We start from the raw sequence: 72,089 nt of genomic DNA, 5'->3' as shown, positions 1-72,089 counted from the left end.
CACTGCATCTGAGCACCACAAGCCAAAAATGCTATTTAATTCACTTTTAATATTCAAAGCAAACTCACCCATCCATCCATGTCTCCATGCTTTATTTTGCTGAGAAATCACTTTGAAAAACACTTCCTAGTATTTCTGGTCGTGGCTTTCGGTCATGACTCTTAGACAGAAGCTGGCAGGTTTCTATTGAACCCGCCTGACATTTGTACTAGATTAAGGCAGATGTATTATCTTGTACTGTACTGTGGATATTTCTCCATTTGCCCTTGCTATAATTGCTAATATTTACATCTCTCCCTAATAGTCGGCAGATGTACTTATACTTTATACAATTCTGGAGTATTTACAGAGATGTCCCAGGGATTGACCTTGGGGACTTTAACAATGTAGTGAGTAGAGAGTGAGTAGAGAACACTCCCCCCCCCTGTTCAATTCACGCCAGAACTCTCGAACATGGCCAAAAAGTTAGGACCCGAACCACGTACCCTATTAAAGTCTATAGGACCCGAACTTGAAAAATCAAATATCCCCATTTTGAAGGCTTATATGCAAGTTATTGGCCATAAAAATGGTTTAAGGGCCCGGGTACTGCCCTGGGGGAGATGTACCGATGCAAAAAAAACTTTTAAAGAAGATCGTTTTTAAAGGAGCAGTGAGTTTAATGATGCTTAAAATGAAACAATAAAAATGAAAAATTCCTTTAAATATAGTGCCTGGGGGGTCCCCTTAGTCTGCCTGTAAAGTGGCGCAATTGTACCATGTATAGAACCTGCTGCAGAAAAACTGACATTTATAAAGAAAAAAAAGACATTTTTTCCCTGCAAGCTTTCTTTATTTGGACAAGCTGGAATTTAGATGCTGGGCATGTTGGTGTCAGGGTGTGTTTTTTTAGTTTTTTGATGCAGCAGCTGACACAGAGAAGTTTGCCCACTATACTCTAGAGCTGGTGGTGTGCTTCTGGCAGGCGTGTTGCAAAGACCTGGGACACCCTTTTCTATACCATCATCCTTGTCAGTGGAGGCTGCTGAGAGGTCATAAGTTATAGTGGGGAAAGACCTGAAAGGTGAGAAGTAAGAAGGAGAAGAACTGTGTCCCCTGTGTGTGGCGTTCAGGTGCTCTTGCCAATGGGCTGAGTGTGGGCAGGTTAAATACCTTGCCATGCAGGTGGTACCCAAATGGCTGGTGTTTTTGCCACACTTAATCTGCTTGCGGCAGAGATTGCAAATTGCAGCAGTGCAATCGGCTGCACATGTGCTAAAAAAGGCCCACATAGCTGAGCTGTGGGAAGTGGGCCGGGAGATAACAGCTCCACAATCTGATGGAATAGGGTGGCTGCTCTCTACTCTTCCATGATGGCTGCCTCTGGAGGACATCCTGCCTAATTGGGGTTATGCCTCCCCCTTACTTTCCTCCTCTGCTTTATCCTGCACCCAAGTCTCATCAGTGACCTCATCATCATCATCCCCTGCATCCTCATCATAACTGGAGCCAACTTGGCAATACACTGTGGCTGGGGGAACATGACTGCCAATTTGTTGTTTATCAGTGTTCACCCCTCTCTGTAGGCTCATGTTACTCCCTTCCTCTACCTCAACATTAGAATCAAGTAATGTCTGTGCATCCTCAAGAAGCAAGTGGCGGACGCTGTGTTCAAATAATTCAGCTGATTCCTCCATGCATGATGCTGGAGCTATGGCAGGAGTAGCTGTAGACATGGAGGCAGAATAAGCCCTTCTAGCAGCTGCGGTGGACTGCGCGCTAGTGTTAGCTTGGACCATAGAGGATGAGATGGATGAGGATGATTTAGTAAGCCAGTCCACCACCTCCTTTGCATGCTGTGGCTGGATAGCATTAGCAACATCACTAAACAGAGGAAAAAGTGCCCTGCCTGAGGATGAACAACAACCACCTTTTCCTGTGGACACAGACATAGTTACATAGTCCATCCAGTTCAAGCTGAGTGAGTGTGGGTATGTGTCTACAATTGTCCCTATCCCTGTACATTGTGTCTCATTAAGATGCTCATCTATTATATATTATATATATTTAAGGTACCCATAAAGCAGCGCTCCACACATACATCGCACACTCACATTGGTCTCTACCCTCAAGGAGCCCACAATCCAAGGTCCCCAACTTACATTCATATACTAGGGTCAATTTTGGACAGAAGCCAATTAACCTACCAGCAAGTCTTCGGAGTGTGGGACGAAACCCACGCAGGCACAGGGAGAACATGCAAACTCCAGGCAGGTAGTGTCGTGGTTGGGATTTGAACCAGCGACCCTTTTTACTGCTAGGCGAGAGTGCTACCCACTACACCACTGTGCCGCCCTGAATATTAATATTGTAGTATTGGAGGGCTCCGCATGCAGGGGGCCGATCACTTCCTTAATATCAGATCCTTAATACATACTCCATACCAGATCAGGGCAAACATGCTTAAATGCTCCGCTGGGAAAGAGTGCTAGGTGAGGAAATCCTGGCAGGCGATCTGGACTCAGGCTGCCAAGAGCTATTTATGTACTCTCTATAAGGAAAATGCTTACAAAATTCTCTACTTTTGGTACCTGACTCCGGATGTGCTCCATGTTATCTACCCCTCTAGTTCTGACCGCTGTTGGTGTTGTCAGGGGGATAGAGGCACCCCTTTTCACATCTACTGGATCTGCCCTTTAATAGCTCCATTTTGGCGCTCAACACAACAACTACTGACCCGCCTCTTCGAGGTGCCGATACTCATGACACCGAAATTCTTTTTGTTGGGCCTCTCTCAATTGCAAATAGCAAAACCCTATAAGAAATTACTTAGACACATTCTCACGGCTGCACGATGCCTGGTTGCACTTAACTGGAAGAAACGTTCTCCACCCTCCCCGGAAGCCCTGTATACTAGGGTCAAGGATGTTGAGCTTATGGAGAAAATGACCGCTAGGATACGGGACAGACTAGAAGATCACAATAGGGTCTGGGACTTGTGGCATCTTCGGGAGGACCCACCTTGAGCCGGTGACAGAGTCAAAGCGGTAACTCTCTACTTCCCTTTCTCTCTTCCCCCTTACTCTCTTTATTTTTCTCTTTTCCCTCTCCCCTTCTTGTTACTCTCCATGCAATGTTTTGTATGATACCTGACTTCAGGTACCCTTTAACGCTGTTCTAAAACAATGTTATTACTGAAATTGAAATGTATAATGCTAATTTTGAAGAAGGTTCCTCCCTTCTTAACGCTAATGCATTCTTTCACGCATAGTTTTATTTTTCTCTTATATTCTTGTACTGTTTTCCTAATGAGACAACCAATAAAAATTATTTGGAAAAAAAAAAAACGCCCCAAAAAACAAACAAAAAAAAACACGCAGTAACCAAATAAAAAAAAAAACTATGCTCACAATACACTATACTGACACACTATACTCACACTATACTCACACTATGCTAACACTCTACACTCAAAGTCACAATAGGTGAACACACTAACTCACTAGTACCAAACTGAGCCCTGCTCTGTCTATCTCCACTCCAACAACACACTGTAAAAGCTTCCTGTGGGAAGGAACCTTTTATAGTGTGGGGTGGGACTATGAGCACTGAGTCATGATTGGACAAAGTCATCATCGCTTTGTACAATTATAGCTCTGACAGTCCTCTGTGCCCTAATTGGCAAAGCCTTGCACCTGACCAGTGATCAGGTGCAAGCCTTCTTCCAATTAGGGCCCTATAATGTACTGTGCAGCGCGCTGTGCATTGTGGGGCACTGGGGGGGGAGTTGGGGAGTTTCCGCCGAGCGCCACACAAATTCGGGTGTTCGCCAATGGGCGAAAAGACGATGTTGGGGCTGAACTGTTGCTCGGCCTGAACCGTTCGCCCAACTGTAGTAATAAGCTTATCTAATGACAGATTTGACTCTACTCCAGATTCCACAGGCTGTCCATTTACTTCACTGACAATACTGGTGATGAAACTGGGTCAGCTAGATTTTTGGCACTCCCAACACCCAGCTGCTAATCAATTCACCCGTTGTTCTAGAACCCATGGCATGTTCTCTAGGATTAATTTAGCACTGGAGTATAAAGAATTTCTTGTCACAGTCCGCCAGTATATAATCAAACTTAGGGGCTTGTCAGACCATGTCCCACTTATGGTGGGGGTCTGTACAGTCCTCAACCACGTCAGGGTGTCAGAAGAAGCCAGTGTCATCCAGGGTACTCACCCATGCAGATTGAGGGGGTTTGGGATATCTGTCTTGTGTGAAAAAAAAAAATGTGTTTGCAGTTTTATTCAGGATTAGTAACTACTGGATTGGGCCTTTTTTGCCCAGAGGCTATTGAAAGAGTTGGGGGTGAAGCTTCAAACTATGAGTCTACATTTTGAAGGTGACCCACACATGATACTTTTTTGATACTCTCACACTTCGTAAACTGACACCCAAAGACATAGACCTAATGCTTAATGGTCTTTTTAAGGCCCGTGACTCCTTACCCACAAACAAGGGCCCTGGGTAGATTGACCCAAGCGGAAGTCTATAAAAAAATATGCTTTCACTTCCCTAACTTCTGCACACGCAGGCAATTGAATTGGGTTTTCTCTCCCATATGCAGTTATAAAAGTTGATCGAAAGCCAGATTAAGGTCCATCCAAACCAGATATATTGTTGCTTACAATAGATAGCAAAATACTTTAAGTTGGCCACAGTTCAGCCGAAATTCAGTCAGTTTGTGGCCATCCTTTTTCGAGCCGAAATGTTGGAAAACATTTGTCAATCAGCGGCTGCAGCCATTGATCAGTGTATTCTGACAGCGCTGGATGCAACTGCCAGAATACCCTGTCCCTATAGGAGGGATACCTCCATTCACCTTGTATATGTGGATGGAGGAATCCATTTTTTTTTTTTCATTCAGCTTGCTCTACTTTTAACACTTATGGGTCTTGTTGCTCTCTCCAGTCTGTGACTGGGTAGTGAAATAAAAAATAGCACATTGATGAGATCATCTGTCTGTTAACTCTGTATCCTCCTTTCAGTGTGTTCTTTCTTAGCATTCATTAGCTAAGCAGCACAACTGATTGGGTACCTGTACTGCCTCTCTCTCCTACAGTCTGAGCTCTACTGTAATGTGGATTTCAAGAGTAAAATTCACTGAGTAAAATTCATATATTTACACTGCCTGCTTTTAAAAAATAAATGAAATTTTATTAATGAATACATACAGTAGCTACATTGATATGTGTTTTTTATATCTACTTGAAGTTCAGCTTCAAAATGACTCATACTGCTAAACTGAAAAGAAACTTGTCAGGATGTAAATATTGAAGCTGTTATTACTGATTTGTTCATGCAAAAGATGCAGAATCGGATGCTAAACCTAATGAATGACTAATACTGCATCCAGTGGCAGAACGTCTGATATGTTCATTGACTCACCAAGGAATGAAGCAAGGATGAGGATGATAGCCCTAGAGAATGCAACTTCAAAAACAAATCAGTGCTCTCATAATTTTATTCATTTAAATCTGCCTATGTCAGATTGTTATTCAGACATACAGGGAATCCTGCTGTCTGGCCACTGTATGCAAGAAGTTCTCAAGTTGAACATTTACTTTAGTTATATAATACATGTGTTGCCCTCTTTAGGGGGTTATGACAAATGGCCCTCCCCTAACGGGATAGTGGGCTCCATTCACAAAGCTGTATGTTTCCCCTTAAAAAAATGCGGTAAAATACCGCTCAGCGTTTTTCAAAGTTTTTTGGCATTCACAAAAAACGCTACTAAAATAACACGAGTTATTTCCCGAAGTCTTGCGGTATTTTATTATCAAAAACATGCAGTAACTCCTGGCACATTCCAGTGTATTTATTAAAATTAATAAATAGGTGTTGTTAAGGAGCGTCCCTAACAACAAGTAAGCAACATGGTTGCTAAGGAGCAGACGGCAGCCATGTCCTTAACTACTTCAATACCAGGCACTTGTACACCTTCCTGCCCAAGCCAATTTTCAGCTTGCAGCGTTGTCGCAATTTGAATGACAATTGCGCAGTCATGCTACACTGTACCCAAACAAATTTTTTTATCATTTTGTTCCCACAAATAGAGCTTTCTTTTGGTGGTATTTGATCACCTCTGCGATTTTTATTTTTTGCGCAACAAATAAAAAAGACCGAAAATTTTGAAAAAAAAAAGTTTTTCTTTGTTTCTGTTAAAATTTTTTGTAAATAAGTACAGTGGGGATGGAAAGTATTCAGACCCCCTTACATTTTTCACTCTTTGTTATATTGCAGCCATTTGTTATCATCAATTCATTTTTTTTCCTCTTTAATGTACACACAGCACCCCATATTGACAGAAAAACACAGAATTGTTGAAATTTTTGCAAATTTATTAACCACTTCAGCCCCGGAAGGTTTTACCCCCTTCCTGACCAGAACACTTTTTACAATTCGGCACTGCGTCGTTTTAACTGCTAATTGCGCGGTCATGCAATGCTGTACCCAAACGAAATTTGTGTCCTTTTCTTCCCACAAATAGAGCTTTCTTTTGATGTTATTTGATCACCTCTGCCGTTTTTATTTTTTGCGCTATACACGGAAAAAGACCGAAAATTTTGAAAAAAAATGATATTTTCTACTTTTTGTTCTAAAAAAAATCCAATAAACTCAATTTTAGTCATACATTTAGGCCAAAATGTATTCGGCCACATGTCTTTGGTAAAAAAAATGTCAATAAGTGTATATTTATTGGTTTGCGCAAAAGTTATAGCGCCTATAAACTAGGGTACATTTTCTGGAATTTACACAGCCTTTAATTTATGACTGCCTATGTCGTTTCTTGAGGTGCTAAAATGGCAGGGCAGTACAAAACCCCCACAAATGACCCCATTTTGGAAAGTAGACACCCCAAGGAAATTGCTGAGAGGCATGTTGAGCCCATTGAATATTCATTTTTTTTGTCCCAAGTGATTGAATAATGACAAAAAAAAAAAAAAATTACAAAAAGTTGTCACTAAATGATATATTGCTCACACAGGCCATGGGCATATGTGGAATTGCACCCCAAAATACATTTAGCTGCTTCTCCTGAGTATGGGGATACCACATGTGTGGGACTTTTTGGGAGCCTAGCCGAGTACGGGGCCCCGAAAACCAATCACTGCCTTCAGGATTTCTAAGGGCGTACATTTTTGATTTTACTCCTCACTACCTATCACAGTTTTGAAGGCCATAAAATGCCCAGATGGCATAAAACCCCCCCAAATGACCCCATTTTGGAAAGTAGACACCCCAAGCTATTTGCTTTGAGGCATGTTGAGTCCATGGAATGTTTTATATTTTGACACAAGTTGTGGGAACGTGACAATTTTTTTTTTTTTTTGCACAAAGTTGTCACTAAATGATATATTGCTCACACAGGCCATGGGCATATGTGGAATTGCACCCCAAAATACATTTAGCTACTTCTCCTGAGTACGGGGATACCACATGTGTGGGACTTTTTGGGAGCCTAGCCGCGTACGGGGCCCCGAAAACCAATCACCGCCTTCAGGATTTCTAAGGGTGTAAATTTTTGATTTCACTCTTCACTGCCTATCACAGTTTCGGAGGCCATGGAATGCCCAGGTGGCACAAACCCCCCCCAAATGACCCCATTTTGGAAAGTAGACACCCCAAGCTATTTGCTGAGAGGCATGGTGAGTATTTTGAAGCTCTCATTTGTTTTTGAAAATAAAGAAAGACGAGAAAAAACATTTTTTTTTTTCTTTTTTCAATTTTCAAAACTTTGTGACAAAAAGTGAGGTCTGCAAAATACTCACTATACCTCTCATCAAATAGCTTGGGGTGTCTACTTTCCAAAATGGGGTCATTTGGGGGGGTTTTTTGCCACCTGGGCATTCCATGGCCTCCGAAACTGTGATAGGCAGTGAAGAGTGAAATCATAAATTTACACCCTTAGAAAGCCTGAAGGCGGTGCTTGGTTTTTGGGGTCCCGTACGCGGCTAAGCTCCCAAAAAGTCTCACACATGTGGTATCCCCGTACTCAGGAGAAGCAACAGAATGCATTTTGGGGTGTAATTTCACATATTCCCATGGCATGTTTGAGCAATATATCATTTAGTGACAACTTTGCGCAAAAAAAATAAAAAAAATAAAAAATTGTCTCTTTCCCGCAACTTGTGTCACAATATAAAATATTCCATGGACTCGACATGCCTCTCAGCAAATAGCTTGGGGTGTCTACTTTCCAAAATGGGGTCATTTGGGGGGGTTTTGAACTGTCCTGGCATTTTATGCACAACATTTAGAAGCTTATGTCACACATCACCCACTCTTCTAACCACTTGAAGACAAAGCCCTTTCTGACACTTTTTGATTACATAAAAAAATAATTTTTTTTTGCAAGAAAATTACTTTGAACCCCCAAACATTATATATTTTTTTAAAGCAAATGCCCTACAGATTAAAATGGTGGGTGTTTCATTTTTTTTTTTCACACAGTATTTGCGCAGCGATTTTTCAAACGCATTTTTTGGGGAAAAAACACACTTTTTTAAATTTTAATGCACTAAAACACACTATATTGCCCAAATGTTTGATGAAATAAAAAAGATGATCTTAGGCCGAGTACATGGATACCAAACATGACATGCTTTAAAATTGCGCACAAACGTGCAGTGGCGACAAACTAAATACATTTTTAAAAGCCTTTAAAATCCTTTACAGGTTACCACTTTAGATTTACAGAGGAGGTCTACTGCTAAAATTACTGCCCTCGATCTGACGTTCGCGGTGATACCTCACATGCATGGTGCAATTGCTGTTTACATTTGACGCCAGACCGACGCTTGCGTTCGCCTTAGCACGAGAGCAGGGGGGACAGGGGTGCTTTTTTTTTTTTTTTTTTTTTCTTTATTATTATTATTTTTTTTATCTTATTTTAAAACTGTTCCTTTCATTTTTTTTTTTTTTAAATCATTTTTATTGTTATCTCAGGGAATGTAAATATCCCCTATCATAGCAATAGGTAGTGAGAGGTACTCTTTTTTGAAAAAATTGGGGTCTATTAGACCCTAGATTTCTCCTCTGCCCTCAAAGCATCTGACCACACCAAGATCGGTGTGATAAAATGCTTTCCCAATTTCCCAATGGCGCTGTTTACATCCGGCGAAATCTAAGTCATAAAATGCTCGTAGCTTCCGGTTTCTTAGGCCATAGAGATGATTGGAGCCACTCTGGTCTCTGATCAGCTCTATGGTCAGCTGGCTGAATCACCGGCTGCATTCTCAGGTTCCCTGTTGAGACAGGAGAGCCAGAGAAAAACACGGAAGACGTTGGGGGGGGGGCATTCCCTCCCACTGCTTGTAAAAGCAGTCTAGAGGCTAATTAGCTGCTAGGATTGCTTTTACATGAAAGCCGACCGCTGGCTGAAAAGAATGATACCAAGATGATACCTAAACCTGCAGGTATCATTCTGGTATAACCACTCAAAGTCGTGAATGGCGTACCTGAAGACAAAAAAATGGTTAACAATAAAGCACAGTAAACGGTAAAGTATAAAAAATTGCATACCTGAAAAGCAAACATGATAAAACATAATAACAATAAAACATTGCAGAATAGAATACAGTAAAAAAGAGCAGAACAATAGAGAGAGAATAGAGAGAGAAAGAACAATAAAACGACAACTATTATTTTTTATTTAATATTTTTGTTTGTGTTTTTTTTTTTTTTTACACTTTTTTTTGTAACTAACTTTTATAACTGTAACCGGTTCCAGGTTCGGGTCTCTCAAAATGCGATGGCATCTTGGGAGACCCTGTGAAAGTGTGCCTAGTGCAATGCTGTACCCTACGCTAATACTCAACTAGTGAATGGTAGCGTTCAAAACATTCACCAATGCAAAGACCAGGATTGTCAGGACAGGAGAGACAATAATAGCGGGTGTCACGCCTATATCCGCTCTTGCTGCAGACCCGACATCTTTTTTGGGGGGGTTCGTTGGGTAGAGGTACTCGGGAGGACATAAAAATGCCTCTCATGCAGCCGACTGCATTTGGTTGGGGATGTGAATGGGGGAAGTACGGGCGCTGCAGAAGTGGTGGGTTCCCAATTAGGATTGGCGAATGCAGCAGGAAGGGCATTATGGGCACGACGGGCCTGTGTTTGTCTTTTTGGTGGCAGCGGGACACTACTTGTGCTTGCCACCTCACCAGCTTGAACTGCACTTATGGGACTCGCCACGTCACCAAGTGTTACTGCAGTGCGGGTTTGACTACGACCGGGGTGTACTAGGCCGCTGGTGCTTGCCAGTTCACCAAAACGCTACAAAAAAAAACTGTTAGCGATCGCAGGGATCAGGCCTGACTCTGCGAACGCTGCAGTTATGCGTTTAGTGTTTTGTAAGTGTCAGTGATCGATCGATACTGCACTTGGGTGGGCTGGGCTGGGCCGGGTGGAGGGGCAAAACGCAGGTGCTAGCAGGTATCTGGGCTGATCCCGCTAACACTGCGTTTGTGGGAACCCTAAACTGCTGGGGACACTAGTATAGATCTGATCGGATCAGATATTGATCCATTCAGATACTATACCACTAAGGGAGGTGTACGGTGCGTGGGTGTTAGCGGTACTGGCGCTAACCTGACGCTGCCTGGGGCTGGTGCTTGCCAGTTCACCAAAACGCTACCAAGAAAACTGTTAGCGATCGCAGGGATCAGGCCTGACTCTGCGAACGCTGCAGTTATTTGTTTAGTGTTTTGTAAGTGACAGTGATCGATCGATACTGCACTTGGGTGGGCTGGGCTGGGCCGGGCGGAGGGGAAAAACGCAGGTGCTAGCAGGTATCTGGGCTGATCCCGCTAACACTGCGTTTGTGGGAACCCTAAACTGCTGGGGACGCTAGTATAGATCTGATCAGATCAGATATTGATCCGATCAGATACTATACCACCAAGGGAGGTGTACGGTGCGTGCGTGGGTGTTAGCGGTACTGGCGCTAACCTGACGCTGCCTGGGGCTGGTGCTTGTCAGTTCACCAAAACGCTACCAAAAAAACTGTTAGCGATCGCAGGGATCAGGCCTGACTCTGCGAACGCTGCAGTTATGCGTTTAGTGTTTTGTAAGTGACAGTGATCGATTGATACTGCACTTGGGTGGGCTGGGCTGGGCCGGGCGGAGGGGCAAAATGCAGGTGCTAGCAGGTATCTGGGCTGATCCCGCTAACACTGCGTGTTTGGGAACCCTAAACTGCTGGGGACGCTAGTATAGATCTGATCGGATCAGATATTGATCCGTTCAGATACTATACCACTAAGGGAGGTGTACGGTGCGTGCTTGGGTGTTAGCGGTACTGGCGCTAACCTGACGCTGCCTGGGGCTGGTGCTTGCCAGTTCACCAAAACGCTACCAAGAAAACTGTTAGCGATCGCAGGGATCAGGCCTGACTCTGCGAATGCTGCAGTTATTTGTTTAGTGTTTTGTAAGTGACAGTGATCGATCGATACTGCACTTGGGTGGGCTGGGCCGGGCGGAGGGGAAAAACGCAGGTGCTAGCGGGTATCTGGGCTGATCCCGCTAACACTGCGTTTTTGGGAACCCTAAACTGCTGGGGATGCTAGTATAGATCTGATCGGATTAGATATTGATCCGTACAGATACTATACCACTAAGGGAGGCATATGCTGCGTGCGTGGGTGTTAGCGGTACTGGCGCTAATCTGACGCTGCCTGGGGCGACGCATATCACCGCCGGGCGATCAGGGGGCTAAACCTTTATTCGGTAATAAACGGCGGGTGCCCTGACACTATAAAAAATAAACGAACTAACCAGCGTCACCCGTAACACTTATACGGTGATCAGTGGTGAAAGGGTTAACTAGGGGGCAATCAAGGGGTTAAAACATTTATTAGATAGTATATGGGGGTCCCTGACGCTATAAAACGCTGACGGCAAACCTAAATATTTACCTCCCTAACTAGCGTCACCAGCGACACTAATACAGCGATCAGAAAAATGATCGCTTAGTGACACTGGTGACAGGGGGTGATCAAGGGGTTAAAACTTTATTAGGGGGGGTTAGGGGGGTACCCTAGACCTAAAGGGGGCTACCACTCACTGCCCTAACACTGTAACTGTCACAAACTGACACCATGCAGTAATCAGAAAAAAAAAAAAAAAATACTGCTTGATGTCAGTTTGTGACGGGGGGGCGATTGGGGGGGGATCGGGGGGCGATCGGGGGGGGATCGGGGGTGTAAAGTATGCCTGGCATGTTCTACTGTGTTGTGTGTAGTGCTGTGCACTTACATGTCTTCTCTCCTCGGCGCTGGAACGGAAACTGCCAAGCCGAGGAGAGATGACATCACATCCTCTGCCTGTGTGAAACTACACACAGGCAGGGGAGGATTCAGATTGGCTGGGAGCGATCGCAAGGGGGGGGCCACGATCGGATGGTCTCCCCCTCGCCTCCCAACGCTCCCAGTCAAATGCCGACCGCCGCTGGCACCGGGGGGGTCCGATCGGACCCCCCGCCCGCGGGAGGCAGATCACGTACAGGTACGTGATTCTGCCTGCCCGTGCCATTCTGCCGACGTATATCTACGTTAGGCGGTCGGCAAGTGGTTAAAAAAGAAAAACTGAAATATCACATGGTCCTAAGTATTCAGACCCTTTGCTGTGACACTCATATATTTAACTCAGGTGTTGTCCATTTCTTCTGATCATCCTTGAGATGGTTCTACACCTTCATTTGAGTCCAGCTGTGTTTGATTATACTGACTGGACTTGATTAGGAAAGCCACACACCTGTCTATATAAGACCTTACAGCTCACAGTGCATGTCAGAGCAAATGAGAATCATGAGGTCAAAGGAACTGCCTGAAGAGCTCAGAGACAGAATTGTGGCAAGGCACAGATCTGGCCAAGATTACAAAAAAATTGCTGCTGCACTTAAGGTTCCTAAGAGCACAGTGGCCTCCATAATCCTTAAATGGAAGACGTTTGGGACGATCAGAACCCTTCCTAGAGCTGGCCGTCTGGCCAAACTGAGCTATTGGGGAGAAGAGCCTTGGTGAGAGAGGTAAAGAAGAACCCAAAGATCACTGTGGCTGAGCTCCAGAGATGCAGTCGGGAGATGGGAGAAAGTTGTAGAAAGTCAACCATCACTGCAGCCCTCCACCAGTTGGGGCTTTATGGCAGAGTGGCCCGACGGAAGCCTCTCCTCAGTGCAAGACACATGATAGCTCGCATGGAGTTTGCTAAAAAAACACCTGAAGGACTCCAAGATGGTGAGAAATAAGATTCTTTGGTCTGATGAGACCAAGATAGAACTTTTTGGCCTTAATTCTAAGCGGTATGTGTGGAGAAAATCAGGCACTGCTCATCACCTGTCCAATACAGTCCCAACAGTGAAGCATGGTGGTGGCAGCATAATGCTGTGGGGGTGTTTTTCAGCTGTAGTGACAGGATGACTGGTTGCAATCGAGGGAAAGATGAATGTGGCCAAGTGCAGGGATATCCTGGACGAAAACCTTCTCCAGAGTGCTCAAGACCTCAGACTGGGCCGAAGGTTTACCTTCTAACAAGAGAATGAACCTAAGCACACAGCTAAAATAACAAACGAGTGGCTTCACAACAACTCAGTGACTGTTCTTGAATGGCCCAGCCAGAGCCCCAGAGCCCTGACTTAAACCCAATTGAGCATCTCTGGAGAGACCTAAAAATGGCTGTCCACCAACGTTTACCATCCAACCTGACAGAACTGGAGAGGATCTGCAAGGAGGAATGGCAGAGGATCCCCAAATCCAGGTGTGAAAAACTTGTTGCATCTTTCCCAAAAAGACTCATGGCTGTGTTAGATCAAAAGGGTGCTTCTACTAAATACTGAGCAAAGGGTCTGAATACTTAGGACCATGTTATATTTTAGTTTTTCTTTTTTAATAAATCTGCAAAAATGTCAACAATTCTGTATTTTTCTGTCAATATGGGGTGCTGTGTGTACATTAATGAAGAAAAAAAATGAACTTAAATGATTTTAGCAAATGGCTGCAATATAACAAAGAGTGAAAAATGTAAGGGGGTCTGAATACTTTCCGTCCCCACTGTACGTTTTCTTCTTCAATGACAGGCACTGATATGGCTGCACTGACGGGCACTGATAAGGCGGCACTGATAAGGCGGCACTGATAAGGCGGCACCGATGATGTGGTACCAATAAGGTGGCACTGATGAGGTGGCACTGATGGGCACTGATGATGGGCACTGATAGGCGGCACTGATGGGCACTGATAGGCAGCACTGATGGGCACTCATAGGTGGCACTGATGGGAACTTGTAGGCGGCACTGATGGGTACTTATGAGTGGCACTGATAGGTGGCACGGATGGGCAATGATAGATGGGTACTGATGGGCATGGATGGGCGGCACTGATGACACTGATGGGTGGCATTGCTGGGCATCACTGATTTTATTTGTGCCATAGTTGTGCCAGTCAGTGCCCATTTGTGGGCACTGATTGGCATATGTTGGGAATTAATTTGCACATGTGGATGGCTATGGGGGATGTACCTGGCCATCTACATGTTAGGTGCTTCCCTCTTCCCTGGTGGTCCTGGCAGCTTCCCTGGTTGGTGGTCCAGTGTGGGCATCCGAGGGGAGGCTGTGCTGATAAACAATCAGCACAGACCCCCCCGTCAGGAGAGCCGCCGATCAGCTCTCCTCTACTCGTGTCTGTCAGACGAGAGTGAGGAAAAGCTGATCAATGGCTCTTCCTGTTTACATCGTGATGAGCCATGATTCGACACGGCTGATCACGTGGTAAAGAGCCTCCATCAGAGGCTCTTTACCGAGAACGGTGTAGCGGTTTGTCAGACTGACACACCGCACCACCGATCGCAGCGATGCGCAGCCCCATGGGCACGCGGCGGCTGTTATCCTACTGGACATCATATGACGCCCAGTCAGGATAACTGAACCACCGCCCGACCGTCATTCTGCTATAGGCCGAGCAGGAATTGGTTGACAACTAAAAAGTAATCAGCAGGCAGCCCCGCAGGTCAGCAAAGGAAGGCGACAAGTGGGCCACATGTCCTCAACATGGGGGGGTGCTTTGGGGTGGGGCCATGTTGATGAGGACAAAGGCCCCTTCCCCACAACCCTGGACAGTAGTTGTGGGGGTCTGCGAGTGGGGAAATGATCAGAATCTGGAAGCCCCCCATGTGAATGAGTAGGGGGCACCCCTACTCATTCACCCAAAAAAAAATGTGTAGAGTAAAAAGAAGATATTAGATAGTTTTTGACAAGCCCTTTATTTAAAAAAATAAAAATAAATGTCCCCCGGTGTATTCTTAAATAACCAAGGGGTGGGGTCACCCAGTGACCCTGCTGCCAACCCAGCATGCACTTGGCTGATGATGTCGCAAGGGGGAGGTGGACCCGGTGACCCCGCCCTTTAGTTATTAAAGAACTGTCAGATGGCGAAGCTGGCAGATGGCGGAAGCCTTTGGTGCGAACTAACCTTTTTTTTTCTTCTTTTTGGGGGGGGGGGGTTGGGATTTTTTTGTCCCTCATTTTGGTCTGATCTATAATGTTGTGTATAAAATGCACTTTTTATCTTTCCTAAGTGTTTCCCTGTGCTAAACCTTTCATCCAATTTCTAAATTGGTGCATTTGTAAATGTCAAAAGCCTAAAGGAATAGTAGTGGCAAAAAAAGCACTTGTGGGTTTAACTTATAATTTTTGCTAAACCTTTCATCCAATTTCTAAATGGGTGCATTTGTAAATGTCAAAAGCCTAAAGGAATAGTAGTGGCAAAAAAAGCACTTGTGGGTTTAACTTATAATTTTTTGCAAAATAATTTTTTGTGATGTTCCATTTGAATACCTAGGAAGCGAAACAGTGATGCTGCTCATAGTAGTCAGTCAGATGTTTGCTTTAATTATGTAGGTAAAAAATCATTATTTGCCATGAGCAACATCCCGTTCTCTGTATTAGTCTGTCACTTTGTAACTCCAATAATGTGTTATTTTCTGATCAGGTCATGACAGATGACAGTAGGCAGCTGCACATCCAGTATTCAAAATAACTAGCAAATTTAGCAAATTGGTGCATTTGTAAATGTCAAAAGCCTAAAGGAATAGTAGTGGCAAAAAAAGCACTTGTGGGTTTAACTTATAATTTTTTGCAAAATTCTCCTTTATGGGGTCGTCGCAGGGGGTGTGTCCTATGCCTACATACTTTTGCTAATAGGTGCCCCTTGTTCCCATCTCAAAAAGTTGGGATGTATGTACTCATGTACTGGAAGGTGACCACTACATACAAGTAGCACAGACCTAGCTATCTGGCAATGTGCATGTGAGATAATAACAATAGGCAGAGACTTGTCTAGGATTCAGAAATACACTCAAGAAGCTATGGCCAGCTGCAGGTAAACTATTGGAATGTAGGAATACTTGCATAATAATCTCTGCTTCTGATCTGGGTGAAAATACAGCAGTAGTAGCAGCTCCTGTGTGTATAAGGCCATGTGGCTCAGTTCTCTCTCTCTGTTCACTTCCTTCTTCAGGGATTTTTAAAGTCCAAGACAGGAAGGGGTCATCGCAGGGGGGTGTGTCCTATGCCTACATACTTTTGCTAATAGGTGTCCCTTGCTCCCATCTCAAAAAGTTGGGAGGTATGTACTCATGTACTGGAAGGTGACCACTACATACAAGTAGCACAGACCTAGCTATCTGGCACTGTGCATGTAAGATAATAACAATAGGACAGAGACTCGTTTAGGATTCAGAAATACACTGAAGAGGATATGGCCAGCTGCAGGCGAACTATTGGAACATAGGAATACTTGCATAATAATCTCTGCTTCTGATCTGGTTGAAAATACAGCAGTATTAGCTGCCCCTGTGTGTATAAGGCCATGTGGCTCAGTTCTTTCTCTCTCTCTTCACTTCCTTCTTCTGGGAAGTGTTAATAAATAAACAATGCAGATACCTACACATGCATCAGTGGGTTGTCATTTTCTATTCCTATGCAAAGACATATGGTCAGTCCACACCAGGAATCGCACAGGAACACGCTCACGTTCCTGTGTGATTCCCTGTGGTGCAATTTTAGCCCACTGATTTTTAATGGGCTGAATACACCAGACCACAGCAAAAGAAGTGCATGCACTACTTTAAAAAACGCAGAGCAAATAGATTGCATGGTACGTCTGTACCATGAGATCCATTGCAGGCAAAAACACTGTTGACCTGCGTTTGGTGTGTAATTAACTTAACAACAATGTAGATATTCACTAGCACACCAAGGATCTTCGATTTCATCCAAATGGATCACATCACAGAACAGTGTAGTGCAGTGTTTCGGTGTCACGTAGGACCTCTTCGTCAAGCATGTGATATCGCACATGTTTCAGGAAAGTGTGCAATGGGAATGTGGACTGTATTAAGTTAACATTGACACCTGCTGCAGATCCCAACTGCAGTGCATTTTGAATGTGGTGCAGGAAATGTGCACAGAACGCAGATTTCCGGCACCATGTTCTGTTGTGAACTGCCCCTTATGATTTGTTCACTAAACCTGTACAGAGGGCACTGCAGAAGTGCACGATGCAGTGACCAGCCAATCCATAATCATCTCTTGATTGGTTTAAAAATTAATTTGTTGCTCTGGGTCACTGTTATATACTGTATAGTTTGCAGTTCCTCTTTGTCATGTCCAATTGGATAATCCCAATAATTTTAATTTTACTCTTTTTAATATGCAGCTCCCTCCCAATATCATTAACCAGCCGAACTTTGGGTAGCTTGGTACAGCTTGTGTTTTCCTAATCTCCATAGTTATGCCTAAAGACAATGAAAGTCAATATTTGTAAAGAGGCACCTGCTAGTACTGCTGATGGCAATTCTCTCAGCTCCAGAATTAAATTATACCCCCAAGCTTGGAGAGCTGCTTGACAATAGAATAGTGCCATTTTCTTTAAATTTTTAATAAACATGACAATTTTACTTTTCAAGTGAGATCTTTTCAAATAAAATGAATATTTTTACCACCATTAATGAAATAGTATTTAAGGTGCTCATAGAAATAAACTGTTTATGTTGGGTTTTCTTCCTTACTGTTGAAGTGATCCATCCTCTTGTTTACACCAGTATGGTTTAGGGTTGCCACCTTTTCATCAAACCAAACCCGAACACTTCAGCAGTGCACACCAATTTTTTAAAAAATTCATTAAATTCATTACCTCTGTACAAAGCAATGAATAGCAATTTTTTATGTAGTATACACTATACATATATGTTTGTGATTAAATAACATTTCTAATCGTATGGAGTTAATTACAAGAGTTGCCCTTTACATCAAAGTCAACATAGTTCCCCTTCGACATCTGAATGCACAGGATTTGTTCCCCTTTACATCTGATTCTGCCATTTTCCCTTACATCTGAATCCCTTCATATCTGAATCTGCAGGAGAGGAGTGTGGTGGGTATGATGGGGGCAGTATGTACAGGAGAGGAGTGTGGAGGGGATGATGGGGGCAGTAAGTACAGGAGAGGAGTGTGGTGGGTATGATGGGGGCAGTATGCACAGGAGAAGAGTGTGGTGGGTATGATGGGGGGCAGTATGTACAGGAGAGGAGTACTGAGGGGATTATGGGGGCAGTATGTACAGGAGAGGAGTACGAAGGGGATGACGGGGCAATATGTACAGGAGAGTAATACGAAGGGGATTATGGGGGCAGTATGTACAGGAGAGGAGTGTGGAGGGGATGATGGGGGCAGTAAGTACAGGAGAGGAGTGTGGTGGGTATGATGGGGCAGTATGTACAGGAGAGGAGTACGGAGGGTATGATGGAGCAGTATGTACAGGAGAGGAGTACGGAGGTTATGATGGGGCAGTATGTACAGGAGAGGAGCACGGAGGGCATTATGGGGGCAGTATGTACAGGAGAGGACTGTGGTGGGTATGATGGGGGGCGTATGTACAGGAGAGTCGTGTGGTTGGTGTGATGGGAGCAGTATGTACAGGAAAGGAGTATGGAGGGTATGATGGGGGCGGTATGTACAGGAAAGGTGTACGGAGGGTATGATGGGGGGAGTATGTACAGGAGAGGAGTATGGAGGGTATGATGGGGGCAGTATGCACTGTTCAATGAAAACAATCTGGTATAATAAGTACATATCTATATACTGTAAGCCAGCTCCTAGCACTCTATATACCCGGATAATGTGAAGTTAATATATATATATAACCATGTGTTATCCAAGATCTGAGTCTGTACAATCAGAAGTTACACTTAAACCACATATACACAGGGTTACATGAATGGTCATAAATGAATTCACATTATCTGGACTGAGGATTTGGGGAATGTTTGTACAGACAACCATGTGCTTAGGCTTGGGGGATATCTGTCAGCTGTGATTGGGCTTTAGACTCCCCCCCCCCCACACACACTCACTATCTCTTCCTATTCTCCTGTCACATTAACCCTTCACTGCATCAGTAAAACAAATCCTCCTTAAAGTTTACAGCTTTATACCCATAGAGACTTTTGTCATAAAAAAAACTCAGCTCACCTCCTCCCTTCCTGTAGTGTGAGCAGCGGCCAGCCCCTGCGGTTACAGTGAGCTCCGCCTCCCAGTTCTCTCAGCACATTGCACTGGTGATTGGAGGGGGGGGGGGTTAAGTCAGAGATCAGAGAGACCATGCAGGAGACAAATCTTTAATGAACAATGGTCCTGGGCATTTGTAAGTGGGTAGAATATCCAATATCTGCTTCCTTGTGAACATACTGTATATTGCCAGTGTTCACACATTTACTAAAAAAAAAAAAAAAAGATACTATTGAAAAGTGTATGTTAGTTAAAGTGCACCTAAGCCCACTCTATGTACATTTAACAATTTACATATTCCCAGCCAGCAGTAAAAGAGCTTTAAAGCAAGCCCTGAGCCACCTAACTAGCTGCTTGTACTGTGAAGTTATTTGTTCTCAAAGATCACAATAAAGACTCTCAAGTCAGGTTTAAAGTTATAGTAAAGGCTTTTTTTTTTTTTTTTAAAGAACTATAGATTTTGTAGCAGCAATGATGAATAGTCAGATGAATCTTGTAAACAGCTTGTTTATTCCAGTCAGCAGAGAGCCACATGTAAAAACTATTTCTTCTAGTTTCACTTCATGACTTTCTACTTCCTGTTCCCACCCTCAGGTCCTAACACAGCTACGTAAATCCAACACATACATATTCTACAATAACAAACATGTTATACTTACCTGCTCTGTGCAGTGGTTTTGCATAGAGCAGCCTGGATCCTTCTCTTCTCGGGACTCTCGGTGGCGCTCCAGGCCCCTCCCTCCTGCCAAGCGCCCTCCACAGCAAGCTGCTTGCTGTGGGGGAACCTGAGCAGGCGCGCTCCTGAGCCATGGCTCTGCATGTCCATTCACACACAGAGCCGCGGCTTGACCCCACCCCCTCTCTCTCCTCAATGGCTCACTGGCTGTGATTGACAGCAGCGGGAGCAAATGCCTCAGCCAATGAGGGGTGAGAGTCTCCGGAGAGCCGAGGCTGTTGTTCACATCGATGAAATGCGATTGGGCTCAGGTAAGTATAAGTGGGGGGCGTTGCATACGGAAGGTTTTTTACCTTCATGCATATAATGCATGAAGGTAAAAAACTTTGAGCCTTTACAACCACTTTAAGGCCCCCTTCACATGGGCAATCCAGTCAGTTTTTTAGGCGAACCAGATCAGACACTCCAGTCTCTTCTATTGAGCAGTGGAAGTCCGCTTACACCCGTTGCCATCCAATCCAATCCTGTCTGCCAAAAACAGACGGATGGCGGTCCTATTCCCCATCCATCTGGTAGATTGAATGGCCTCAGATAGAAACGTACAGGCGGTCCATTTCCATCCAATTGCCCCATAGAGGAGAGCGGGAATGTGTCTGTGTCCACTCCGCTATGCAGATCTGTCATCTGCCTGCTCAGCAGAGAGATCCCCTGCTGAGCAAACATATTCTGCTTAGTGGAGGCGCCTGTGTGAAAGGGGTGTAGCGGTGTAGTTGCCACTAGTTACTAACATCCACCAAATCACTCTGCTGTCAGACTCCCATACATCACTTGCAGAGACAATGAACAGTCTTTTGATGGTTTTATTTTTGATTATTGGGGGGTAGAACTTGGTTGGGGAATAGGGTATATGGGATGCCCATAGAATGGTTGAATTTTGCCATCATATTTAAAATATTGTAAAAGTTAGCACATTGTTAGAGCCAGAAGAGACGATGTGCATTTTTAGTCACTATGCTCTTTCTCCTGCATCACCATCCAGACTGTTGCTCCTCCTCTGCTTAACTCCCACAGACTATTACTACCAAGCATTCCCCATCCATTACTGTGTAAGGGATGAGGACATCACTCTTGACCGTGTAAGGGTGATGTTCCCAGAGCTCCTCTCCTCCTGCACAAAACTTAATCCTGAAGTAAAGTAATGACACATATCCCCAGTCTCTCCTCTGATCCAGGACTCCCCATCATTGACCGTGTAATGATGAAGACTTTGCTGATGACCGTGTAACATCAAAGTTCCCTCACAGACTTTCTGGCACATCCAGCCCTCCACTGTGGTACACTCACCGACCTTCCTCTGCCCTGCGTCCTTGATGGAGAACTTGACCGAACCATACGTTCCGACAGCTTCACCTGCCCCTCTGCTCCAGGAGTTCTTTATCAACGACCGTGTGATGATAAAGACACTGCCAATGACTGTGTATAGGCAATGTTCCCTCACATGTCATAAACCAGATGTGACCAGAACTGTGTGACTGCGACAGAGTGAATTAAACATAAGTAGGTGAAAGTAAGTGATTTTATTAAGATAAATGCATATAAATGTGAATACACCACCAATACAAAACAGAGTGAGAAAACCAAATAACTAAACCGGTGACAACAAACCAACCAACCAATATATATATATATATATATATATATATATATATATATATATTAAACAAAGGGGATACCAGGATCGTAGTAAAGCCAGGCCAGGGTCATAAATGGGAGGTCAGCGGATGGGGGGCAAGGAGTAAACAGACAGGGACAAGGTGAAAGGAATCAGGCTGCAGGACAAGGATCCAGGGATGCAGGAACAGACAGGATCAGGTACAACAGGTTCAGGATACAGGAATCAGGGATCATGTTCAGGATCAGGATAACAGGTAACAGGATGCAGGTCAGGGCTCAAGGACAATACCAGGGCAAGGTGTGTGTGCACTTGCCGGGTATTTATACTATTACCTGCTATCAAGCTCAGGTGATGCCTGACTGTAGAAGGTAATATCTGCTTCACACTTCCAGGATCCATTCGCTGGTGGACGCCATTACTGTGGCCCAAAGATGACATAACACTAGCAGGGGAAAGCTCTCCTGACAGTTCCAAACTGTCAGGAGACAACTGCTGGTGGAGTGGACCTCAGTACTGCATGCCAAATGATAGATATTACCAGCGGATGGAACCTTTCCTGACATCACAGTTCTCCCTGGGCCTCCTCCTGCAATTGGCTCACCCCCCCCCCCCAGATGGGGGTGCCCTCCTGCTGCTGTCTAGTATTCCATCCACCACTTCACTCAGCCAAAAACTCCCCCCTATGGCATGTTACATCAACTTATATAGGAGGCCTTCCCCCTGCCAATACCAGTTGGGGGTTGGTCAGGGCTCCCACATGAGCTGCCTGCCACTCCAGTGTTAGGCCCAGCCCCTCTTCCAGAACATTCTCCCTTGAAGCAGGGGAGGCACCTCAGAACTGGAGCACAGGTGGTCACACCCACTGCTACACTAACCACTCCCAGCCCCCAGATCAAAACAGATAGGCCTACTTACAGCATAGGCCTGCCTAAATTTGCCTGTGCTGACATTCTCCTAGTAAAAATCTTATTACTAGCACCTACCTATTGGTAGAGGGTGCTACAGGGGCTTTAGTTAGATTCTAACAGCTTAGAAGCACCTGATATGCTCTCACAGAAAAATAATAGCCCAAACTTTTTGTTTTATTTTTGGCTAGAATAGAGAAGGATTTAAAATACTCACCAGTTTTTTTTTTTTTGCTGTTTATCACTGGGGAGATTCCCCTCCACTTCCTGTCCCAGAGGCATGACAGGAAGTTAGAGGAAATCTGTCAATACAAGACAGTTGTCTCCAAAACAGGTGGAAGGTTTCTCCTCACATTTTGTTCTGGGGTACTCATTTGGTTTCACTTTCGCGATTCTGTAACAACAGTCACCGGTACAGAGCGGTGACGCTCATAGCCAAACGTTCAGTGAATGAATGATCAGTTATTGCTCAGCCTATTAAATACAGCCCATTTTATTGGATGGTGTGCCACCTAGGCTTCTTATACCCTGTACACACAATAGGGTCTTCCGACCACAAATGTTCGATGGGAGCTTGTTGTCGGAAATTCCAACCGTGTGTAGGCTCCATCGGACATTTTCCGTCTGAATTTCCGACAAACAAAATTTGAGATCTGGATCTCAAAACTTCCGACAACAAAATCCGTTGCCGGAAATTCCGATCGTGTGTACACAATTCCGATGCACAAAATTCCATGCATGCTCGGAATCAAGCAGAAGAGCCGCACTGGCTATTGAACTTCATTTTTCTTGTCTCGTAGTACGTGTTGTACGTCATCGCGTTCTTGACGTTCGAAATTTCCGTCAACATTTGTGTGACAGTGTGTATGCAAGACAAGTTTGAGCCAACATCCGTCAGAAAAAAATCCGCGGTTTTGTTGTCGGAAAATCCTATCGTGTGTACAGGGCATTAGATGCATATGATGAGGGTCTCCAGAGTTTATGGCCGATGTGGGAAAAATAAACATTTTGTTTTCTCAGAATCTTAGAGTGGTATTAAACACAAAAGCAAAAATGTATGATATTGCAGCTTACCAATTCTTAGATGTGATGGCTACATTTGTTTTCTACTTTAGGCTTTCTTTCTTTTATCTTCACCTGGTGATTCTTCTTATCATTATTATGCAGGATTTATATAGCGCCAACAGTTTGCGCAGCGCTTTACAATATGCGATCCAGCCAGCCAGCGATCCAACAAGCTCTCTTGCAAGTTAAAGTGTTGAGACAAACCATTCACGACTGACGGCTGCATACAATAATCAGCTTTTATTTATGTAAAACCTTTGTCCCCAAAGAAATAAAATGTTCTCATAACTGCCTGTGTAACTGCAGTGTGAGCTGGAGTTTGGCTTCAATTTGTTAGTGTATCTAAATCTGCTAGAACATCAAACACTCTCCTTCCCCCAGATTAACAATGCTGCTGTTTGCTGTATCTCTGTGCTCCTTCATCCATAGTGGGTGCACACTAATACAAAGGCCCTTTGCTTGCCTTTATCTGGCCCTTGGGGCAATATTCCACCAACTGACACCAATGATGGGACACCATTCCCCTACTGACACCATCAATGGAGTACTATTTTCCTCATTGATATGAACAATGAGTCACTATTCCACATTAAAACCAATGATGGGGGGGCGTGGCTTAGCAATGGCCGAGTAAGGACGTGCACTAGAGGAGCTCCCGACCTAACCCGATCAGTACCGGCCGTCAAACAATTTTTACCTCATGTGGGCACGGCATGAGCACCCCTAACCACTACAGGACACGATCGGTGACCCGAGGAGCTCGAACACAGACCTCACAACCCGGGATACAACAATATTTCAGAGGCAGACAGGACCCGCCGCCGAGCACCATTGCAACCGCGCCGCGTGTAGCTCGCACGGAGCCAGACGCCACCATGTCACAGGCAAGCATACAAATACCCTCATCTGTCCCAGACCACCACATGGGGACCCCGGTCACATTCCGCTCTGATGTAACCGACCCTACACAATCCCAGAGCCGCCTGGATGAGGAACTCCGCACCATGCTTCAGGCTGTCCCACAAGGGCAGACATAGAGGCCCTGATCCAGCGCGTGGAAGAGGCACACAGCAGGGACATTCAGGAGGTGAGATCTGAACTGCACACTGTTACTAACCGGGTGGCTGCCGGAGAGACCTTAACCACCTCATTGGAAACCCGGATGCTGGCACTGGAGCGGGCGCCTGAATCTCATACAATGGAGACCCAAGAGATGCAGCTACATTTAGAGGAAATGTAGAACCGCAGCAGTCGTAACAACCTGAGGCTTCGGGGACTCCCAGAGGCCAGGAGGATCTGGCAGAAACGGTTACGGCCATATTCCATAGACTCATGGGGACCCCACCGCCTACACTGGAAATAGACTGGGTGCATCGTACCCTAGGCCCAAAACCGCTATGCACAAAAGGAGATCATCTTACGCAGAGCATGGGAACATGGCGACATTGACTTTGACGGAGCGGGCATCCAGATTCTACCGGACCAGAGCCACAGAGCCGCACTGCAACACCGCGCACTACTGAAACCAGCTCTGGAAGTGGCAAGGAGACATGGCTGCACATACAGATGGGGATACCCCTCAACGGTTATATTCCACATGGATCAAGCTTCATTTACTTTCTTGGGGGCCGAACCAGTCCAAGTGCCAAATTGGTTGCTGAAGATCCTGAGACCGGCGGGCCGCTCGGGTCCAACTGCGGGCAGATCTAACCAGTCAGCCTGCCCTCAGAGATCCCGGGGGCGACCCCATGCCTCAGCCAACAATGGGTCACGTGAGTCATAATTGCACTTTTCTGATTCTAGCACATGTTTGGCATAGGTTGGCCATGTGACCCCCCCCCCGCCGGTAAGCTCCACAGACGGAACCCCCACCAGTATTCACCATTCCCCAGTTGTCAAACCTGCCCCCCCCAAACACCGATATGACCGAATATAGAGAACAAGTGACTCACTGCCTCAAACCGGTTAGATGTACCTCCACCATTGCCTCCCTCTTACTCTGATGCACGAGACGCCCATGCTGACCCCGTGGCACAGGACGTTGCCAATCGGAGCACTCACCAGAAACTGCAGAAAGTAGACTGAGCCATGTTGATGTTGTTTTACAGTTGCCCTTGGATATTTTCGAAAGAACACCAGGAGTAGAGGCAATGACCCCCCCACCCGTACAGAAAGACATGAGTGGATGCGGGTCAGAAAACCCACTCCACGAACTAATGTGGCTCCAACGGCCTCCCTGGAGAATCACTTAAAGCCCGCACTGTGAGTTGTGAGAGGGCTACACTAACAAACATTTCAGATGCTGAGACACGCCAGACCCTCTCGCATGCAGCGCACTGAAATGGTCCAGACTTACCACCCCCTCCTCCCAATAACCTATTTTTTTGTTGCAGATAAATTCAATGCCTTAACCGAATAGGTCGAGTAGGCTTGTTACACCCAATATCATCGGGTGACCAAGATATATACAAACAACTATGAGGGCCATGTAAGTTACTGCAATAGTGGGATAGATCGTAAAATGGAAGGACGGTGGGCCCTTCCTGGAAAATAGGCTGATGTTGAGCTCTCGTGGGTCCCCTGCTGATACGGTGATGCTGTACCACGAAGGGACAGGTAGTAAAGTCTTGATGTGGACCTGTTGACAGGGGACACATGGTTGAGCCAGCTCTGATACTACAGGGGGAGACGGGAGAAAAGGACATCTAAGAGATCTGAAGGAGATGGGATAAGACCCCCCCCTCTGGCTCTTGCCCCCGAGATACCTGTCAATGCATGATGGGGGGGGGAGACCTTGGGGAGGCTCAGATCCTACATTGGGGGGGAAGAACCTGGAAGTGGTAGCTTAATAGGGGGAACGTTCTGTATTCTCTGTTTTATGACCAACCTGTGCTTCTACTATGCTTGATATGTTGCCTATTGTTTTATAATTACCAATGTGTTGACGGACCTCCGGGTCCTTGCGGGTTTACAGTTCTACATTAGTACATGCCTTGTAGTATTGACTACCTATCAACTGCCCGCCTTCGCACACACAAGTAAGGCCGGGAAGGTCGGGAAGGAGTCGGGAACCTCCCAAAGGCTCTTGCTAAACACACTCCCACTTAGGCCATCACTCCCTATCCACTTATACCTGGAGAGCATAGAAGCAATATTTTGCTGATACTTTAGTTTCTCAGCTACGCTGGATAGTGTCTGTTGAGGGGTAATACTTCCAGCAGACACTCCTCACCCCCACTGCGGGACTACACACCCTTAGTGGGTTTCTCGCACTCGCTCTTTAGAGGGATACTAGCCCTCGCTCTTTCTTCTCTTATCCCCACTTCTCCTTACCTCTTCTACTACTTTTCTACAGGCAGTGAGAGGCATCACTATAGGATCCATCACATGGTCAGACCATGGTCCGGTCATGTTACGATACGCACTGACTGACTTCCACAGGGGACAAAGGAAGCCATGGAGACTTAATGAGAGCCTCCTGCAGGATCCAGGGGTACTCGCAGATGTGGTAAAAGAACTGTCACACTATTTTAATACTAATGACTCCACGGATAGTGATATAGGCCTAGTATGGGAGGCGCACAAGGCGGTAATCCGTGGCGTACTCATAAAACATGGGACGAGGATTAAAAAACAAAGAACTGCACAAATGTCCTCACTAATTAGTAAATTCTTTCAAAAATCAGACAATGTGATTGTCTGGATTTGTTTCCACATTTTGTCTCTCATAGTTGAGGTACACCTATGATGACAATTACAGGCCTCTCTCATCTTTTTAAGTAGGAGAACTTGCACAATTGGTGGCTCACTAAATACTTTTTTGCCCCACTGTAATTCCCATGTGGACAGTGTAGCTTGTGCTTAAATGGCATGTCTAAGTTGTAGGTATTGAAAAAAAAAGATGTTTGGTAAGCCATATTCGTCCCTCAGGGATTGAAAATCCCGTAGGAGTCCGCCTCAGTATAGCTGCAGGATGTATACCACCCCGCTTCTGGATCACGCAGAAAAGCCTTGCAATTTACATAATTCGGGAAAGTTGCTATTGTTCCAGATACAAGACCAATCAGAGTATCCTTCATATTGAAAGTGTTGCTTGGCCTTGTTCCATATTTTATCTATAAGCACCATAGTTTGATATTCAGGTATTTTTCGGAATTCCCCCGCTTCTATGCACTCCACAAGGCCCTCGCGCGAAAATAGAGTGCGTATAATATTGCTTATGGGGTCAGAGGACCCGGGGTGCTGCCATCCCGTTAGGTGTTGCAATTGGGCCGCTATGAAGTAATAGTATCTGTTTGGGACTGCTAGTCCGCCCGAGTCCTTTGCCTCTTGTAATGTTTCCAATTTATTACGTGGCACTTGTTTTCTCCATATCAAGATACGAAATATGGTGTTGCATTTTTTGAAAACATGGATAGGAATCCAGATGGGGGCGTTGTGGAGCGCATACAAGAGTTGTGGACCCCAGACCATTTTTATCAGATTACATCGACCCACTACCAAGAGGGGAAGTTTAATCCAAATAGCTGCTTTCTCCTGGAATTTTTGAATCAGGGGATTTACATTAAGTTTAACATATAGTTCTAGGTTGGGATGAATAACTATGCCTAAATACCGGAATGTATCTACCACCCTGATCTGGTCCACTGCTGAGGGAAGAGGCGATACAAGGGGATCAAGTGGTAACAGTGTGGATTTGTCCCAATTTATCTTGAACCCTGAGAAGGATCCAAATTTACAGATTAACTCCATGAGATTTATTTAAAGAAGCAGATGTGTTGCCCAAAAAAATGAGCGCATTGTCCGCATACAGGGCTATTTTATCTTCCAAATCTTTCCTTTTAAAGCCACATATAGCCGGGTTCCCCCTGATAGCAGCGGCCAGAGGCTCTATGGCCAAAGCAAAGAGCAACGCGGATAGCGGGCAGCCCGTTTTTGTTCCCCGGTGTAGATCAAAGAAGGGAGACAGTGTGTTATTAATTCTCATGCAAGCTTTCGGTGCCCTATATAGTAGTTTAATCCAAGAAATAAATGTCTCCCCCAAGTTGAATTTCTCAAGCATCCTCCAAAGGTAATCCCATTCTACACTATCAAATGCCTTAGCGGCGTCTAGTGAAAGGATAGCTCTTTGAACTTGATTATCTGTTGAAATCTGCATATTTAGATATAATCTGCAAAGATTGTGCGCTGTGGACCTGTTAGGTATAAATCCCGATTGATCCGGGTGCACTATTTTTGTCACCATCTTGGACAACCGCGTAGCGTGCACTCTAGTAATCAATTGTAGATCGTTATTTAAAAGTGATATGGGTCTGTATGACTCGGGTTGGTCCGGATCCTTCCTGGGCTTCATTAGGACCACTACCACTGCCTTGTACATGGAGTCTGGTAAGGAGTCATTAGCATGTGCTTCCTTGACGGTATGGAGCAATTCCGGTAGGAGTATGCCTCCAAATTTCTTGTACATCTCAATTGCGAAACCATCATTTCCTGGGGCCTTAGAATTAAGGAATGTTGCTAGGGCAAATTGCACTTCCCACCTCCTTACAGTAGGACTCTCCTACGCTGCTTTATAAAAAGGAAAAAGAAGGGACTGAGTCAGTGGGACAACATCACCTAACCACATCGCACCTTAGGCGCACATTTAATTCTCTCCACAGTGGAGGACTCTATAACAGCACCAAACATTCCTCACAGGAGTAACCACAGGATCGACACAAGACGAATGAGAGAAGAGTCTTATGCCGTGTACACACGGGCGGACTTTTTGACCGGACTAGTGCGACGGGACCAATCCGACGGACAATCCGACTGTGTGTGGGCTTCATCGGACCTGCAGCTGACTTTTTCGGGTGAAAATCAGACATACTTTAAACATGTTTCAAATCTTTCCGACGGACTCGAGCACGGTCGAAAAATTTGCTCCTCTGTATGCTAGTCGGACGGACGAAAACCGACGCTAGGGCAGCTATTGGCTACTGGTTATCAACTTCCTTATTTTAGTCTGGTCATACGCCATCACGTACGAATCCATCAGGCTTTGGTGTGATCGTGTGTAGGCAAGTCCGTTCGTTTGAAAGTCCGTCGGAAGTCCGTCAAAAGTCCGTCGAAAGAATGTCAGATCTTTGATGCTGAAAAGTCCGCCCGTGTGTACATGGCATTAGACTCAATGTACCAAATGCGCCTACCACGATATAAACTGAATATCAGCAGTATTGTCAAACTACGACATGAAACTGTACCATGAATCCGGTTTATGCGATGATACTTTGTATTTTGCTTTATGTATTACTCTGTATTATGTTGGTCCATGTGGGCCTCTTTCCTGTTATAAATAAATAATTAAAAAAAAAAAAACAATGATGGGGCACTAATCCTGGGGCATTTTCTACTCTCACTGGGCACAGCCTGCCCCCCACCCCCCACCCCCCAAAGGCTGAAGGACAGTAAACTGGTCCTTTGCTTAGATAGTTTGGAGAACCCTGGACAAGAAGAACATGTCTCATTCTTCAGTCCTATCAGTCCTATCATGTGTCTGATACAGGCTGAATGGCAGGAAAATTCTCAATTACAAATTGAAAAATGATTATTTTATTATTACATGTCATATTTTATCCAAGAGAGGTTATAGCACAATAAATGAGAGGTCCTTTATTTGTAATATAAATGAAAGTATACATGTAGATCTTATTCTGGGTCAGCATTTACAGAAAATCAGGGTCAGAAGACATTAACATGTAACAGCGTTGTTTCATATAATTGGATATATCATTTTAAAATAATAGGATGTATAGAACAGAAACTACAAGAAATAAACAATCAATTGTTCTGTGCACTGTCAAAGCTTGTACATATGTATTCGAAAACTGAATAAAGAAAGGGTTGTCAAAAACCAGATGGTTTGAGAGTCATTATTGCGCCTCCTTTACAATTCTTGCTGCATCTTAAAGAGTAATACATTTCATTCTGTGGTTCAGAGGAGTTAGCACATAAATGAGAAGAGATTGATATCCATTATAGCAAGCCACTCATGACTCTACTGACCGCAATGATACTTTATCTATGCAGCACAGACAAAAGAAGGAGATCTCTTAAGTAAAAGTATAAACCAGAATGATTTGAAGATGCCATTTTAGACAAAAAATCAGACACCGTCCTGAAGAGGTAAAGAAGTGTATTATTGTTTTATTACCTTTACTGAAAATCATGATCGTAGTTTTTTTTTTTATATTAGATTGTATTCTGAAATTATGCTGGATTGCACCTTCTACTCCAAGCAACCACTTTCATCTCCTCTAGACATTGTAACTAAACTGAAACTCTCGGTCCACAGAACAAATGCCAGACCTGCTAGGAACATGTGACCCAAAGGAAAGTATGTTCAGCTTCAAAGTACATTTCCTACACATGAGCACCAGGTCTGAAGATGTTAGATAATGTATAGTTAGGAAAAAAATGTCTCAGTAAGTCCAGTGGAGATCAGTAATTTATGCCCATGAAATTCAAAACAATCCTCAAGTTCTACAAATTAGCCTTATCAAGAAGAAATAAAAGTAACAGGAGGTTACAAAGGCACCCTATAGCTCCACCCCCAATCAGACAAGGTGTCGCAGCATCAGACTGATTCAAAGGTCATCATATTAAAAAAGCCTATTATAATTGAAGAGAAAAATAGAAATAAATAGAAAACCTCTATATCATTCACAACTCTGAACTATAGCTTACTTTACTGGGTGGGTGCTCGAGTTATTCCCAATGGCCAGCTTCCCACAAAGACGTGCGATATATATCCCGGGACTATACATTGTCCTCGGCCTAATAATTAAGACTGTATAGCAGCAACGACCACTGGAACGGCAGGAAGCACATCACTTCTCGTCACTTCTGGTAGTTGGCAGGAAGTGATGTAGGGCCATGATGTTACCACCAAAAAAAAAAAAAGAGGCATGCTTTCCACCCTGTAAGGCAAATCCATCCTGGCCAAAAAAGTATTATAGTATATTATAAATAATGAACACCACTAAAAGTGATTGAAATGTACCCACCGGCAAGGAGAGGCAGGCCCCATATCCATGATGATGTACCTTGACTCCGCACCCAAGAGTAGAAAAACACAAAAAAAGGGTTTTTAAAAAAATAAAAAATGATAACATATGCATAATTAATACTAATAATAAGTAGACCCATCTGTTGCTAGGTGCGTGATCTATTGCAAATACAGAACATACAATTTCTCAAGCATACAGTACACTGTAAATATCGATGTAAATAAATGACACTATAAATACAGAGTTCTCCTGTATGAGGAGGGCAGCATCATTGAAGCATTTTACTAGAGGAAGTATAGACTCCACACGCTAGCTCGGTCTGGTGACTGTCCTTTTGAGCGCTGGAGTAATAGTTTGTTCTTTTACATAAGCAGAATTTCTGATTAGTGTCAGATTCGAGTCTGGTGGTGGTTAGCTGTGGCTTACAAGAGGATTGGTTTTCACTGTTTCTATAACCAGAAGTCTGTTTGCTACTAGCTAACAGACAGAAAATTGTGTTCTATACTAAAAAGGATCAGCCTTTTACAACGTTCACTGTAATTGGGATTGGTATATTTGCTGCCAAAAGTAAAGGTACTGCAGTCCTGAGAATTAAAAGAAAAAAACACTGCTCATCCTGATATACCAGTATGACAAGATTTGTCTTTATAATATCAGTACAGCTCTTAGAAACCATGGATCCCCATGAAAAACTCTGACGTTATAAATACATGTGTGAATAAAAAAAGAGACCAACTCAATTTGATGTTGTATAATACTAGTAGTGGTAAAGCGCTACCCTAATAGACATAAAAATAAATGGTCTCAGTACTCTATGTGGATCCTCTAATAGGGACAACAACACATAAAAAATGAAATAGTGAAAACTACTGCATGAGTGTCACTTTAACCAAAATAAACTTAATAGTGACGATTAAATACAATATACCACCCGTGTGATATCAGTGTCCATGAGTAATGAGCATCATGCAAATAAGCCAGCATCAGGTAAATAAGTATGGCATAATGAAGTACAGTCCCAAAAATCAAAGGAAGTTCGTAGATACTGTGCTGGCATGTAAACAACACCTCCAGTGTCCCTCCACCTTCACTCATATGCCCTCACCTCCATTCTGGACCTAATACAGGTCACCATGCGCCTTCCCCTTTAAGGGGTATATAAATCCTCTGCTGGATGGCTGAATCCTCTGTTGGTGCTTTCAGCAATCTCTGGCAATAATAAATCCCGACAGGTGCTTGCAATGTGTCCTATGGTAATCCTGAGCAGTAATGCTCAGAAGGGAACGGAAAGGACTAATATAGTGTTGAATCTTTTTAAGAAACTTTAATAAAAATACTTTAAAATCATAAAGCTCACATTTGTTGGTGCACTAAATCCTGGTGCACTCAGATCACAGACATAGCACATATAAGGGTGTGGAGGCCCCTTAAGGATCACTTGGCTGTTTTGTTGGTAGCAACAAACACTCAGGGTGAAGTCTTTCTAGGTATGCACACTGACGTCACCAGGCCCTGCCCCGACACGTTTCGTCACACGTGACTTTTACGTGATGGGTCCCAGTGAAATCCCAGGGCTTTATATAATAAGTGACAATTGAATTAATGCTGGCGCCATTTTGTTGTAGCCAGCCACATGTTCCTATATACTGAATTGCGGGTGCCATTTTGTTGTAGTCCTCTCATACTTTCCAACAGATGCCTTTTTATAAGGATGTATGGGAGAGGCTAGCAGCAGTAATATAAATAAAACATCCTAAGCAATAGACTGGAAGTATGTAAGTATGTACAGTAAGTATTTACCCTCTCTTTTCAGTCTATTGCTTGTGATGTTTTATTTATATTACTGCCTCTAGTCTCTTCCATACATCCTTACAGAAAGGCATCTGTTGGAATGTATGCAAGTACTGGGACTATTTATTTTTATGTCCATTAGGGTAGCGCTTTACCTCTACTAGTATTATATTTCTTAATTTCTAGGAACACTTTTGGGTATCTAGCAGCAAATCCTTATCCTTTTACTTGTCATTTATCAGTTGATGGTTTACCATATCAATAAATTTAGCACACATAGAAGTGCAGGGGACCAGGCACTTTTTTATTTTAAATTTGATGTTGGCCTAGAATCAATGCACACTAACATTATGCAACAGTTTGCAAAAAGTTGATCAAACTGACCAATCAAAAACTAGTTTAATGGAGGCAGATTATTATGGTGGCATGATCTGGAAGACAATACGTTCAAAGTTTAGGAAGGCAAACGATCAGAAAATGTCATAAAATACAAACAAATAAGCTTTAGAGACGCAAATGATCAGTAACTATAGGCGTGTGTACAGAGGGTGTTGGGTGCCCCCCCTAATTTTAGGATGGAGAGCAGGAGAGGGGCCAGTAAATATGTCATTTTCCAGCTCCTTCCTTGTCTGAATGAACACAATGACTGATCGGTACCCATCAATCACTGTGTTCATACATGGCTGAAGCATAGTAAACTGTGTCTTCAGCACTAAGCACTTCCCATTCATTCGCTGTTCAGTGCAGCTGAGGCTACAGAGAAAGGCACTGGGTAATCTCTGTCCTCAGTCCCTTTTCCCTATCTCAAAACTAAGAAAATTTGAGCTTTGGATTGCACATCCTAATGCATGGGTGCTCAATCTGTGGCCCTTCAGCTGTTGCGGAACTACAAGTCCTGCCATGCCTCAGCCTTTGGGAGTCATGCTTGTAACTGTCAGCCTTGCAATACCTCATGGGACTTGTAGTTTCTCAACACCTGGAGGGCCACAGCTTGAGCACCCATGCCTTAATGCAATAGGCTGCGCACACCTAGGTCAGTAACCTATTCTTAGGAACTTATTTTGTATCTTTAAATTTCATTTGACAGCTAGATCTTTCTTCACAATCACTCATTCTTCAATAGAAAAATCTGAATCTTTGTAACATTCGCTAACTTTATAATACATCAAACATTATATTGACTGGCCCGAGTCAGTTTTGTAATGAATCACAATGGATTCTTTTACAATGGATTCTTTTACAAGTCCTGGCGTGTGCAATCCTGCAGGCTTGTCTTCGTATGTATTTGCCCTGATGGATTCACACATTTATAAATACGTTACTTTATAAACAAGTAATGGATCAATACAAGGATTTATTGGAAATGATCTCCATGTCCATTTTTGACAGAAGAGTTTAAAATAAATCTAAACCTGTACTTGATGTCATTTAGTTTATGAAGTTGCTGTGTATCATAATTAATTGCCATTTTTTAAAATTCTTTAGAAAATAAAATTTTTACCTTTTTTCATGGCTGCATTGCATTTCTCAGGGCAGCATTCCTTCTGGTGACAATGGTGCAACAGGCTTCTGGCATGGTGCAGCTGCTTGGAGTCTTCACTGAAAGGGTGACAACGCAAGAGGACAAGTGGGCAACAGGGACACAACATTGTCACACTATCACAGGAAGTGCCTGAACAAGTACTTCATGGCAGGATCACCAGGTATTATTTTACTAAAAGCTGCAGATTTAAAAGAATTGAAAATCACTTTTTATTAGACCCTTCACACTGGGGCTGCGCCGCGTTACCGGTAAAGCGCCGACGTTTTAGCGGCGCTTTTTGTCCGCTGGCTGACAAAGGGCTAAAAGTGCCCGTGTTGCGGTGCTAACGAAGCGTTTTGCAGGCGATTCGGCAGCGCTGCCCAATGGGCAGGGCGTTTTGGGAGCAGTGTATACACCGCTCCCAAACCGCCCCAAAGATGCTGCTTGCAGGACTTATTTCCCGTCCCACAAGCGCACTGCCCCAGTGTAAAAGCACTTGGACTTTCACACTGGGGTGGCTTGAGAGGCGCTTGAGAGGAGCTTTACAGGTGCTATTTTTAGTGCTAAAATGCCTGAAAAGCGCCTTCAGTGTGAAATGGGTCTTAATGTATTTTATTATTTAATAATATTTTATGTTAACAATTACGTGAGTTTTTAGTGGCTGGGTTAAGATCCAATTTAAATCCAAAAATCGGAGCAGATGGAAGTTAGCAGGGAGTATGAAATTCAATTGTGATGATTTTTTGAATCAATACTTCAAATACTGTAGCTGACATTAATTGACAGGTGAATTCTCAACACGTCCTAATGACCTGAAGGATATTTGTCTAAATGAAGATGTTACCTAATAAAATATTAAGAAAGTGTTGTAAAGAATTAAATAAAAGAAACTGGAATGTGACCCACATACACCCAAACATAAAAGAACAGAGACTCACCTCCATCCCTGGGACATTATAAAAGCATTAAAAGAAACAATTTATGGGACTTTAAATGAGGTGTATGTCTCTGCAAATATGGAATGTCAACTTATTGGTAGTAACCAATCCCCTAAGGGTAGTCCCTATAATGAACAAAACCAAATATTTCTTGTGTACAATATAGGCACGATATAGACATATTCGATGCACAATAGTCACATATTTAATATTTATACATAGAAGGACATGATTGGTACAGACAACAATAATGAAGAATAATGTACAAAATTGGTAATAATAAATAATTATAAACAACATGGTAAAATTAATTCATAATGTTGAAACACGCTGTAAACCTGGCACCCTTGAGTATGGACTCAACGCGTTTCATGGCGTTTAAAGCCAATCATCAGGAGTAGGATGCTAAAAAATAAGTAAGAATGGAAAATAATTAAGTAATTTTACCTACGTCAGATACCTATATAATGTATTAGGCTCTCTAGTTAGAATAAAGAAAGGTAATGATAGTACTAACCTGTAGGGTATCCAATGGGTATATACCCATTGCTACTAAATTAGGATGAACATAGCCTAGATATGTTTGTCTCCCCCGGGGTTGAGGCGGGGAAATTCAGTCCAGTACACTCCCTCCATCCTGGCGCCCAGATGGACAAGCAGGCTAGGTGGGGGGGGGAAGGACCAGCCAGCCAAGGATAGAAGGATAGACCATACATAGGGAAATAAGGGGCCCAGGATCAGGTATACTGACTATATAATGGGCATATCCAGGAATGGAGTGTCCATAGGAGTCCTATAATGCATACAAAAAAGGGGGCTAAGTAGATGTAATTTCATGTATTAAATAAATATATATACAAAAAGGAGTAAGTGTCAAGTCCTGGAAAAGCCCTTACATACCTGGGTCAAAATGGAGATGAATATAATTGTCACAACCAGGTGGTAATGATATGTGAATGGCGCAAAGCTCCCTCCCGGCTGAAATACCCGCCAAAAAGGGCGGGACCCCACCAACGTCATGCGTGCACGCTGAGCGGCGAGGAGGAGAAATACGCTCCGTGGTCGCCGTAGCGTGAGAAGACAAGCATACACGCCCCTCGATCGGCACGCAAAAGAGGGCCGTGCGAGAGGGTGTGCGAGCATGACGTCGAGGTGCAGAGGTCAACCCCTACCCCGTCACATAAGGGGCGGGCGAGGGGGAGGAACTAGGCACCTCGCAACCCCGGAGCGAGACCCCAAAACCCGTGGCTATGGACATCAAACTAGGGGAAATAAGACAAAGTAGTATAAACCCCTAGAAAGAGAGCCTAAAACTAATAAGAACAAAGATGATTGTATGGACATAGGAATTGAATATGGATAGTCTTGCTGGAAAATTTATAATAATATCATAATATAATGAAATATATCCTATATTAGAACTATAATAAGGTCTATGGATATGTATGGATAATGGATATAACTGAAAATAATATGTTGGGCATAGGGGGTCACATCAGGAAATGGGTGTCTTCCACCCTAAATATTTGAAAAGAATTAAATAAAAGAAACTGGAATGTGACCCACATACACCCAAACATAAAAGAACAGAGACTCACCTCCATCCCTGGGACATTATAAAAGCATTAAAAGAAACAATTTATGGGACTTTAAATGAGGTGTATGTCTCTGCAAATATGGAATGTCAACTTATTGGTAGTAACCAATCCCCTAAGGGTAGTCCCTATAATGAACAAAACCAAATATTTCTTGTGTACAATATAGGCACGATATAGACATATTCGATGCACAATAGTCACATATTTAATATTTATACATAGAAGGACATGATTGGTACAGACAACAATAATGAAGAATAATGTACAAAATTGGTAATAATAAATAATTATAAACAACATGGTAAAATTAATTCATAATGTTGAAACACGCTGTAAACCTGGCACCCTTGAGTATGGACTCAACGCGTTTCATGGCGTTTAAAGCCAATCATCAGGAGTAGGATGCTAAAAAATAAGTAAGAATGGAAAATAATTAAGTAATTTTACCTACGTCAGATACCTATATAATGTATTAGGCTCTCTAGTTAGAATAAAGAAAGGTAATGATAGTACTAACCTGTAGGGTATCCAATGGGTATATACCCATTGCTACTAAATTAGGATGAACATAGCCTAGATATGTTTGTCTCCCCCGGGGTTGAGGCGGGGAAATTCAGTCCAGTACACTCCCTCCATCCTGGCGCCCAGATGGACAAGCAGGCTAGGTGGGGGGTGGAGGGACCAGCCAGCCAAGGATAGAAGGATAGACCATACATAGGGAAATAAGGGGCCCAGGATCAGGTATACTGACTATATAATGGGCATATCCAGGAATGGAGTGTCCATAGGAGTCCTATAATGCATACAAAAAAGGGGGCTAAGTAGATGTAATTTCATGTATTAAATAAATATATATACAAAAAGGAGTAAGTGTCAAGTCCTGGAAAAGCCCTTACATACCTGGGTCAAAATGGAGATGAATATAATTGTCACAACCAGGTGGTAATGATATGTGAATGGCGCAAAGCTCCCTCCCGGCTGAAATACCCGCCAAAAAGGGCGGGACCCCGCCAACGTCATGTGTGCACGCTGAGCGGCGAGGAGGAAAAATACGCTCCGTGGCCGCCGCAGCGTGAGAAGACAAGCATACACGCCCCTCGATCGGCACGCAAAAGAGGGCCGTGCGAGAGGGTGTGCGAGCATGACGTCGAGGTGCAGAGGTCAACCCCTACCCCGTCACATAAGGGGCGGGCGAGGGGGAGGAACTAGGCACCTCGCAACCCCGGAGCGAGACCCCAAAACCCGTGGCTATGGACATCAAACTAGGGGAAATAAGACAAAGTAGTATAAACCCCTAGAAAGAGAGCCTAAAACTAATAAGAACAAAGATGATTGTATGGACATAGGAATTGAATATGGATAGTCTTGCTGGAAAATTTATAATAATATCATAATATAATGAAATATATCCTATATTAGAACTATAATAAGGTCTATGGATATGTATGGATAATGGATATAACTGAAAATAATATGTTGGGCATAGGGGGTCACATCAGGAAATGGGTGTCTTCCACCCTAAATATTTGAAAAGAATTAAATAAAAGAAACTGGAATGTGACCCACATACACCCAAACATAAAAGAACAGAGACTCACCTCCATCCCTGGGACATTATAAAAGCATTAAAAGAAACAATTTATGGGACTTTAAATGAGGTGTATGTCTCTGCAAATATGGAATGTCAACTTATTGGTAGTAACCAATCCCCTAAGGGTAGTCCCTATAATGAACAAAACCAAATATTTCTTGTGTACAATATAGGCACGATATAGACATATTCAATGCACAATAGTCACATATTTAATATTTATACATAGAAGGACATGATTGGTACAGACAACAATAATGAAGAATAATGTACAAAATTGGTAATAATAAATAATTATAAACAACATGGTAAAATTAATTCATAATGTTGAAACACGCTGTAAACCTGGCACCCTTGAGTATGGACTCAACGCGTTTCATGGCGTTTAAAGCCAATCATCAGGAGTAGGATGCTAAAAAATAAGTAAGAATGGAAAATAATTAAGTAATTTTACCTACGTCAGATACCTATATAATGTATTAGGCTCTCTAGTTAGAATAAAGAAAGGTAATGATAGTACTAACCTGTAGGGTATCCAATGGGTATATACCCATTGCTACTAAATTAGGATGAACATAGCCTAGATATGTTTGTCTCCCCCGGGGTTGAGGCGGGGAAATTCAGTCCAGTACACTCCCTCCATCCTGGCGCCCAGATGGACAAGCAGGCTAGGTGGGGGGTGGAGGGACCAGCCAGCCAAGGATAGAAGGATAGACCATACATAGGGAAATAAGGGGCCCAGGATCAGGTATACTGACTATATAATGGGCATATCCAGGAATGGAGTGTCCATAGGAGTCCTATAATGCATACAAAAAAGGGGGCTAAGTAGATGTAATTTCATGTATTAAATAAATATATATACAAAAAGGAGTAAGTGTCAAGTCCTGGAAAAGCCCTTACATACCTGGGTCAAAATGGAGATGAATATAATTGTCACAACCAGGTGGTAATGATATGTGAATGGCGCAAAGCTCCCTCCCGGCTGAAATACCCGCCAAAAAGGGCGGGACCCCGCCAACGTCATGCGTGCACGCTGAGCGGCGAGGAGGAGAAATACGCTCCGTGGTCGCCGCAGCGTGAGAAGACAAGCATACACGCCCCTCGATCGGCACGCAAAAGAGGGCCGTGCGAGAGGGTGTGCGAGCATGACGTCGAGGTGCAGAGGTCAACCCCTACCCCGTCACATAAGGGGCGGGCGAGGGGGAGGAACTAGGCACCTCGCAACCCCGGAGCGAGACCCCAAAACCCGTGGCTATGGACATCAAACTAGGGGAAATAAGACAAAGTAGTATAAACCCCTAGAAAGAGAGCCTAAAACTAATAAGAACAAAGATGATTGTATGGACATAGGAATTGAATATGGATAGTCTTGCTGGAAAATTTATAATAATATCATAATATAATGAAATATATCCTATATTAGAACTATAATAAGGTCTATGGATATGTATGGATAATGGATATAACTGAAAATAATATGTTGGGCATAGGGGGTCACATCAGGAAATGGGTGTCTTCCACCCTAAATATTTGAAAAGAATTAAATAAAAGAAACTGGAATGTGACCCACATACACCCAAACATAAAAGAACAGAGACTCACCTCCATCCCTGGGACATTATAAAAGCATTAAAAGAAACAATTTATGGGACTTTAAATGAGGTGTATGTCTCTGCAAATATGGAATGTCAACTTATTGGTAGTAACCAATCCCCTAAGGGTAGTCCCTATAATGAACAAAACCAAATATTTCTTGTGTACAATATAGGCACGATATAGACATATTCAATGCACAATAGTCACATATTTAATATTTATACATAGAAGGACATGATTGGTACAGACAACAATAATGAAGAATAATGTACAAAATTGGTAATAATAAATAATTATAAACAACATGGTAAAATTAATTCATAATGTTGAAACACGCTGTAAACCTGGCACCCTTGAGTATGGACTCAACGCGTTTCATGGCGTTTAAAGCCAATCATCAGGAGTAGGATGCTAAAAAATAAGTAAGAATGGAAAATAATTAAGTAATTTTACCTACGTCAGATACCTATATAATGTATTAGGCTCTCTAGTTAGAATAAAGAAAGGTAATGATAGTACTAACCTGTAGGGTATCCAATGGGTATATACCCATTGCTACTAAATTAGGATGAACATAGCCTAGATATGTTTGTCTCCCCCGGGGTTGAGGCGGGGAAATTCAGTCCAGTACACTCCCTCCTTCCTGGCGCCCAGATGGACAAGCAGGCTAGGTGGGGGGTGGAGGGACCAGCCAGCCAAGGATAGAAGGATAGACCATACATAGGGAAATAAGGGGCCCAGGATCAGGTATACTGACTATATAATGGGCATATCCAGGAATGGAGTGTCCATAGGAGTCCTATAATGCATACAAAAAAGGGGGCTAAGTAGATGTAATTTCATGTATTAAATAAATATATATACAAAAAGGAGTAAGTGTCAAGTCCTGGAAAAGCCCTTACATACCTGGGTCAAAATGGAGATGAATATAATTGTCACAACCAGGTGGTAATGATATGTGAATGGCGCAAAGCTCCCTCCCGGCTGAAATACCCGCCAAAAAGGGCGGGACCCCGCCAACGTCATGCGTGCACGCTGAGCGGCGAGGAGGAGAAATACGCTCCGTGGTCGCCGCAGCGTGAGAAGACAAGCATACACGCCCCTCGATCGGCACGCAAAAGAGGGCCGTGCGAGAGGGTGTGCGAGCATGACGTCGAGGTGCAGAGGTCAACCCCTACCCCGTCACATAAGGGGCGGGCGAGGGGGAGGAACTAGGCACCTCACAACCCCGGAGCGAGACCCCAAAACCCGTGGCTATGGACATCAAACTAGGGGAAATAAGACAAAGTAGTATAAACCCCTAGAAAGAGAGCCTAAAACTAATAAGAACAAAGATGATTGTATGGACATAGGAATTGAATATGGATAGTCTTGCTGGAAAATTTATAATAATATCATAATATAATGAAATATATCCTATATTAGAACTATAATAAGGTCTATGGATATGTATGGATAATGGATATAACTGAAAATAATATGTTGGGCATAGGGGGTCACATCAGGAAATGGGTGTCTTCCACCCTAAATATTTGAAAAGAATTAAATAAAAGAAACTGGAATGTGACCCACATACACCCAAACATAAAAGAACAGAGACTCACCTCCATCCCTGGGACATTATAAAAGCATTAAAAGAAACAATTTATGGGACTTTAAATGAGGTGTATGTCTCTGCATATATGGAATGTCAACTTATTGGTAGTAACCAATCCCCTAAGGGTAGTCCCTATAATGAACAAAACCAAATATTTCTTGTGTACAATATAGGCAAGATATAGACATATTCAATGCACAATAGTCACATATTTAATATTTATACATAGAAGGACATGATTGGTACAGACAACAATAATGAAGAATAATGTACAAAATTGGTAATAATAAATAATTATAAACAACATGGTAAAATTAATTCATAATGTTGAAACACGCTGTAAACCTGGCACCCTTGAGTATGGACTCAACGCGTTTCATGGCGTTTAAAGCCAATCATCAGGAGTAGGATGCTAAAAAATAAGTAAGAATGGAAAATAATTAAGTAATTTTACCTACGTCAGATACCTATATAATGTATTAGGCTCTCTAGTTAGAATAAAGAAAGGTAATGATAGTACTAACCTGTAGGGTATCCAATTGGTATATACCCATTGCTACTAAATTAGGATGAACATAGCCTAGATATGTTTGTCTCCCCCGGGGTTGAGGCGGGGAAATTCAGTCCAGTACACTCCCTCCATCCTGGCGCCCAGATGGACAAGCAGGCTAGGTGGGGGGTGGAGGGACCAGCCAGCCAAGGATAGAAGGATAGACCATACATAGGGAAATAAGGGGCCCAGGATCAGGTATACTGACTATATAATGGGCATATCCAGGAATGGAGTGTCCATAGGAGTCCTATAATGCATACAAAAAAGGGGGCTAAGTAGATGTAATTTCATGTATTAAATAAATATATATACAAAAAGGAGTAAGTGTCAAGTCCTGGAAAAGCCCTTACATACCTGGGTCAAAATGGAGATGAATATAATTGTCACAACCAGGTGGTAATGATATGTGAATGGCGCAAAGCTCCCTCCTGGCTGAAATACCCGCCAAAAAGGGTGGGACCCCGCCAACGTCATGCGTGTACGCTGAGCGGCGAGGAGGAGAAATACGCTCCGTGGTCGCCGCAGCGTGAGAAGACAAGCATACACGCCCCTCGATCGGCACGCAAAAGAGGGCCGTGCGAGAGGGTGTGTGAGCATGACGTCGAGGTGCAGAGGTCAACCCCTACCCCGTCACATAAGGGGCGGGCGAGGGGGAGGAACTAGGCACCTCGCAACCCCGGAGCGAGACCCCAAAACCCGTGGCTATGGACATCAAACTAGGGGAAATAAGACAAAGTAGTATAAACCCCTAGAAAGAGAGCCTAAAACTAATAAGAACAAAGATGATTGTATGGACATAGGAATTGAATATGGATAGTCTTGCTGGAAAATTTATAATAATATCATAATATAATGAAATATATCCTATATTAGAACTATAATAAGGTCTATGGATATGTATGGATAATGGATATAACTGAAAATAATATGTTGGGCATAGGGGGTCACATCAGGAAATGGGTGTCTTCCACCCTAAATATTTGAAAAGAATTAAATAAAAGAAACTGGAATGTGACCCACATACACCCAAACATAAAAGAACAGAGACTCACCTCCATCCCTGGGACATTATAAAAGCATTAAAAGAAACAATTTATGGGACTTTAAATGAGGTGTATGTCTCTGCAAATATGGAATGTCAACTTATTGGTAGTAACCAATCCCCTAAGGGTAGTCCCTATAATGAACAAAACCAAATATTTCTTGTGTACAATATAGGCACGATATAGACATATTCAATGCACAATAGTCACATATTTAATATTTATACATAGAAGGACATGATTGGTACAGACAACAATAATGAAGAATAATGTACAAAATTGGTAATAATAAATAATTATAAACAACATGGTAAAATTAATTCATAATGTTGAAACACGCTGTAAACCTGGCACCCTTGAGTATGGACTCAACGCGTTTCATGGCGTTTAAAGCCAATCATCAGGAGTAGGATGCTAAAAAATAAGTAAGAATGGAAAATAATTAAGTAATTTTACCTACGTCAGATACCTATATAATGTATTAGGCTCTCTAGTTAGAATAAAGAAAGGTAATGATAGTACTAACCTGTAGGGTATCCAATGGGTATATACCCATTGCTACTAAATTAGGATGAACATAGCCTAGATATGTTTGTCTCCCCCGGGGTTGAGGCAGGGAAATTCAGTCCAGTACACTCCCTCCTTCCTGGCGCCCAGATGGACAAGCAGGCTAGGTGGGGGGTGGAGGGACCAGCCAGCCAAGGATAGAAGGATAGACCATACATAGGGAAATAAGGGGCCCAGGATCAGGTATACTGACTATATAATGGGCATATCCAGGAATGGAGTGTCCATAGGAGTCCTATAATGCATACAAAAAAGGGGGCTAAGTAGATGTAATTTCATGTATTAAATAAATATATATACAAAAAGGAGTAAGTGTCAAGTCCTGGAAAAGCCCTTACATACCTGGGTCAAAATGGAGATGAATATAATTGTCACAACCAGGTGGTAATGATATGTGAATGGCGCAAAGCTCCCTCCCGGCTGAAATACCCGCCAAAAAGGGCGGGACCCCGCCAACGTCATGCGTGCACGCTGAGCGGCGAGGAGGAGAAATACGCTCCGTGGTCGCCGCAGCGTGAGAAGACAAGCATACACGCCCCTCGATCGGCACGCAAAAGAGGGCCGTGCGAGAGGGTGTGCGAGCATGACGTCGAGGTGCAGAGGTCAACCCCTACCCCGTCACATAAGGGGCGGGCGAGGGGGAGGAACTAGGCACCTCGCAACCCCGGAGCGAGACCCCAAAACCCGTGGCTATGGACATCAAACTAGGGGAAATAAGACAAAGTAGTATAAACCCCTAGAAAGAGAGCCTAAAACTAATAAGAACAAAGATGATTGTATGGACATAGGAATTGAATATGGATAGTCTTGCTGGAAAATTTATAATAATATCATAATATAATGAAATATATCCTATATTAGAACTATAATAAGGTCTATGGATATGTATGGATAATGGATATAACTGAAAATAATATGTTGGGCATAGGGGGTCACATCAGGAAATGGGTGTCTTCCACCCTAAATATTTGAAAAGAATTAAATAAAAGAAACTGGAATGTGACCCACATACACCCAAACATAAAAGAACAGAGACTCACCTCCATCCCTGGGACATTATAAAAGCATTAAAAGAAACAATTTATGGGACTTTAAATGAGGTGTATGTCTCTGCATATATGGAATGTCAACTTATTGGTAGTAACCAATCCCCTAAGGGTAGTCCCTATAATGAACAAAACCAAATATTTCTTGTGTACAATATAGGCAAGATATAGACATATTCAATGCACAATAGTCACATATTTAATATTTATACATAGAAGGACATGATTGGTACAGACAACAATAATGAAGAATAATGTACAAAATTGGTAATAATAAATAATTATAAACAACATGGTAAAATTAATTCATAATGTTGAAACACGCTGTAAACCTGGCACCCTTGAGTATGGACTCAACGCGTTTCATGGCGTTTAAAGCCAATCATCAGGAGTAGGATGCTAAAAAATAAGTAAGAATGGAAAATAATTAAGTAATTTTACCTACGTCAGATACCTATATAATGTATTAGGCTCTCTAGTTAGAATAAAGAAAGGTAATGATAGTACTAACCTGTAGGGTATCCAATTGGTATATACCCATTGCTACTAAATTAGGATGAACATAGCCTAGATATGTTTGTCTCCCCCGGGGTTGAGGCGGGGAAATTCAGTCCAGTACACTCCCTCCATCCTGGCGCCCAGATGGACAAGCAGGCTAGGTGGGGGGTGGAGGGACCAGCCAGCCAAGGATAGAAGGATAGACCATACATAGGGAAATAAGGGGCCCAGGATCAGGTATACTGACTATATAATGGGCATATCCAGGAATGGAGTGTCCATAGGAGTCCTATAATGCATACAAAAAAGGGGGCTAAGTAGATGTAATTTCATGTATTAAATAAATATATATACAAAAAGGAGTAAGTGTCAAGTCCTGGAAAAGCCCTTACATACCTGGGTCAAAATGGAGATGAATATAATTGTCACAACCAGGTGGTAATGATATGTGAATGGCGCAAAGCTCCCTCCTGGCTGAAATACCCGCCAAAAAGGGTGGGACCCCGCCAACGTCATGCGTGTACGCTGAGCGGCGAGGAGGAGAAATACGCTCCGTGGTCGCCGCAGCGTGAGAAGACAAGCATACACGCCCCTCGATCGGCACGCAAAAGAGGGCCGTGCGAGAGGGTGTGTGAGCATGACGTCGAGGTGCAGAGGTCAACCCCTACCCCGTCACATAAGGGGCGGGCGAGGGGGAGGAACTAGGCACCTCGCAACCCCGGAGCGAGACCCCAAAACCCGTGGCTATGGACATCAAACTAGGGGAAATAAGACAAAGTAGTATAAACCCCTAGAAAGAGAGCCTAAAACTAATAAGAACAAAGATGATTGTATGGACATAGGAATTGAATATGGATAGTCTTGCTGGAAAATTTATAATAATATCATAATATAATGAAATATATCCTATATTAGAACTATAATAAGGTCTATGGATATGTATGGATAATGGATATAACTGAAAATAATATGTTGGGCATAGGGGGTCACATCAGGAAATGGGTGTCTTCCACCCTAAATATTTGAAAAGAATTAAATAAAAGAAACTGGAATGTGACCCACATACACCCAAACATAAAAGAACAGAGACTCACCTCCATCCCTGGGACATTATAAAAGCATTAAAAGAAACAATTTATGGGACTTTAAATGAGGTGTATGTCTCTGCAAATATGGAATGTCAACTTATTGGTAGTAACCAATCCCCTAAGGGTAGTCCCTATAATGAACAAAACCAAATATTTCTTGTGTACAATATAGGCACGATATAGACATATTCAATGCACAATAGTCACATATTTAATATTTATACATAGAAGGACATGATTGGTACAGACAACAATAATGAAGAATAATGTACAAAATTGGTAATAATAAATAATTATAAACAACATGGTAAAATTAATTCATAATGTTGAAACACGCTGTAAACCTGGCACCCTTGAGTATGGACTCAACGCGTTTCATGGCGTTTAAAGCCAATCATCAGGAGTAGGATGCTAAAAAATAAGTAAGAATGGAAAATAATTAAGTAATTTTACCTACGTCAGATACCTATATAATGTATTAGGCTCTCTAGTTAGAATAAAGAAAGGTAATGATAGTACTAACCTGTAGGGTATCCAATGGGTATATACCCATTGCTACTAAATTAGGATGAACATAGCCTAGATATGTTTGTCTCCCCCGGGGTTGAGGCGGGGAAATTCAGTCCAGTACACTCCCTCCATCCTGGCGCCCAGATGGACAAGCAGGCTAGGTGGGGGGTGGAGGGACCAGCCAGCCAAGGATAGAAGGATAGACCATACATAGGGAAATAAGGGGCCCAGGATCAGGTATACTGACTATATAATGGGCATATCCAGGAATGGAGTGTCCATAGGAGTCCTATAATGCATACAAAAAAGGGGGCTAAGTAGATGTAATTTCATGTATTAAATAAATATATATACAAAAAGGAGTAAGTGTCAAGTCCTGGAAAAGCCCTTACATACCTGGGTCAAAATGGAGATGAATATAATTGTCACAACCAGGTGGTAATGATATGTGAATGGCGCAAAGCTCCCTCCCGGCTGAAATACCCGCCAAAAAGGGCGGGACCCCGCCAACGTCATGCGTGCACGCTGAGCGGCGAGGAGGAGAAATACGCTCCGTGGTCGCCGCAGCGTGAGAAGACAAGCATACACGCCCCTCGATCGGCACACAAAAGAGGGCCGTGCGAGAGGGTGTGTGAGCATGACGTCGAGGTGCAGAGGTCAACCCCTACCCCGTCACATAAGGGGCGGGCGAGGGGGAGGAACTAGGCACCTCGCAACCCCGGAGCGAGACCCCAAAACCCGTGGCTATGGACATCAAACTAGGGGAAATAAGACAAAGTAGTATAAACCCCTAGAAAGAGAGCCTAAAACTAATAAGAACAAAGATGATTGTATGGACATAGGAATTGAATATGGATAGTCTTGCTGGAAAATTTATAATAATATCATAATATAATGAAATATATCCTATATTAGAACTATAATAAGGTCTATGGATATGTATGGATAATGGATATAACTGAAAATAATATGTTGGGCATAGGGGGTCACATCAGGAAATGGGTGTCTTCCACCCTAAATATTTGAAAAGAATTAAATAAAAGAAACTGGAATGTGACCCACATACACCCAAACATAAAAGAACAGAGACTCACCTCCATCCCTGGGACATTATAAAAGCATTAAAAGAAACAATTTATGGGACTTTAAATGAGGTGTATGTCTCTGCAAATATGGAATGTCAACTTATTGGTAGTAACCAATCCCCTAAGGGTAGTCCCTATAATGAACAAAACCAAATATTTCTTGTGTACAATATAGGCACGATATAGACATATTCAATGCACAATAGTCACATATTTAATATTTATACATAGAAGGACATGATTGGTACAGACAACAATAATGAAGAATAATGTACAAAATTGGTAATAATAAATAATTATAAACAACATGGTAAAATTAATTCATAATGTTGAAACACGCTGTAAACCTGGCACCCTTGAGTATGGACTCAACGCGTTTCATGGCGTTTAAAGCCAATCATCAGGAGTAGGATGCTAAAAAATAAGTAAGAATGGAAAATAATTAAGTAATTTTACCTACGTCAGATACCTATATAATGTATTAGGCTCTCTAGTTAGAATAAAGAAAGGTAATGATAGTACTAACCTGTAGGGTATCCAATGGGTATATACCCATTGCTACTAAATTAGGATGAACATAGCCTAGATATGTTTGTCTCCCCCGGGGTTGAGGCGGGGAAATTCAGTCCAGTACACTCCCTCCATCCTGGCGCCCAGATGGACAAGCAGGCTAGGTGGGGGGTGGAGGGACCAGCCAGCCAAGGATAGAAGGATAGACCATACATAGGGAAATAAGGGGCCCAGGATCAGGTATACTGACTATATAATGGGCATATCCAGGAATGGAGTGTCCATAGGAGTCCTATAATGCATACAAAAAAGGGGGCTAAGTAGATGTAATTTCATGTATTAAATAAATATATATACAAAAAGGAGTAAGTGTCAAGTCCTGGAAAAGCCCTTACATACCTGGGTCAAAATGGAGATGAATATAATTGTCACAACCAGGTGGTAATGATATGTGAATGGCGCAAAGCTCCCTCCCGGCTGAAATACCCGCCAAAAAGGGCGGGACCCCGCCAACGTCATGCGTGCACGCTGAGCGGCGAGGAGGAGAAATACGCTCCGTGGTCGCCGCAGAGTGAGAAGACAAGCATACACGCCCCTCGATCGGCACGCAAAAGAGGGCCGTGCGAGAGGGTGTGCGAGCATGACGTCGAGGTGCAGAGGTCAACCCCTACCCCGTCACATAAGGGGCGGGCGAGGGGGAGGAACTAGGCACCTCGCAACCCCGGAGCGAGACCCCAAAACCCGTGGCTATGGACATCAAACTAGGGGAAATAAGACAAAGTAGTATAAACCCCTAGAAAGAGAGCCTAAAACTAATAAGAACAAAGATGATTGTATGGACATAGGAATTGAATATGGATAGTCTTGCTGGAAAATTTATAATAATATCATAATATAATGAAATATATCCTATATTAGAACTATAATAAGGTCTATGGATATGTATGGATAATGGATATAACTGAAAATAATATGTTGGGCATAGGGGGTCACATCAGGAAATGGGTGTCTTCCACCCTAAATATTTGAAAAGAATTAAATAAAAGAAACTGGAATGTGACCCACATACACCCAAACATAAAAGAACAGAGACTCACCTCCATCCCTGGGACATTATAAAAGCATTAAAAGAAACAATTTATGGGACTTTAAATGAGGTGTATGTCTCTACAAATATGGAATGTCAACTTATTGGTAGTAACCAATCCCCTAAGGGTAGTCCCTATAATGAACAAAACCAAATATTTCTTGTGTACAATATAGGCACGATATAGACATATTCAATGCACAATAGTCACATATTTAATATTTATACATAGAAGGACATGATTGGTACAGACAACAATAATGAAGAATAATGTACAAAATTGGTAATAATAAATAATTATAAACAACATGGTAAAATTAATTCATAATGTTGAAACACGCTGTAAACCTGGCACCCTTGAGTATGGACTCAACGCGTTTCATGGCGTTTAAAGCCAATCATCAGGAGTAGGATGCTAAAAAATAAGTAAGAATGGAAAATAATTAAGTAATTTTACCTACGTCAGATACCTATATAATGTATTAGGCTCTCTAGTTAGAATAAAGAAAGGTAATGATAGTACTAACCTGTAGGGTATCCAATGGGTATATACCCATTGCTACTAAATTAGGATGAACATAGCCTAGATATGTTTGTCTCCCCCGGGGTTGAGGCGGGGAAATTCAGTCCAGTACACTCCCTCCATCCTGGCGCCCAGATGGACAAGCAGGCTAGGTGGGGGGTGGAGGGACCAGCCAGCCAAGGATAGAAGGATAGACCATACATAGGGAAATAAGGGGCCCAGGATCAGGTATACTGACTATATAATGGGCATATCCAGGAATGGAGTGTCCATAGGAGTCCTATAATGCATACAAAAAAGGGGGCTAAGTAGATGTAATTTCATGTATTAAATAAATATATATACAAAAAGGAGTAAGTGTCAAGTCCTGGAAAAGCCCTTACATACCTGGGTCAAAATGGAGATGAATATAATTGTCACAACCAGGTGGTAATGATATGTGAATGGCGCAAAGCTCCCTCCCGGCTGAAATACCCGCCAAAAAGGGCGGGACCCCGCCAACGTCATGCGTGCACGCTGAGCGGCGAGGAGGAGAAATACGTTCCGTGGTCGCCGCAGCGTGAGAAGACAAGCATACACGCCCCTCGATCGGCACGCAAAAGAGGGCCGTGCGAGAGGGTGTGCGAGCATGACGTCGAGGTGCAGAGGTCAACCCCTACCCCGTCACATAAGGGGCGGGCGAGGGGGAGGAACTAGGCACCTCGCAACCCCGGAGCGAGACCCCAAAACCCGTGGCTATGGACATCAAACTAGGGGAAATAAGACAAAGTAGTATAAACCCATAGAAAGAGAGCCTAAAACTAATAAGAACAAAGATGATTGTATGGACATAGGAATTGAATATGGATAGTCTTGCTGGAAAATTTATAATAATATCATAATATAATGAACTATATCCTATATTAGAACTATAATAAGGTCTATGGATATGTATGGATAATGGATATAACTGAAAATAATATGTTGGGCATAGGGGGTCACATCAGGAAATGGGTGTCTTCCACCCTAAATATTTGAAAAGAATTAAATAAAAGAAACTGGAATGTGACCCACATACACCCAAACATAAAAGAACAGAGACTCACCTCCATCCCTGGGACATTATAAAAGCATTAAAAGAAACAATTTATGGGACTTTAAATGAGGTGTATGTCTCTGCAAATATGGAATGTCAACTTATTGGTAGTAACCAATCCCCTAAGGGTAGTCCCTATAATGAACAAAACCAAATATTTCTTGTGTACAATATAGGCACGATATAGACATATTCAATGCACAATAGTCACATATTTAATATTTATACATAGAAGGACATGATTGGTACAGACAACAATAATGAAGAATAATGTACAAAATTGGTAATAATAAATAATTATAAACAACATGGTAAAATTAATTCATAATGTTGAAACACGCTGTAAACCTGGCACCCTTGAGTATGGACTCAATGCGTTTCATGGCGTTTAAAGCCAATCATCAGGAGTAGGATGCTAAAAAATAAGTAAGAATGGAAAATAATTAAGTAATTTTACCTACGTCAGATACCTATATAATGTATTAGGCTCTCTAGTTAGAATAAAGAAAGGTAATGATAGTACTAACCTGTAGGGTATCCAATGGGTATATACCCATTGCTACTAAATTAGGATGAACATAGCCTAGATATGTTTGTCTCCCCCGGGGTTGAGGCGGGGAAATTCAGTCCAGTACACTCCCTCCATCCTGGCGCCCAGATGGACAAGCAGGCTAGGTGGGGGGTGGAGGGACCAGCCAGCCAAGGATAGAAGGATAGACCATACATAGGGAAATAAGGGGCCCAGGATCAGGTATACTGACTATATAATGGGCATATCCAGGAATGGAGTGTCCATAGGAGTCCTATAATGCATACAAAAAAGGGGGCTAAGTAGATGTAATTTCATGTATTAAATAAATATATATACAAAAAGGAGTAAGTGTCAAGTCCTGGAAAAGCCCTTACATACCTGGGTCAAAATGGAGATGAATATAATTGTCACAACCAGGTGGTAATGATATGTGAATGGCGCAAAGCTCCCTCCCGGCTGAAATACCCGCCAAAAAGGGCGGGACCCCGCCAACGTCATGCGTGCACGCTGAGCGGCGAGGAGGAGAAATACGCTCCGTGGTCGCCGCAGCGTGAGAAGACAAGCATACACGCCCCTCGATCGGCACGCAAAAGAGGGCCGTGCGAGAGGGTGTGCGAGCATGACGTCGAGGTGCAGAGGTCAACCCCTACCCCGTCACATAAGGGGCGAGCGAGGGGGAGGAACTAGGCACCTCGCAACCCCGGAGCGAGACCCCAAAACCCGTGGCTATGGACATCAAACTAGGGGAAATAAGACAAAGTAGTATAAACCCCTAGAAAGAGAGCCTAAAACTAATAAGAACAAAGATGATTGTATGGACATAGGAATTGAATATGGATAGTCTTGCTGGAAAATTTATAATAATATCATAATATAATGAAATATATCCTATATTAGAACTATAATAAGGTCTATGGATATGTATGGATAATGGATATAACTGAAAATAATATGTTGGGCATAGGGGGTCACATCAGGAAATGGGTGTCTTCCACCCTAAATATTTGAAAAGAATTAAATAAAAGAAACTGGAATGTGACCCACATACACCCAAACATAAAAGAACAGAGACTCACCTCCATCCCTGGGACATTATAAAAGCATTAAAAGAAACAATTTATGGGACTTTAAATGAGGTGTATGTCTCTACAAATATGGAATGTCAACTTATTGGTAGTAACCAATCCCCTAAGGGTAGTCCCTATAATGAACAAAACCAAATATTTCTTGTGTACAATATAGGCACGATATAGACATATTCAATGCACAATAGTCACATATTTAATATTTATACATAGAAGGACATGATTGGTACAGACAACAATAATGAAGAATAATGTACAAAATTGGTAATAATAAATAATTATAAACAACATGGTAAAATTAATTCATAATGTTGAAACACGCTGTAAACCTGGCACCCTTGAGTATGGACTCAACGCGTTTCATGGCGTTTAAAGCCAATCATCAGGAGTAGGATGCTAAAAAATAAGTAAGAATGGAAAATAATTAAGTAATTTTACCTACGTCAGATACCTATATAATGTATTAGGCTCTCTAGTTAGAATAAAGAAAGGTAATGATAGTACTAACCTGTAGGGTATCCAATGGGTATATACCCATTGCTACTAAATTAGGATGAACATAGCCTAGATATGTTTGTCTCCCCCGGGGTTGAGGCGGGGAAATTCAGTCCAGTACACTCCCTCCATCCTGGCGCCCAGATGGACAAGCAGGCTAGGTGGGGGGTGGAGGGACCAGCCAGCCAAGGATAGAAGGATAGACCATACATAGGGAAATAAGGGGCCCAGGATCAGGTATACTGACTATATAATGGGCATATCCAGGAATGGAGTGTCCATAGGAGTCCTATAATGCATACAAAAAAGGGGGCTAAGTAGATGTAATTTCATGTATTAAATAAATATATATACAAAAAGGAGTAAGTGTCAAGTCCTGGAAAAGCCCTTACATACCTGGGTCAAAATGGAGATGAATATAATTGTCACAACCAGGTGGTAATGATATGTGAATGGCGCAAAGCTCCCTCCCGGCTGAAATACCCGCCAAAAAGGGCGGGACCCCGCCAACGTCATGCGTGCACGCTGAGCGGCGAGGAGGAGAAATACGCTCCGTAGTCGCCGCAGCGTGAGAAGACAAGCATACACGCCCCTCGATCGGCACGCAAAAGAGGGCCGTGCGAGAGGGTGTGCGAGCATGACGTCGAGGTGCAGAGGTCAACCCCTACCCCGTCACATAAGGGGCGGGCGAGGGGGAGGAACTAGGCACCTCGCAACCCCGGAGCGAGACCCCAAAACCCGTGGCTATGGACATCAAACTAGGGGAAATAAGACAAAGTAGTATAAACCCTAGAAAGAGAGCCTAAAACTAATAAGAACAAAGATGATTGTATGGACATAGGAATTGAATATGGATAGTCTTGCTGGAAAATTTATAATAATATCATAATATAATGAAATATATCCTATATTAGAACTATAATAAGGTCTATGGATATGTATGGATAATGGATATAACTGAAAATAATATGTTGGGCATAGGGGGTCACATCAGGAAATGGGTGTCTTCCACCCTAAATATTTGAAAAGAATTAAATAAAAGAAACTGGAATGTGACCCACATACACCCAAACATAAAAGAACAGAGACTCACCTCCATCCCTGGGACATTATAAAAGCATTAAAAGAAACAATTTATGGGACTTTAAATGAGGTGTATGTCTCTACAAATATGGAATGTCAACTTATTGGTAGTAACCAATCCCCTAAGGGTAGTCCCTATAATGAACAAAACCAAATATTTCTTGTGTACAATATAGGCACGATATAGACATATTCAATGCACAATAGTCACATATTTAATATTTATACATAGAAGGACATGATTGGTACAGACAACAATAATGAAGAATAATGTACAAAATTGGTAATAATAAATAATTATAAACAACATGGTAAAATTAATTCATAATGTTGAAACACGCTGTAAACCTGGCACCCTTGAGTATGGACTCAACGCGTTTCATGGCGTTTAAAGCCAATCATCAGGAGTAGGATGCTAAAAAATAAGTAAGAATGGAAAATAATTAAGTAATTTTACCTACGTCAGATACCTATATAATGTATTAGGCTCTCTAGTTAGAATAAAGAAAGGTAATGATAGTACTAACCTGTAGGGTATCCAATGGGTATATACCCATTGCTACTAAATTAGGATGAACATAGCCTAGATATGTTTGTCTCCCCCGGGGTTGAGGCGGGGAAATTCAGTCCAGTACACTCCCTCCATCCTGGCGCCCAGATGGACAAGCAGGCTAGGTGGGGGGTGGAGGGACCAGCCAGCCAAGGATAGAAGGATAGACCATACATAGGGAAATAAGGGGCCCAGGATCAGGTATACTGACTATATAATGGGCATATCCAGGAATGGAGTGTCCATAGGAGTCCTATAATGCATACAAAAAAGGGGGCTAAGTAGATGTAATTTCATGTATTAAATAAATATATATACAAAAAGGAGTAAGTGTCAAGTCCTGGAAAAGCCCTTACATACCTGGGTCAAAATGGAGATGAATATAATTGTCACAACCAGGTGGTAATGATATGTGAATGGCGCAAAGCTCCCTCCCGGCTGAAATACCCGCCAAAAAGGGCGGGATCCCGCCAACGTCATGCGTGCACGCTGAGCGGCGAGGAGGAGAAATACGCTCCGTAGTCGCCGCAGCGTGAGAAGACAAGCATACACGCCTCTCGATCGGCACGCAAAAGAGGGCCGTGCGAGAGGGTGTGCGAGCATGACGTCGAGGTGCAGAGGTCAACCCCTACCCCGTCACATAAGGGGCGGGCGAGGGGGAGGAACTAGGCACCTCGCAACCCCGGAGCGAGACCCCAAAACCCGTGGCTATGGACATCAAACTAGGGGAAATAAGACAAAGTAGTATAAACCCCTAGAAAGAGAGCCTAAAACTAATAAGAACAAAGATGATTGTATGGACATAGGAATTGAATATGGATAGTCTTGCTGGAAAATTTATAATAATATCATAATATAATGAAATATATCCTATATTAGAACTATAATAAGGTCTATGGATATGTATGGATAATGGATATAACTGAAAATAATATGTTGGGCATAGGGGGTCACATCAGGAAATGGGTGTCTTCCACCCTAAATATTTGAAAAGAATTAAATAAAAGAAACTGGAATGTGACCCACATACACCCAAACATAAAAGAACAGAGACTCACCTCCATCCCTGGGACATTATAAAAGCATTAAAAGAAACAATTTATGGGACTTTAAATGAGGTGTATGTCTCTACAAATATGGAATGTCAACTTATTGGTAGTAACCAATCCCCTAAGGGTAGTCCCTATAATGAACAAAACCAAATATTTCTTGTGTACAATATAGGCACGATATAGACATATTCAATGCACAATAGTCACATATTTAATATTTATACATAGAAGGACATGATTGGTACAGACAACAATAATGAAGAATAATGTACAAAATTGGTAATAATAAATAATTATAAACAACATGGTAAAATTAATTCATAATGTTGAAACACGCTGTAAACCTGGCACCCTTGAGTATGGACTCAACGCGTTTCATGGCGTTTAAAGCCAATCATCAGGAGTAGGATGCTAAAAAATAAGTAAGAATGGAAAATAATTAAGTAATTTTACCTACGTCAGATACCTATATAATGTATTAGGCTCTCTAGTTAGAATAAAGAAAGGTAATGATAGTACTAACCTGTAGGGTATCCAATGGGTATATACCCATTGCTACTAAATTAGGATGAACATAGCCTAGATATGTTTGTCTCCCCCGGGGTTGAGGCGGGGAAATTCAGTCCAGTACACTCCCTCCATCCTGGCGCCCAGATGGACAAGCAGGCTAGGTGGGGGGTGGAGGGACCAGCCAGCCAAGGATAGAAGGATAGACCATACATAGGGAAATAAGGGGCCCAGGATCAGGTATACTGACTATATAATGGGCATATCCAGGAATGGAGTGTCCATAGGAGTCCTATAATGCATACAAAAAAGGGGGCTAAGTAGATGTAATTTCATGTATTAAATAAATATATATACAAAAAGGAGTAAGTGTCAAGTCCTGGAAAAGCCCTTACATACCTGGGTCAAAATGGAGATGAATATAATTGTCACAACCAGGTGGTAATGATATGTGAATGGCGCAAAGCTCCCTCCCGGCTGAAATACCCGCCAAAAAGGGCGGGACCCCGCCAACGTCATGCGTGCGCGCTGAGCGGCGAGGAGGAGAAATACGCTCCGTGGTCGCCGCAGCGTGAGAAGACAAGCATACACGCCCCTCGATCGGCACGCAAAAGAGGGCCGTGCGAGAGGGTGTGCGAGCATGACGTCGAGGTGCAGAGGTCAACCCCTACCCCGTCACATAAGGGGCGGGCGAGGGGGAGGAACTAGGCACCTCGCAACCCCGGAGCGAGACCCCAAAACCCGTGGCTATGGACATCAAACTAGGGGAAATAAGACAAAGTAGTATAAACCCCTAGAAAGAGAGCCTAAAACTAATAAGAACAAAGATGATTGTATGGACATAGGAATTGAATATGGATAGTCTTGCTGGAAAATTTATAATAATATCATAATATAATGAAATATATCCTATATTAGAACTATAATAAGGTCTATGGATATGTATGGATAATGGATATAACTGAAAATAATATGTTGGGCATAGGGGGTCACATCAGGAAATGGGTGTCTTCCACCCTAAATATTTGAAAAGAATTAAATAAAAGAAACTGGAATGTGACCCACATACACCCAAACATAAAAGAACAGAGACTCACCTCCATCCCTGGGACATTATAAAAGCATTAAAAGAAACAATTTATGGGACTTTAAATGAGGTGTATGTCTCTGCAAATATGGAATGTCAACTTATTGGTAGTAACCAATCCCCTAAGGGTAGTCCCTATAATGAACAAAACCAAATATTTCTTGTGTACAATATAGGCACGATATAGACATATTCAATGCACAATAGTCACATATTTAATATTTATACATAGAAGGACATGATTGGTACAGACAACAATAATGAAGAATAATGTACAAAATTGGTAATAATAAATAATTATAAACAACATGGTAAAATTAATTCATAATGTTGAAACACGCTGTAAACCTGGCACCCTTGAGTATGGACTCAACGCGTTTCATGGCGTTTAAAGCCAATCATCAGGAGTAGGATGCTAAAAAATAAGTAAGAATGGAAAATAATTAAGTAATTTTACCTACGTCAGATACCTATATAATGTATTAGGCTCTCTAGTTAGAATAAAGAAAGGTAATGATAGTACTAACCTGTAGGGTATCCAATGGGTATATACCCATTGCTACTAAATTAGGATGAACATAGCCTAGATATGTTTGTCTCCCCCGGGGTTGAGGCCGGGAAATTCAGTCCAGTACACTCCCTCCATCCTGGCGCCCAGATGGACAAGCAGGCTAGGTGGGGGGTGGAGGGACCAGCCAGCCAAGGATAGAAGGATAGACCATACATAGGGAAATAAGGGGCCCAGGATCAGGTATACTGACTATATAATGGGCATATCCAGGAATGGAGTGTCCATAGGAGTCCTATAATGCATACAAAAAAGGGGGCTAAGTAGATGTAATTTCATGTATTAAATAAATATATATACAAAAAGGAGTAAGTGTCAAGTCCTGGAAAAGCCCTTACATACCTGGGTCAAAATGGAGATGAATATAATTGTCACAACCAGGTGGTAATGATATGTGAATGGCGCAAAGCTCCCTCCCGGCTGAAATACCCGCCAAAAAGGGCGGGACCCCGCCAACGTGCACGCTGAGCGGCGAGGAGGAGAAATACGCTCCGTGGTCGCCGCAGCGTGAGAAGACAAGCATACACGCCCCTCGATCGGCACGCAAAAGAGGGCCGTGCGAGAGGGTGTGCGAGCATGACGTCTTATTACTACCAATAAGTTGACATTCCATATTTGCAGAGACATACACCTCATTTAAAGTCCCATAAATTGTTTCTTTTAATGCTTTTATAAGAAAGTGTTGTGTTATCAATGCTTTTAGCATTTTTAAGTATTCATGAGTTCTACAACTATGAAATTGGAAAATGCCTTTCTAAGCCATATGTAACATTTATCTGCTCACAGCATAAAAACGAGGAAGACGATATAGGATTAAACATGTTTTAGCTGCTTAATTCAAATATAGAATGTGCTTACCTTTACCGATCAACATTCATTATAAACGTCTAGCATAAAAGCTCTGGAACAACCAGAACTCCAAAATATCTGACCCAGCAAATGCCCATGAAATTATTTTTTTCTGCTCCTCTTTTATTTGTTAAATATAACATTGAAACTGTTTTGTTACATCTGTTTGATAAAGGCTCAAAATACCTGTTCCTTAGGACAGAATAGGCTCTATTAACTGGGACTATTGTAGGCACAACATATGTATATAAATATAATGTAAATATCTTTATTGATACAAATACATAAAAAAGTTCATCTAAAATACAGTGCGGCTACATCATACATGTGTAGATTACATAGTAATGATTACAGACATCAACCTTGACCACAAATTAATAAATGTAAGGCATCCAACGCATTTCAAGACAGGGCTTTATAATTATTCTTCATGGATGCCCATACATACACTATATTACCAAAAGTATTGGGGTGCCTGCCTTTATACATACATGATCTTTAATGGCATCCCAGTCTTAGTCCGTAGGGTTCAATATTGAGTTGGCCCACCCTTTACAGCTATACCAGTTTCAACTCTTCTGGGAAGGCTGTCCACAAGGTTTAAAAGTGTGTCTATGGGAATGTTTGACCATTCTTCCAGAAGCGCATTTGTGAGGTCAGGCACTGATGTGGAGAGAAGGCCTGGTTCGCAGTCTCCGCTCTAATTCATTCCAAAGGTGTTCTATTGGGTTGAGGTCAGGACTTTGTGAAGGCTAGTCAAGGTCCTCCACCCCAAACTCGCCCATCCATGTCTTTATGGACATTGTTTGTGCACTTTGGTAGCTTTTTAAAGGGGTTGTAAAGGCAGAAGGTTTTTTTTATGTTATGCATTAAGATAAAAAGCCTTCTGTGTGCAGCAGCCCCCCTCAGCCCCCCTAATACTTACCTAAGCCCCACAAACACCAAGTTCCTTAAGCTCTAAAGCTGTCAGTAAAGTATATAGATGTGGGACCCGGGGAAGTGTAAATAAGACTGCAACACAGTGCTGCTGCCAACCACTGGAAAATGGATAATAGGAAACAAAAAACACAAAAGGCAGCGCTCTATGGGAATAGTCAGAAAGTACATGTAGACTAATAGCTAAATAACTGGTTTATTGCACAAACCTTAAGTAACCACTGCAAAAGTTTGTAAAACACTGTAGAATATTGAGTAGGATGCAGCGATCGGTCATAAAAGCATATAGCGATTACATTTGTTAAATGTTAAGATATTAAATGCAAAATCGGTGCCACACTGACATCCAGGTGAGAAGGGGTTAACATCATCCGGGTGGCTTGCCCATAGGACATGGGGAATGAATGACCTAAACAACATTAAAAGCGATAAAAGCCTGATGGAAGAAGAGACGTAAAAAGCAGCTCCCTGTCTTCAAGCTGGAGAACAGGCTCCGTTGGAGCCGAACAAAGCCACAGGAGACGGGCGCACTGGACGGCGTCAGGGCTACTGCCACATGTGAAGAGAAGAGGAAGCCCATGTGAGGTGGTGAACCGCAAGCTCTAGGTTGCCGTGACTAACATGTTTTGCGCGCATTGGCTTTGTCTGACGTTATCCAGCGTGTTCGTCTCCTGTGGCTCCCTGGCTCCATCTTCCAACAGCAGGATATCTTATCCCACTGCCTGCAGCTAGGCACGGTTGTTCCCCATGATCAGTCCCAGCACTTAACAGCAGCCAGCAGAGTGTCCCCCCATAATCGTGGTTTCCATCCTGGGCACCAATGGAGCCTGTTCTCTAGCTTGAAGACAGGGAGCTGCTTTTTACTTCTATTCTTCCATCAGGCTGTTATCGCTTTTAATGTAGTTTAGGTCATTCATTCCCCATGTCCTATGAGCAAGCCACCCGGATGATGTTAACCCGTTCTCACCTGGATGTCAGTGTGGTACCATTTTTGCTTTTAATATCTTAATGTTTAACAAATTTAAAAGCTACATGCATTTCTGCTTTTATGACCGATCGCTGCATCCTTCTCAATATTCTACAGTGTTTTACAGACTTTTGCAGTGGTTACTTAACGTTTGCGCGATAAACCAGATTTTATTTAGCTATTAGTCTCCATGTACTTTCTGACTGTTCCCATAGAGGGCTGCCTTTTGTGTTTTTTGTTACCTAAGCCCCATCTCTCTCCAGTGATGTCCACTAGTCCCTTGGCTGCCCGGGACTCTCCCTCGTGATTGGCTAAGACACTGCAGTTTCGCCACTGGCTTTCGCTGCTGTCAATCAAAGTCAGTTAGCCAATTAGGAGAGAGAGTGGGCAGGGCCGATCCGCAGCTCCATGTCTGAATGGACACACAGGGCTGCCTGGGTGCCCCCATAGCAAGCTGCTTGCTGTGGGGGCACTCGACAGGAGGGAGGAGCCAAGAGCAATGAAGAGGGACCAGAGAAGAGGAGGATCCAGGCTGCCCTGTGTAAAACCACTGCACAGAGGTGGTACAGTATCTCACAAAAGTGAGGACACCCCTCACATTTTTGTAAATATTTTATTATATCTTTTCATGTGAGAACACTGAAGAAATTACACTTTGCTACAATGTAAAGTAGTGAGTGTACAGCTTGTATAACAGTGTAAATTTGCTGTCCCCTCAAAATAACTCAACACACAGCCATTAAAAACCGCTGGCAACAAAAGTGAGTACACCCCTAAGTGAAAATGTCCAAATTGGGCCCAAAGTGTCAATATTTTGTGTGGCCACCATTATTTTCCAGCACTGCCTTAACCCTCTTGGGCATGGAATTCACCAGAGCTTCACAGGTTGCCACTGGAGTCCTCTTCCACTCCTCCATGACAACATCACGGATCTGGTAGATGTTAGAGACCTTGAACTCTTCCACCTTCCATTTGAGGATGCCCCACAGATGCTCAATAGGGTTTAGTTCTGGAGACATGCTTGGCCAGTCCATCACCTTTACCCTCAGCTTCTTTAGCAAGGCAGTGGTCATCTTGGAGGTGCGTTTGAGGTCGTTATCATGTTGGAATACTGCCCTGGGCCCAGTCTCCGAAGGGAGGGGATCATGCGCTGCTTCAGTATGTCACAGTACATATTGGCATTCATGGTTCCCTCAATGAACTGTAGCTCCCCAGTGCCGGCAGCCTTCATGCAGCCCCAGACCATGACACTCCCACCACCATGCTTGACTGTAGGCAAGACACACTTGTCTTTGTACTCACCTGGTTGCCGCCACACACCATCTGAACCAAATAAGTTTATCTTGGTCTCATCAGACCACAGGACATGGTTCCATTTTCTTTAGTCTGCTTGTCTTCAGCAAACTGTTTGCAGGCTTTCTTGTGCATCATCTTTAGAAGAGGCTTCCTTCTGGGATGACAGCCATGCAGACTAATTTGATGCAGTGTGCCTGAGTCTGAGCACTGACAGGCTGACCCCCCACTCCTTCACCTTCTGCAGTAATGCTGGCAGCACTCATACATCTATTTCCCAAAGACAACATCTGGATATGACACTGAGCACGTGCACTCAACTTCTTTGGTCGACCATAGCAAGGCCTATTCTGAGTGGAACCTGTCCTGTTAAACCGCTGTATGGTCTTGGCCACCATGCTGCAGCTCAGTTTCAGGGTCTTGGCAATCTTCTTATAGCCTAGGCCAGTGATGGCGAACCTTGGCACACCAGATGCTTTGGAACTACATTTCCCATGATGCTCATGCACTCTGCAGTGTAGCTGAGCATCATGGGAAATGTAGTTTCAAAACATCTGGAGTGCCAAGGTTCGCCATCACTGGCCTAGGCCATCTTTATGTAGAGCAACAATTCTTTTTTTCAGATCCTCAGAGAGTTCTTTGCCATGAGGTGCCATGTTGAACTTCCAGTGACCAGAATGAGAGAGTGAGAGATAACACCAAATTTAACACACCTGCTCCCTATTCACACCTATGACCTTGTAACACTAAGGAGTCACATGACACCGGGGAGGGAAAATGGCTAATTGGGCCCAATTTGGACATTTTCACTTAGGGGTGTACTCACTTTTGTTGCCAGCGGTTTAGACATTAATGGCTGTGTGTTGAGTTATTTTGAGGGGACAGCAAATTTACACTAAGCTGTACACTCACTACTTTACATTGTAGTAAAGTGTCATTTCTTCAGTGTTGTCACATGAAAAGATATAATAAAATATTTATAAAAATGTGAGGGGTGTACTCACTTTTGTGAGATACTGTAGGTATACCATGTTTGTTATTTTATTTTTTATTTTTTAAACAAGATTTTACAATCACTTTAAGCAGAAAACACGACAGACATACACATACTATAAAATCTTAAATAGACAACATACTGTAGATAGCATCTCCCCTCTGGCAAACTTCCTTGTAAAGCCTCGTACACACTACTAGTAAACGCACAGCTCAGGCTGAAGCTGCTGTACTAACCATCTAATGTTAGTACAGTGATCTCCTCTGCTGTGCTATTTTGTTCTGACAGGGGACAGCCCCCCTACCAGAACACTTTGGTCAGCACTCTCAGTCATCGGCTGAGAGCGCTGATTGGGAGCGGGCGGCAGACCTTTTTTGATCATGACCCTTCCACAGAAGCTGGCCGAAAGTCTATTGAACCAGCCGAAAGTCTGTTGAACCAGCCGATGCCGTCCAACATTCGGCCTGTAAGTACTAGCCTTTAGGGAGTAATGATTGGCCCTAGGTATTATCAGATCCAGATCTATTTTGTTAATAATACTAGTAATAGCACAGAGAATATAGTGAACCGCACTTGAAGTCAAGACATTCTCCCAAATGTAACATTTTGGATTTTACAATTAGTTATCCGTTTTGCAGCAATGCAGCACACCTACCTGTGCTGAATCTGGAAATTTTTTTAGTGTAATTTTTTTAGTGCAAAGGAAAAACACCAGCAATGGTGACTGAAATCTAAACACCAGGCAAACATCTAAGAAAGCTGTTTTACTTGCCAAGGGTTTTACACTTCTTTCCATTCAGTCCTGAGGTTTACACAGCCTTGTCACACAGCACAGCAAGGATGACACCACTTTTTCTGTTAAAGTTGGGCAATGCATTGGTGTCACCCTCCTGCCCTGATCCTGCTATTTAGACTGTGAAAAAGCAACAACGGACTGATGAGGTTACCCCTTTTCTCCTTCCTCCTGTCTGCATGTTCCTTATCGGCTTTTTTGCATGCAGCTTATCTAATTGGCTCCCACTACTGCTCCTCCCTTTCCCAGTCTGAGTGTTGCTGTGTAGGGGATTGCAAAATCTGACATGAAGCTACATTCAGGTACTTTTGCTAGTTTCATTTAGAACTACATTTAAAGTGTTACTAAACCCACAACAGTAAAATCAGTCTGGATATGCAGCATAGCATGCTTGTTATACTGTGGAACTTAAGAGGCTTAATCCTCTGCATTGTTTTAAAAAGGCTGTTTTATCCTGTATGCATAGATCTTCCCCTCCTGCACTGTCTATCTGGGGAAGGACAGCTAAGACAGGCAGGGTAGCTGATGTGCATATGCTCAGTTGTGTCTTTTGTGCTGGAGAGAACACTTACTGGTCCTCAGAGCTAGCCAGGTCACATGATATTGACATCACACATGTGGGCGTGTATACAAGGTGTAGTGGAAATCTCTTCCTACCTGAATTCTCAGCAATGGAGAAACTGTGCAGTTTATCATGTAACCGTGGTATACAGATCATCCAAAAAGGTATATAGTGGCAGTATTTTAAGGTAAAAAGAAGATTTACAAGCTGTGGGCACTGTGGGGGGCGGATGAACTATTTTCACATTACTGGGTTTAGTAACAATAATGATTTATGAATAAATGCATATCTGCATTTACTTGTGTAACTGTATATCTGCCTGGAATTCAGCTTAAATTAAATTCAGAATTCATGTTGGAATAGTCTTGTTTTTACACTTTACAGTTCAATATACATAGTAAAGTAATACAGTGAATGTTTAACCACATGCTGACCGGCTCACGCCGTTATATGTTGGAAAAGTGGCGCGGGTGCGCAAAACGACATACCCGTACGTCACTCCATCATCGGTGGCTAGCAGGCGCACACCTGCCTTGCACCCTGGGTCCCGCAGACTCGATGTCTGCCAGTGGCCCACGATCGTGGCACGCAGAGGCAGAACGGGGAGATGCCTATGTAAACAAGGCATTTCCCTGTTCTGCCTAACAACATGACAGGCATCTACTGCTCCCAGTGATCGGGAGCAGTGATCTCTGTCATGTTCTAGTGAGCCCATCCCCCTACAGGTAGAACGCACTTAACCCCTTGATCGCCCCCTAGTGTTTAACCCCTTCCTTGCCAGTGACATTTACACAGTAATCAGTGCATTTTTATAGCACTGATCGCTGTATAAATGCAAATGGTCCCAAAAGAGTGTCAAAAGTGTCCGATCTGTCCATCGCAATGTCGCAGTCATGATAAAAATCGCAGATTGCCACCATTACTGATAAAAAAAATGAATAATAAAAATGCCATAAATCTATCCCCTATTTTGTAGACGTGATAACTTTTGCGCAAACCAACCAATATATGCTTATTGCGATTTTTTTTTTACCAAAAATATGTAGAAAAATACAATTTGGCCTAAACTGAGGAAGAAATTTGTTTTTTTTATATATTTTTTGGGGATATTTATTATAACAAAAAGTAAAAAAAATAGCTTTTTTTTCAAAATTGTCATTCTTTTTTTGTTTATAGCGCAAGAAATAAAAAACACAAATGCAGTTATACAAGTATATTTTTTCAGAACAAATGAAGAACAATTCACACCGAATATATTTAGCCTTTTTATTATCCAATTTCTGAATCTTTCCTGTAAGTAGACATCCAACAGAATGAACAGAACAGCTATTATTGGCTTAACAATAATAATGGCAAAATAAAATATGTTGGTCTTTAAAGTAGATCTCTTTTGATTTATGGGTTCAATGCTTAATTAAGGGTTTCTTCAAGAAAGATTTGGAATATGAAATTATTTATTGACAAACTGTGTAGGAAATTTAAAACATAATTAAGATACTCATCCTATTTGGCTTCACATGAAATATGATGCTTTCAGTAATATGGAAATTGCTTTGCTATTTTATAACATTGCCTTGTGAAGTGTTTGGAACGTTACAGGATTAATGCACTTCTAAACAAAGTGTACTTATCCTTTTAGCCCCTTCCCCATGCCTAAAATACCCCCCTGTCTTGAAATATGCTCTTGCCTCAATTTCATGAGCCTAGCACAATGTTCACATCTCCTAGTAAAAGCCTTATTTGCACAGTAGAGACTTCTATGGAACTGGCTGTCTCCAGGGATGGTATGTGGCCTTATAGAATTATGCAAATAAAATAATAATTTCAGCCTTCTTATTGAAGTAGCATCTTGATGGATCTAATGTTTTCTGATGTGGTACAATTTGAAAAATAAACATAATAATAGTTAATTAAACATAAACTCATCCTTAGCAAGAGTGCTTTGCATTGTTGTATAGAAAGCAGAACTATCAACTATCAGGAAGGGAAGGAATCCCTCCAACAGAGTTCACAAAGCAGTAAAGCCATACAGGAGTTTTATTCCCTCCCCTACTATATCAAAAACAAAAAAAAAAATTGTACATTTTATCATAAAAAGCCAGTCTTTGTGCTTTTGGCACGGTCTCTTATGTTCTGCTACAGAGGAACATACTTTGAGAAGGATATGGTTAATCTGCTGCAGACAGAAGTCTTACCAAACCCAGTGATCAGTGTTGTGGCAAGTTACAAGGTAAGTGGCAGCAGTGGACTGATCTGTGAGGGACTCTTAGGAATCAAAACATCATCCCAGCAAAGCTAGAGGAATTTCATTGGGCTGAGCCGTTCTAGATAATATCTACACACAATCAAAAAAAATTAAAGGTTACTGTACAGACATTTGGACTCACATTATGCATCTGCCAGCATCTTAGTTCAGGAAGTAAATGCTGACTATGAATGATGCCAGACCAACATGGCACTAGGTTTCTGGAGAGATTGGAAGAAGGCTTGTTCAGTAGGAAAAAGAGAGAGGTAATAAATACTTATGTAGCGGTGTAGTTGCCACTAGTAACAAACATCCACCATATCACCCTGCTACCAGACTCCCATATATCATTTGCAGAGACAATGAAAAGTAATTTGCTGTGTTTTGTTTTTCTTTATTGGGGGTACAACTTGGTTGGGGGAAAGGGGTATATGGAATGCCCATAGAATAGTTCACTTTGCCATCATATTTAGAGATTTTCTTACAAATTAGCACAAAGTTTGAGTCTTAAGGAATGATGTGCATAATTTAGCAACTACAGTCTCTTCCCTGCATCACTATGCAGTCTATTGCTCCTCCTCTGCGTAACTCCTGCAGACTATTGCTTCCAGAATTTCCTCATCTAAGACAGTGTAAAGATGAGGAAATTACCCTTGACCATGTAGGGGCGATGTTCCTAGAAATCCTTTCCTCCTCCTGCAAAAACTTATACTGTAGTTATTAGTGTAATGTCACATCTTCTTCTTTAAGCAAAAAGGACCCACTCTGAATAGTTCCTTATGCAGACTCTTGTTGCTCGCTGCTACTAGGCCAAAGGCCTGCAGTACCTCTCCCCGGAGGCCTAGTAGTTTAAAAGCACATACTGAGCGGTGGACTACTGTTCCCAGCTAGCCCAGCTTGCAAGTCCCGTGCCCTCAGGCCACATTGATTTGACACAACTCCCCACATTCTCTCCTCTGATCCAGGACTCCTCAGCAGTGACCATGTAATGATGAGGACTTCACTAATGACCGTGCAGAAGTGAAGTTCCCTCACAGACTTCCTGGCACAGCCAACCCTCCACTATGGTACACTCACCAACCTTTCTCTGCCTCGAGTCCTTGATGGAGAACTTAACCGGACCATACGTTCCGACAGCTTCACCTGCCCCTCTGCTCCAGGAGTTCCTCATCAATGACCGTGTAATGATGAGGACATTACCAATGACCGTGTAAAGTTCCTTCACAGTTCTCCCCAGGCCTCCTCCCGAGATTGGCGCACCCCCCCCACCCAGTTGGGGGTGCCCCCCTGCTGCTGTCTAATATTCCATTCTCCACTTCACCCGGCCGACAACTCCCCCCAGTTGCAGGTTACCTCAGCTTATATAGTAGGCACGCCCCCTACCAATACCAGTTGGGGATTGGTCAGGGCTCTCACATGAGCCGCCTGCCACTCCAGTTCTGGAGCCCCAGAACTAGAGCACAGGTTGTCACACCCACTGCTACTCTAACCACTCCCTGCCCCCAAATCAAAACAGACAGGGCTAGCTCAAAGCATAGGCCTGCCTAAATTTACCTGTGCTGACAGACTAACTAGTAAAAAATCCTACACTAGCACCTACCTATTGGTAAAGGGTGCTACACTGAAAATCCTAATCTTCCAAAGTCTTATTTTGTCTTACTCTGTAGATCACTTCAGAATTGATTTCAGGAATTTGTGACAAACATGGAAGTACCCAAAATGACTTGTTAATGTTGTCTTAGCTTAATGATCAAAGGGATGAGCTACCCACAGATATTGAATGGCTGTCATCCAAACCCATGATTTGGGTTACCTATGCCTGCCGTACACAGCCTTAGCACATCTCTGCCATAGAAAAAGAAATTGGCTGAGCTGGAATTCTCTAGCTCGTAGACTATGAATCCTCTACACCAAAACTACTGCTCACAGAACCCTGCATACATGTAGGGTAAGAGTATCAATGCAGTTTTTAGTCCTATAGAAGATCTTTGAGAGGTTGTCTGTCACCAGACCATTCTATAACAATCTGTATAATGACAAGATTACTATTTCTTGCTACCTTCAAAATAAATACACAAACTATTGTCCACTATGGCACACAGGTTATTTTAAATAATGCAATTAGGCTACTAAAATCGCTAGCAAATGATCAATAACTACACATTTGGAACATGTCTCTCTATGGAGTAAGGTACCCAAGTAGCATGTAAACAAATTACTGAGCATCGCACAATGCTTCAAATATGTATAGTTAGTTGCTACTTCTATGTGATATTCATGTACCGCACTCCATAGAAATTAAATTGTTCCAAAAGTGTTGCATTTAAATAAACAAATTTTAGTAGCATGAAAAATCACCCATGTGCCAGCCAAGAGAGAATTGTAATACGGTAGTAAACAAGAATATATATTTTATTTGAAACAAATAATTCAAATTTTGCTATAAATCTTCACAAATCCAGGGAACAACAAAAGACAAAGACACCTTGATCCCTATGATTGATGTATTATGCTAAAGGAAGGCACAATATTTTCACTTGCAAAGCATATGCCATTGAAAAAAGGCAAAATGCAACACAACATATTCATTTGCTTGTCATAATCTACGTTGCAAAATTCTATTTAGCTAAGAGTACCAGACAAACACTTGCCTGGTGCAGTTAGTGTTGGTTTAGTAGGATGGGTACCTGAATAAGAAATCCTGTTCAGTATATAATACTAGCCTGTGATTACATGTATTCACCCTGCAGACAATTTCCCATAATGAGTAGACAATCGTGAAAGTAGACAAGCCCATGGTAAGTTAAACAGTGGAATCCACAGTTGTCATCTCTGTGCTTTTTCCTCTTACAAAGTTTACTGAATTAAGTAAATAAGCAACTGTACTTCTGAACAGCAGTTGACTCATGTGATTTAGTTATGCTTTCTATACCTAATTTTCTATGCTTACTGCATATGTCTAATAATAAACACAACAGTGACCTTGATTTGCGAGATTTTGATGGTACAGTTTATATAATGTTTAGAGCCGTGACAGTGCACGCACGTGGCATTAAAGTACCTGCACTGTCATACAGAATCATGATCTGGACCACCAATGCCTCTTAGATTCGCACTTAGAATATCAATTCATCAATTCCTTCTCATTTTTTTCTTACAAATATAAATTGCAGGCCTTTCCTATATCTAACAAAAAAGAACCACCTGTGCATAAAATAGTGTTTTATTGTCCTATACTGTATAATGTAAGGCTGGCCATATTTTATACAATTTTCTTGTACAATTTTCTTGTGCAATTTTCCTTTAGATTTACCAAAACCATATAATATGAGGTCAAACCTAAACACTTTCAATTTGTATGCAATTAGGCAGGCCCTTGCACTTCATAGTTGAAGTCACAACAATAATTAAGCTGATAACACGCAAACAATTCTAATTTCTTGTGTCTTTATTAAACAAACCCATTAACCGCTTGCCGACCTCCGCACACAGATGTACGTCGGCAGAATGGCACAGACAGGCAATTGGGCGTACAGGTACAACCCTTCAAATTTGCCGCCTTTCGGGCTCGCGCCCTCCGCACGCCGGGAGTTCGATGTTCTCCGGCAGCCAGCGATTGCAGAGTGGAGAGGTAGAACAGGAGATGCCTATGTAAACAAGGCATTTCCCCGCTCTGCCTTGTGTCATTACAGAGATCCACTGCTCCCTGTGATCAGGAGCAGTGATCACTGTTATGTCCTAGGTAGCCCCCCCCACAGTTAGAATCTCTCCCTAGGACACACTTAAACCCTTCATCGCCCCCTAGTGGTTAACCCCTTCCTTGCCAGTGTCATTTACACAGTAATCAGTGCATTTTTATAGCACTGATCGCTGTATAAATGACAATGGTCCCAAAATAGTGTCAAAAGTGTCTGATGTGTCTGGCATAATGTCGCAATCATGATAAAAATCGCAAATCGCCGCCATTACTAATAAAAAAAAAAAATAACAAATATGCCATAAAACTATCCCCTGTTTTGTAGACGCTATAACTTTTGCACAAACCAATCAATATATGGTTATTGCGATTTTTTTTACCAAAAATATGTAGAAGAATACATATCGGCCTAAATTGAGGAAAAAAATAAATTTTTTATACATTTTTGGGGGATATTTATTATAGCAAAAAGTAAAAAATATTGTGTTTTTTTCAAAATTAACGCGCTTCTTTTGTTTATAGCGCAAAAAAACAAAAACTCCAGAGGTGATCAAATACCACCAAAAGAAAGCTCTATTTGTGGGAAAAAAAGGATGTCAATTTTGTTTG

Source organism: Aquarana catesbeiana, linkage group LG08, assembly GCF_042186555.1.
Source record: "Aquarana catesbeiana isolate 2022-GZ linkage group LG08, ASM4218655v1, whole genome shotgun sequence".
In the NCBI taxonomy this organism is placed as follows: domain Eukaryota; kingdom Metazoa; phylum Chordata; class Amphibia; order Anura; family Ranidae; genus Aquarana; species Aquarana catesbeiana.
The sequence above is the reverse complement of the archived record's forward strand: the minus strand, read 5'-3'. Positions refer to the sequence as shown.